Source organism: Rhagoletis pomonella, unplaced genomic scaffold, assembly GCF_013731165.1.
Source record: "Rhagoletis pomonella isolate Grant_MI unplaced genomic scaffold, Rhpom_1.0 Rhpom_scaffold_00002, whole genome shotgun sequence".
NCBI classification, from domain to species: Eukaryota; Metazoa; Arthropoda; class Insecta; order Diptera; family Tephritidae; genus Rhagoletis; species Rhagoletis pomonella.
Window position 1 is genome coordinate 10,793,221 of NW_023458556.1, and position 58,029 is coordinate 10,851,249.

Below are 58,029 nucleotides of genomic sequence, written 5' to 3' on the forward strand. Positions count from 1 at the left end.
GGCAAACTGCAAACTATTTGCAATGAGGATTGTCTCTTCAGCGCTGAATATCATGGCGGACACTTGGCGCTGCGTGACAAGTGAGTTGGGACACATGCAATTCCAGTGATTGATGATAACTAATGAACTTCACAATTTGTTTAATTTCGTTTTTTTTTTTTGGACAGACAAAGCCAGTATCTTTCGCCAATCGGCTCCAAGGCTGTGCTAAAATCGCGTTCTTCCACTGTGACACGTGATGAGCTATTCTCGTTGGAAGATTCCTTGCCGCAAGCATCGTTTATAGCTGAGTTGAATTCGCGTTATGTATCGGTGAAACAAGGCGTCGATGTGACCGCCAATCAGGATGAGGTGGGCGAGAACGAGACATTCCAATTGGAGTTTGACTGGTCGGCTCATCGCTGGGCGTTGCGCACAACACAAGATCGCTATTGGTGTTTGTCCACTGGTGGTGGCATACAAGCCACTGGTAATAGACGTTGTGCTGATGCGCTTTTCGAACTGGTCTGGCACGGTGATGGCTCATTGTCGTTCCGCGCGAATAATGGCAAATTTTTGGCTACAAAACGTTCCGGACACTTATTTGCCACCTCAGAAAGTATTGAGGAAATAACAAAGTTCTACTTCTATTTGATAAATAGGTATGTACATATGTATGTAGGCAACTTGGTGTAAGATTAAATATTTATTGTTCAAAAGTCATTGATTTTTTCGCGCTTTACAGACCCATACTTGTACTTAAATGCGAACAGGGCTTTGTTGGCTATCGCACGCCCGGCAATCTTAAGCTGGAATGCAATAAGGCCACATACGAAACGATCTTGGTGGAGCGCGCCCAAAAGGGTTTGGTTCACTTGAAGGCACACAGTGGCAAATACTGGCGCATTGATGGCGAAGGCATCGCCGTCGATGCGGACGCACCCGCTGATGGTTTCTATTTGGAGTTGCGAGAACCGACACGAATTTGCATAAGGTATGTGGCTTGAGTATTTACATACTTACATTTAGTGAATTGGTATATTTTCGTTAAATTTTAATACAAATATTATTTACAGATCACAAACTGGCAAATATTTGGGTGCCACGAAAAACGGCGCTTTCAAGCTGCTCGACGATGGCAGCGATTCGGCCACACAATGGGAATTCTAAAGCGGTATTGACGGCTAAAAGTGCTGGGTATTTGCTTAACTGATAATCCTGTTAGTATGTAATTTGAATGCTGCATACATACATACATACATATATGCAAAAGTGAATGATAACAAAAATAAGCGGAATAAGTATTTGCCAATAATGAACATGGAAAAGCTTATGTGCACACACACACACACACACGCATACTTACATATATTTATTAGAAATGATAAAGTGAGTAAAAAAGATAAAAAGGCAACAAAATAAACTTAAATAAAATGCAATATAATTGAGCGACTAAAATCGTTTAACATAAATAAATGATGATGAATTAATAAATTGTAAGAAAACGCATGCAATTAATAAACTAACTAAAAATACAATACAAATGCAATTGGAGATTTTAGAAAGCGAATACTTAAGAAGAGCTAAATGCAGTTGGTCAAAATACGCCGTTGAGCGCACGCTTTTACATACATAAACACATACATACAAACATATTGAAAGCAAACATAATATTTTTATACCGTACCAGATGTGAAAGGAATTAAGAAAACATATACATACATGTGTAAACAAAAAATACAAACAAAAAATTGCCAACCAAAACAGGAAACGCACAATTTTTTACAGAATTTTATACAGAAAGAAAATTTAGCTTTTATATCAAGAAAAAACGGAAAACATTTAATAAAAAATTTGCATTGCCCTGAGGAAAAGCTTAAGTGGTGCGGCGGCAAACGCGCGGTAAAAAACGGAGATATTTGCTTTATAAAAAGCTAACGCAAACTGGCGCGTCAGAATTTTAGGAAAATCTTATTTTAAATATTCCATATCTGATGAAATGTAGAAAGGCCCGAACGCAACAAAGATTTAGGTTTGAGCTAAAATTGCGGTTAAGTTGAAAAAAAGGTAGTTCTCGAATCTCCAACGTGGTTTCTCAATCGTATCTCAAGTGGAGAATCATAGCGTTCTCAACAAAAAGGGCATTTTCTTTTTATGTATGAAAATAGGATGGTTTCTCAACTTAAGAAAAAGTTAGTTTCTCAATTTGAACTCCAATGTAATTCTCCAAACTGGTCTCAAACATATCATCGAAACGACATAGACAAATTTAGAGCCTTTCTACAAGGTGTCGCAAAAAGAATAACCCTATTTTCTTTTAATGTCATTTCAAAAATAATTCAAGTATAGTTATTTTTTAAGCGAATGTGGTTATTTGAAGCAATTAACGAAATTTTTTCATGTTTGGAGAATGATATTTGATAGGTGGCCTCCGCCAGAGTTGATGCATATTTCGGTTCTTTTTACGATACAATAACTCTAACTAATCTTAAAAGATTCTGAAATTTTCAAGTAGGTGTTTTTAAGATATAAACTTTTCCAAAAACCAAATTAAAAATATATTTAAATTATATTGCTAAACATAACTTTTTTTTGAGTTTGCAAATAAAAAGTTTTTCAAAATTCGGAATTTTAGGTACATTTTTTAAAAACACATTCTTGAAACTGTTATGACCTTTTACGATCAGTTGGCTGTATTGCGTAAAAAAATTTTGCCAAATTTTTTCTTCAGTTTTAACTGGTAAAGTTCCATAATTTTTTTATACATTTTATGATTATAGCCCTAAATATCACTTTTAAAACGAGACCAGTAACATATTTTTATATAGTTTTCGAGATATTCAAAAAATAAACTTTCAAATCACGGAAATTTTTAAATTCAGATTTTCCATTACTTACGGAATTTTTGTTTTTTTGTTTTATGTTTGGCAGAACTTTTTTATATGATAAAAGAAAAGTTCTGATCAAAAATGATCGATTGCAACCATTGGTTATTTGGCACCACAACAGTTTGTCAGTTTGGACCGAGACCAGAAAAACTACGCCGATTGTCTCTCTCTCTCTCTCTCTCTTGCACGAGGTTGCGACCGTTGTTCGTCCCGAGATCATTTTAGAACGGAACAGTCAAATTTTTAGTTGAATATATTTTACGAAACACGTTTTAAAACTATACGAATATTTGCTGTTCATCAATTAATATAGTTCAGTAAAAGTTTCAAAACTTGCAAAAGCAATGTTCAAAAACAGTTTTTTTTTTTTTTTAATAACCATATCAATTTCCGTGGGCCGCCGGGTTGCCGTACCCGCTTGCTTGAATGTAGTGCGCCGAGTTATGATGAAAAGCCAATTTCGTGAATCCTTCCGTTGCGAAAATTTTTTACAAAATGGAACTTATAATGAAAAAAGTGAATATATGTTCATAAGTACATACATACATATACACATACATATGTACATTTTAAATAAAAAAGTTTGGTAATAAAATTTTGAAACGTTTATGTAGTATATTTTAACTAATATTATAGATACATACAAAAACAAAAAAAATTTGCAATTTTATTGATCATGCGTGAATATTTTAAAAGCTTTTTTAGCAATTTTAATCAGAAAATCCTCCATTATATGCGTACATATTCCTATTAAAAATTATAATCTAAATTTTATATGTATATCGATTATAAGTAATATTTATCAAATACATACATACATACCTATATGCAAACATAAGAAATATTGAGCATATACATGCATAAATACATATGTATGTATTTATGAAGTCATACTAACACTGACTACAAAAATTATAACAATAAGCGCAAAGCTTCAATTAATATCCAACAGCGTAAACGCGAGGAACAAATTTGTAATAATAATTTATACAAAAAAAGTGGTCGACAAGACCTCTTTGTACTAAATAGAAATGCAATCTCTTAAAAAAATTATGTTCCATATAATTTGCAGAAAAAGCGCTTTCAAAAGCAAGTTTGCAATATTATTGTGTGTTTAATTAACAAAAAAAAAAGTTTGTTAGAATTTTTTAACATTTTATTTAATATTAGTTTATTATGCATAAAAACATTATTTAAATTACTGCGCAACTCTTATGATATGTAGATATTTGCTCAATTTAAATTAATATTTTATGCTCGCTTAAATATTTTTTAATTTACAAATTAAATTATTTCTATTTTTTACAAAAGCATTTTAAAGTAATTTTTCATATCATGGAATTCGGCTTTGTTTGTGCATATCAACTTTCTTCTCTAGTTATACATACATGCATATATGTATGTCCATATGTACATATATGTACATACATACATATAGCTTAGTTAGTTTTCATTTTCATTTTAATTTCACTTGCGTTGCTCATGTCACTCATTAATTGCATTTTAGTTAATGAATATAAACAATTTCAGCTGATTTTGTTTCCCTAAAAAAAAATGCTGTGGAGAACTTCATTAAACTAAAATCTATCGAAAACTGTATTTATAATTAGGAAGGAAAACATGTGGTTATAAAGATAAGCATTAAAAAGAAAGAGCAAATGTGAAACTAAAACACGATATCAATATCAATAAAGGACACTTATTATAATCATGTATTCATAATCTAAAAATTTAAAATTCTTTTAATTCTTGGGCAAAACTGATGAAATCGTATCTGTGCAAAATTGGTTTTTTATGAATCATCATAATAAGTATGGACTCTGTAGGCAAATTTGCATACTTACCCAAAATCTTTCTAAAAATTTTAACTATGCGGACGACATAGTTTATGCCTATTGGAAAAAGGAGTTTACAACTCAAAGGGGGTAATTCCACCTATTATGTTAGAGGCAAACGAAAGGAAAATAACAAAAATTAAGAACTAAACCTTGCCGATCATCCCATTTTACAAGTATTGTAACTTATCTGAGCTCTTAATTGCAGTTAAGTAGAGATAGAAATGGGCATCGAAATGAAACATGTAGCGGTCATTCTTGACAACAAAATGTTATGGAAAAAGCACGTAAAGTACATACGCTGTTACAAAAGCCAAACGAGCTTTAGTGGTATGAGAAAGACAGATCGGATGTAGAGTTCCTATATCCTGCGGTGGATTTACACGAGGGCCTAGAACCACACACTAAAAGGTGGTGCACAGATGGCTGCAAAACTAACTAATGTATAGGGCAGGTATATATGGTCGTAAAGCTATGATCTCCATACAAATTGGAAACTACTCTAGCATCATTCAAGCAGAGGTTTATGCCAGTAATATTTGTCTAGACGTAATTCTGAAAAGATATTTAAGAAGACAGCACTTTGTCATTTGCAGCAACAGTCAGGCTGCGCTAAAAGCCACATCTTCATGTGCGCGAATGGGTATGGGAATTGTGTTGTGACAGTGAACAACTTAGGGGAACAAAACTCCATACAGGAAGGGTTCCTTGCTGTAGCAATATGTACTATAAAGGAAGAGTTAAGAGTACCGGATACTGGATACGCCAGACGAAAAACCTTTTAGGAAGATGAAATCCCAAAAGAACTAGTGACCTAATTACCATTCAAAAGACAATTTTAAGATATATAGCAGTTGAACTGACGGGTCATTGCAGGCTGCGAATCCACATGAAAATCCTCGCAATTAGCGCAGACGAATTGTGTTGCTCCTGTGAAACAACATCAGAAGCTCCACAGTACCTCCTTCTAGAATTCGGTGCTGTCGCGAGAAGAAGATAAACTCTTCTGAGAGAGCTGTGGTCAGAACCTAAGCACACTCAATGTATGTATGCCTACCCTGAAACTGCTAGGTTTCATTTGAGCGCTAGTGCTGGACGCGTAATAGACCTAAGGTGTCTAAGAAAGCTAACCAATCATAAATAAAAATTAACCAACTACTTGGAACAATGGAAAATATTAGTATATTTATTTAGAATTTACAGTCTAAATATCACTTACTTATGTATGTGAAAATCATTTGAAATAAAATCAATTTATTTATAGTTTAATTAAAACTTATTCAAAGAGCTAAAAATCAATACTAAATACATTAGAAAATATATATTTAAATTTAGCAAACCCTTATGAGTACTACCATGTATGTACATACTACATACAGACCATGGAAATGATATTTTGCAAATCGCAATACCAGTTTTACATTTAGTGTTTGTCCGATGGTTACTGCATCTGACTAAGCGCATGCGTATATACAGGTGTATTCTCACCCCAACCACGCTTGATAATATGCGGAATCTTCTTTGGCACCATGCTGCAAAATATTAGAATATACATACATATGTATATAGAAGACCAACTATCTAAAAACACAATAAATTGCTACTCACCTGATGCAATCAATAATGGGGCAAACACTAACACACAACGTACAACCGGTGCAATCATCGGTGACATGTGGTATATGCGTCTCGGCATCGAATTGTATGGCCTGATAGCCGGAGTCATTGCACGTCATATAACATTTGCCGCAATTTATGCACATATCCTAGGTACAAATCAAGAAAAAAAAAGTTTTTACATTTCCACTTTAACAATTGCAATCGAAGTACAGCAATCTTACATCATCGATTAATGCCACTTTCTGTTGCTTGTTGTCCAATTTTTTATAGGCGCCAATTCGATTCAAGGCGCGACCTATAATATCGTTTACGCGGAGTGTAGGTTTTGGTGCACCAAGAGCACCTGATGTCGCAGTTTCCTTTTTAGCATTCCATAAGGGACCATTCTTGACTCTGCCCTCATATAGTTTCTCTTCTCGCTGCTTCTTGTATGGGCCAAAGAATCCTAAAGTCTAAAATTAATTATAGCATCGCGACTTGAACTTAAGTAGTTTTTATGCTCTCTGTCCTACCTTGTTGTCGCCATCCGTCAAGTGCACCACCGGCTTGCCCTTCTGATGTTTTGGTGTTGGTGGCGATTGCCCGTCCCATAGTTGAGTATTGTTTGGCGGTGGATTCGCTTCCAAATAAAGCAGTGCTTTCAGACTGGTCGTATAATCCTCGATCAATGTAAAGTCCTGATTCTGCACTGCGGAGCACACTTGCACCACTGAGGCACCAGCCTGCAAGAATTGTAATGCCACCTCGCCTGAATCAGCGCCGCCAATGCCGAGAATGGGGAATCCCGGCAGCGTATTTGCAATTGAAGATATCGCCTTCAGCGCCATGGGACGTGTCGCGTTCCCAGACACACCCCCGTAAGTGGTGCGTTGTTCAACGCCAATCGCAGGCCATGCCGTTGCATCAGCTTTCAAACTCATCAGTCCCTGTACAGTATTGATGGCCGATACGCCTGCTGCACCACCACGCTGCGCCGCTGCAGCAATGTTCACAATGTCAGTGATGTTCGGCGTCAATTTAATAAACACTGGTATTTTTACCGTGTCACTGACCCATCTCGAAATTTGTTCCACCAATTCGGGTATCTGGCCGCACGCTAAGCCCATACCTGACTCGCCCATTCCATGCGGACAAGACAAATTCAGTTCAAGCGCATCGGAACCACATTCCTCAGCCTTGGTGGCCATTTCCTTCCAGTCCTCCTCGATAGCTGCGCACATTATGCTCGCGATAACAATCTGGTTGGGAAAGTCCCGCTTGAGTTCGCGTATCGAACGGTACCAGTATTCGGCGCGTTTCTCCGAAATCAATTCTATGTTGAGAAAAGCACCTTGCTGCGGGCCATAATTATAGCCCGCGGTGGTGCCACGCACAATACGTGGCGATACATTGGTGACCAGATCTTTGTCAAGCCCGAATGTTTTTGTAACCACAAAGCCCCAACCCTGCTCGAAAGCGCGTCGGCACATAGCTGAACTTGTTGTAGGTGGGGCGGATGCTAAGCCAAAAGGATTAGGGAATCTGAGTGTATGTTTCTCTTTTTTGCCCGTTTCCTTGTCGGTGCGCTCGTACATTAAATCAACCGTTAGGTCGACGTTATCGATGTCAGTGTAGAAAAGTGGTAACTCAGGCGGAGTATCGAGTGACAGTCCCTGCAGTTGGCAATGAATGCTCCAAGCGGCAATTTTGCCATCGTTTACAGACTCAACTGTGGTATTAGCTTGTCCACCCAAATCGCCACCACAAAAAACTTGCGGTATGCTAGTTTGTAAAGTCTTTGGATTCACTTTGGGTAGGTTCCACTGATCGAGTTCAACTGGTTTAATGGCCTCAATGATTTCTGTGTCAGTCAAGCCAGAGCCGAAGGCCGAAATGATATAGTCAGCCTTAAGGGTTGTAGGTTGATCTCTATCTACAATTAGTTGGCCGCTGTCATCGATTTCGGTACGGAAGAACTCCATCGCACGTATCTGTAGGAAGAAAGCAAAAACAAAAAAATTATGTTCCTTTTAAATTATTCAATATCCCTTAAGCTCACCTTATTTTCCTTGACGATGACTTTGCTAGGCGCCAAGAATGGTAGAAACTCGCACCATTCTTCGCGTGCCAACTCCACCTCTTCGGGCACGGCACGCATGCCGGTAGTGCCCCGACGGAAGATGACAAAAACGCGTTTGGCACCACAACGCCAAGCGGAAGTGGCGCAATCGAAGGCGGTATCACCAGCGCCCAAAACGATAACATTACCACTCAGCGAGGGTAGAGGTTGGCTGGCCTTACATGCACATAGCCCGGGCTTTGAACCAGCCGATACGATAGGCAAGAAGTTTTTAGATGTATAAAAGCCCATAGACTCATTTAAACCAGCAAAAACCGGATCCACGTTTGGTTCTGGCAAACCGATGCCCAGAAATAGGGCGTCATGACCAGTTGAAAGCAAACCCTGCAATTGAAGGCGCACACAAATTAAGTCTTTTTCATTTACACGCATTAGAGTAGACTCACGTTAACGGTCAAATCCCTAGTCGACAGACTGCGGTTCAACTCAAATTTTACACCCAAATCCTCAACTAATTGAATCTCAAAATTAACAACATCAACAGGTAGACGATATTGTGGAATCTCAGATGAACTTAAGCCGCCCAAGAAAGATCGTTTCTCATAAATTGTTATGTCCTTATAGCCCAAGCGTGCTAGGAAAGTGGCGCAAGAAAGTGAAGCGGGTCCACCACCTAAAAGTGCAATTTTCTTATTTGGCTGCGGCAAGGGTTCTACATTAGGTGGCACTATTTGACGCACACCCATCTCCTTGAACATCTCGGTTGCAAATTGCTGCAAACCACCAATATTAATGGGCCCTTCTTCCGACGCCTGCAAATTACAACCACCAACGCACAAATCGCTAGTTGGGCACACCATGCCGCAGGTCAAACCCAGTGGATTATCTGAAAATATAGCCTTTGCGGCGCCATAGTAGTTTTTATTGGCAATACTGGTAATGAAGCTCTTGATGTCCAACTGAGTGGGGCATGATTTCTGGCAAGGTGCGTCGGCGCACTTTAGGCAACGTGCTGCCTCTTTGAGAGCGCCTCGTTCCGAGAGCGTGGTGTGCTTAACATCATCAAAGTTATTCAAAAGCTTCGAGCAGCCCTAAAAGGAGATGGAGAATAAAATTAAATACAATAGAATAATTAGGTACTAAAAACATAAAATTTATGTAAGTACTTACGGTTGGATTGCGATCATTGTTACGCTTCCAATGCTTTTTGTTGATCTTCGTTTCAGCGGTTGGTACAACCGTACATTGTGTCTTGACACGAGGATTTAAGGCCATCAGACTCTACAGTTTGTTGCGGAAAAGGATATAAACAAATAATACAAATGTTCCTACATACATATATACATATGAAGGATAAGATTATTACCTACCTCGATATCTGGTATCTCCTTGCTAAGTAATGCCGGTGGTGCCATGGCTTAGTTTTTATATAAATCTGAAATCTAAAAGAATAACATTTGAAAGAGCTTTTACTGGCGATTCAAATCTCAGGCCATAGTGATCACCATTTCACCATAATTTCAACCCAAGAAAATTTCTCTTTTAATATTTATTATTGGAATTCGAGTAAAATTTTTCTTAGAAACAGAGAGTATCTATATCTTTGGAGAATTTTCCAGACTAAATTTTAACGGCTTAAGTAGATTTTCTGGCTTTGTAAACATATTTAATACAGACGAGGCAACCGATGAAGCAACCTGTTTGTTGAGGCAACCTGTTTTTCATGTTCAATATACACGGGATAACCGTAGTGGCAATGGTTGCGGCAACCTCAGAACTTTGTTTGCTTTTGCTGAATGACCCCTTCGTTGAAATCGAAAAAGATTAATATTTGTGTTGTAGATGTCTATATGTATATGAGGTCATTAGGATCAGAGTAGCCTAACTGACATTTCAAAAAAAAAGTGGAGGTGCACCTTAAAGTACATTACTAGAATCGAAACGATAATAGCCCGAGACATGCCCTTTTAGAATTTTTTTACTAAAATATGTAGCATCACGTAGGTGTAATGAACTTTTTAGTAAAAGATCGCAAATTTTACAGGAGAGCTAAAAAACGGGTTTTCCTTGAAGGCATTGCCTTGATAGCCGGTATTTTCTCTAGCTATTATCTTACAAATCTGTTGTTTTAATAACGATTTTACGATTTGTATGCATAAATATCGATGCCTGGGGTTCAGGGTTACCAAATCTCATTTTTGTCTCAACGGCGATTTAGGTGGTTTTGCAACTGGTCGATGGGCGGCTTTGCAAATACATCGAAAATATATGTAGACCTTTCTTTCTCATATTACTAAAGAATTTTTTTTGTAGATAGGCTCCTCTGGCCTTTATGTCCTCATATAATAAATCAGCAAGCGGTATTCATTCCTTGTGATAATCGTTCACTTAATTTGGAACTGGGAACTTAGCTTAAGAAATTATCGTATAGTTTGGTAAAGTAAAAACGAAAGAAAAATGTAATCTGTGGTTTGATAATACCGTCGAGAAGATCCGAAAACCGCACAGCATATGACGATACATGTTGAAGTTATTAAAAAAAAAAACTTGTACAAGTTTGTACCAATTGTTACCAAATCATGTTCGTTTGACGAAAAAAACTAGTACAACTTGCAAGGAGAGAGCACAATTTCCATATTTCATTTGCAGTGGAAGTTGCAAATTCGTGCTGGGAAAAGTTTTGCCAGTAAGAACTTGCAAGCAGGATTGTGGCGCACGGTTGCAATTTTGTCAACAATAATTTGAATCAACAAGTTCGTTAAATTTAAAAATGAAGATTCGGTTCACATGGTTCAAAAGTCATAATTTTGATGTTGTTTCATGTGTTCAAACAACAACAAAATTAGCCAATCATGCTCTCTATGCTATCTATGCACCATGCCAGACAGTATGCACCGGATCGTGAATACCCCTAATGTATCATATGTGTATGTACATACATGTACGTAGGTACAGATGCACGCCATTTTTATTAGTTATCATCAGGGAACGGATTTTTAGGACCTTAAAACCTATAAAAAAGGCAAAATAAAGTAACGAAATAGGCTGAAAAAGGCAAAATAAAATAGCGAAAAAGGCAGGAAAAGGCAAAAAAAGGTATTGCAAAATAAGGCACTAAAAAATACAGAAAATACGAAGAACAATCAATAAATATATTTATTTTGGAAATGCTTATATTACAAGTAAAAAGAGAAAAACTATGAAGTAGTTTCATTATATGAAAAATTTGTACTTTGAATCTTTGACTATTTTATCCTTTCGAGTTTCTAACTCATAAAACTTTAATCTGTATAGTTGTAGTAACATTGAACCACAAGATGCATTTTGAAGTTTTCTGGCAGCATTTTCATTCGATTTTCGCGAAGAAAAGCCTTGAATGTACTAAATGTGCGCTCGACGTAGTTGATACAAGTGGATCCCAATTTAAATATGGAACATTTCCTCGCCCTTCACAATTTTATCCACACCCCTTATTGTCTCCAAGCCTACGTTAGCTGAGAAAACGGCTTTGAATTTTTCCAACACCAATTTCTCAAGAGGTCCCTGCGCTTCTATAAGCCGCATGGGCATGTGTATATTTTTTAATCTTTAAAAAAAAAAATTTTAAATGCTATAATCACTTTTTTAAAGGTAGAAAAGGCAAAAAAAGGCAAATATCTTAAAAAAGGCAAAAAAAGGCAAATATCTTAAAAAAGGCAAAAAAAGGCAACATCAAATGTGTATACATGGAATCAGGGAAAGCTAAATCGTGGACATTCTTAATCGAATATACTCTATCTCTTTAGCAGAAAAAAAGGCAATTTCCATAAAATCCGTTCCCTGGTTATCATCATCGCACATACAAGACATACGTACACACGAATGTACCTACGTACATACATTTTACATTAAACCGAACCACTTATCAGTTATAAAGTTATCCGCTCATCTGGCACACGAAACTGTTATTTCAATAATTTAGTCTATTTACCAAAGATTAGGGAAATGACACCAATAAATTTTACTGGCAGCGAGTGTCAAGTGCAAAGTGATAAGCACAGTAAAAGTTTGATATATAAAAATTAAAAATTAGAAATGTTTGGTAAGTATTTCAAAAAAAATGTTTGGTCAGGTTACGCAAAGAAAAAAAATACAAAGGAACTTTTAAATCATAAACTAAATATGTAAGAAAAATTAAAATAAATATCTATCTTTCAGTATGAGGCTTTTAGTTAAATTATTATTTCGGTACCTAGATAGACTTTTCGCATTGTTTATTTAAAAATAATCAAGTTTTATTGTGTTTTACGTTGTAGTATATATACATTAGGGCGGGTAAATTTGTATGGGAGCCTTTTTCGAATATGCGCGTAGAGCGCAGAAGGTTTCCACGTGTAATTCTAAGAAAATTTGTCGATGAAACCACGGGTCTAAAATCAATTGGAGTTTGGCAAATTTCGAAAAAAGGTTTCTTAGCTCCTTTTGCTGTAGTGTCGTAAAGAATTTTGTATAAACACGTGCTACACCCCTTTTATTTCGGTATGAGGAATCCATTTCTGCACTTATATTTTTCTTAAAACTTCCAACGGAGGGCGCAACAGTGAAAATTTTGACATTTTCTTCGAAACTTATTTTCGCAATTTGGCAAACTGTAAATTGATCTTAGACCAACGGCTTCTTTGGCAAATATGCTTAGAATTACACCTATAATCCTCTTATGCTATACGCGCATAGTAAAAAAAAAATTTACCCCCCCTAATATACACAGTTATAAAGTTTAAGGTTTCACTGTATTTACTTAATGGTACATCGTCCTAATCGTCCAATTAACATGACAGTTCAATATTAGCTTAGACACGCAAGTGACGTCAATTAAAATAAAACTTATGAATGATGCGTTTTCGGGAGGGAACAAAAAAGGTGACAATTGTTTTCTACATAGTTATACACCAAAACCAATTAACTAAATTTTGGCAGACCAATTTTGTTTTTGTTGGTGATAAGTAGATTTGCTTTCAGAATTTAATGAATGACTTTAATAATGGAATAAATTAATATAAAAAACAGATAAGAAGATGATAGCATTAAAGTGCGCAGTAAGTACTACATACATATTAGCCATCTATGTACATACATACGTATCTGCTTATGCGCTTCTGTATACATAAATACTAAACTCATTTACAGATTTTTAAGGTTCTTTTATTTGTTCAATCGAAACTTGTTGATTTTGCATACATATCTCTCTCTCTCTTTATTTATTATTATACTCTGCTCAGTGTACATTTACATACATACACATATATGAACAAACATATGTATCTTATTATTAATTTTAAGCACCAATTCACTTTCAAAAATCCACTTTATTGAAAGTGCTAAACAAGCGCGAACACTTATGTAAAACTGATTATCAGTTCATTATACTAATAACTTTAAACAAATAAAATTGTAGCATTGATTATAAAAGCACAAACAAACATAAAACTATGCACTTGTGTAAGTACGACAAGTATTTGCCACACATGCCTCTCAGCTGAGTGTATCTGTTAAAAACTTCGTTGCTGGAGTACCATTTTCAATTACTTTTATTAGTTTATATACGTAGGAATGTATGTACATATATATATATACATAGATATGTGCACACATATGTATATAATAACATGTTAAATATACGCATCACGTACCAACAACAAGCAAAAGCTATATATATATATATATATATATATAGGCATCTATATAAGAAAAATGTATTTAAAGGTTCTAATTTTTTTGTATACCGAATTCGCGTTTGATGCGTTCAACTGTATTTAACACACGAAAATAGATCTTGTCACTGCAAGCGTCTATATTCAACTGATCGTAGCCAGCTATTTGTTATCAAACTCATAAAATGAAAAAACGAAAATTGGATGAAAGTAGAAATCCGAACACAGCTGAGCGACTAGCTAGCGTTGCCAGTTTAGCGATGGTAAAATTAATTAATTAACTGATTGAAACCCCGTTTATTTGGTGGGGAAAAATTAAATTTTATGTACCTAACCGAAACATTCACAGTTTTTTGGGCTGAGTTTGCCTAACAGCACTAAATATTTCACCATACCTCCTAAAAATGCAACTAGTAACAAGTTGGGCGTAAAATAAAGGAAACAATTTTGTAGAACTCAACAAAATTAAATTACTTGTGCAACAATTACGAATTGCTATAGAAAACTTGGACCTTGACATCCGTGAAATTTTTCAATAGTTATTTGCCAATACCTCGAATTTCGTCCTTATAACTTTATTAGTTTAGCACAAAAAAATTAAACATGCTTTCTCCTTACCTGTTCGCCCTTGTGAACCAACAAAAAAAAATTTTTTAGACCATTTTAGATCATTGTTATTCTAAATTTCACTGGATTTTTAAAATAATTTTTTGAATTAATAACAAAATTGCAATTTCAAAGTCTATTTAAAAAATACCTGCCATAAGAGAGAAAAACTAAAAACGCAGTTTTATTATATGTGGCCCCAAGTTTCGTGAGTATACTGAGACTTTCGTGTGTTTGCAAATTTTTTGTTTTTATGTATGTATTGGGTTATAAGGATCAAAAATATTCAAGATGTTTATAGCCTGGCCACTATACTGAACTTTGAAAAGATCTTCACAATTTTTAAAAGAGAAGAGTATAATTTTTTGAAGTGAAACTTCTTTGCGCTCGGTTGAGTGGAAGTAAACTCCAATGAAACGAAAAAGCGTAGAAGGGAGGATATGGCGGAGCGCGATTAAGATAATTAACAAGTAATTTTTAGCAAAAAAAACCGACTTCAACTCTCATATAAAAAAATATATATATATATATCTCATGATCCACTGATCGGATCTTAACCAGATTGGTATGGGACCACCTCTGAGATACTACCTTTCCGATGCAAAAAGAATTATCGAAATCGGTTGTCGTAGTCCAAAGTTATGCGGTAACATACATGAAAAAAAAAAAATATTCCGACGAACTGATAACCTCCTCCTTTGTTGGAAGTCGGTTAAAAATTTGACTCTTACAGACAGTGAAACCAGAGAACGTACATGAATTGATTGCCGTATTATTTACGTATCATACACGTTATCTGGTGAAACGCGAGAAAATGCGAGAAGGGGAAATAGATTTGCAGTCAAGGGGAGTCGAGGAATAGATTTAAAATTTTTCAAAAACCGGAGTAAATCTACTCAGATCGGAATAAAGTCCGAACACTGGTATTTTTCCAATTTTAACGCTAGTGAGCCACAGATGGTGGGAAAACACAGGTTGCCAACGTGGGTTCGTTCGGAGAGAAATGCATGCACATTCGCAGGGTGCACTTGATGATTCGATTTTTTTTTTCGTTACCGTTATTCGAAAAAATTTGTTTGATGATGCATTTCCGAACGTTTTTTTTGCAGTTACTAGAACAAGTTTGCTTTACGATGCTTTCCGAACGTGTTTTTTTTTGCAGTTTGCTTTTCTTCAGGTTTTAAATTTGAATTTTTTTTTAATTTATTGGAATTTCGGTTTTGAAGTAGCCCATTCAATTTTCGTATAATTTAGTGACAGCTTCAACTAGCTCACTGCCTATTTGGGTGAAAAATTGCATGAACTTAACAGTGTATGTATGTACTTCTACTAGCTCAGTGAAATGGATACGTGATGTAATTTTTATAAGGCGAAACCATGAAAATCAAGTGAGTTACCTGCATAACCAACCCAACGGCCATAACTACGTGTTTAATCTTCGGTGGAGACATATGTAGTATAAGGAGCGGAAAAACCACCACGAAAAGGTAATAGAATGATGAGCTGTATATCCTTTAAAACAGCGATGGGCAGAAAGAGAGCTTTTACTCTGCTCGCGCCTATACAAAATGTATAGAAAGCTTAAAGGAGCTTTGTCCGCGAGCAAGGCAGTGCCCATCAGTGCTTTATAACGATGTAGAAATAGTGCGGCAGATTAAAATACAACCGCTCAGCTGTACGTATGAACGGAAACGCTTCGTATCTGATGCTGGTAGCAAAAGAAGAGGAAGGCAACTTCTGTGGTGAGAAGACAAGGGAGAGAAAGACTTGGTTTAACCTGGAATTTCTAATTTGCATCAGTTGGCATATCTTCTCCTATCGAGGAAAGGGGAGTGTGTTACAATAACCTGATTTCAAGGAGAGAAGGTCATTGGCTCGTTGAGCCACCTGCAGGCCACTTGAGTAAGCCTTGCGGCCCGGTTTTTGGCAACGTATTTCCAACTTAATTTAATTTTTTTTTACAAAAATATAGTTTATCCCGACACAAAAATGCAAGCATTTAAGCTTCAAACTTTGTGTAAAATTTATTTAAAAAAATTAAAAAGAAAATCGTGTAAATTGCAAGATTTTTAATTAGATTTTGAATATATAGTTTGTGGCGCATTCAATTTTTAAGTGTAAGTTTGAGTGTCTGCGAAATACTGTTGATTTTTGGCAATTTTTTTGCTTACAGGGTGTGCATTGAGGAAAGTGGTCAACAAAATATATATATATATAAATTTCACCAAAATCAACTGTAAGTCCTAGGTTGTTCAAACTTGCGCTTTGTTATATTAAAATTGAAGCCCACACAGGTGCTTATTCAAAATTTTTCCGAAAACTGAAATAATGAACAATGTCAAGCCTAAATATTTTATTTAAAACCTGGAATTATTGTTTTTTTTTGTGTGGAAGAATAAACTATATTTTTATAAAAAAGAGAATTAAAATTGATTTAAAAAAAAATCTGGTAGTGAACCTTAAAAATTTGTTTAAAACTTTAAAATTTTCGTTGCTGTCTTTATTTTGTACATAGAAAAAAATTGAGATGTGCCCCACACAAACAACAGACCACCCTAATTCTTATTATTTAACTCCGGTTAATAAAACCCGTCAGATTAACAAACACATTTGATTTTTCACATTTTTAATTAATACATATTTTTGTTTATTGTAATAGTTTACGACAAATTTGTAAAATTTACGCTGACAGTATGTACAATAAAATAGTATATAATATACACGTAATTCCAAATACATATGAATGTATATGTAAAATAATAATTATAACACATTTTAAGAAGCTTAAGAGAACTGAGGACATTACTTATTTCCCCACACGAAAACAATGAAAAAGAAAAAAAATAAAATAACTTAAAACTAATAGAAGAACAAAGTTTAGAAAAGGAAACAAAACAGCGTGCGTGCTACTAAGATTCGCAGAACTATGTGCATGGCATTAAGTAAAGTAAGTGAAACCAGAGCTAAATGCGACAGATCTAGCAATTTTCATTCAGCGAACTTAAAGAAATTTATCGAAATGATAGAAGCCGGAAATGTTTTTCAAAGAAATTCGCAGTTTCCTTGTATTTTGTGCCCTCCGTGTGATAAAACTGTTAAACACAAAATCTAAGTAGTTTGCAGCTTAGTTGCGCTTCCTCAAAGCCAGACGGGCGTGCGGCAGGCGTCTCGCTTGTTCCTTGGGCTCTTGCTCGGATTCTTCCGCAGCTGTGTCGTCAGCAGGCGCTGGTGGTTCGGGTTTGCCGGGCTTCGCCAACAACTTACGGCGATTCACTGGAGGGAGTGCAAATGAGAATGATTAAACAAATTGGTGGCATAAAAAGGTCATATGTACATATATCAGATATATATATATATATATAAATGTATTTATATGAAACAAAATTGAAAAAAATTAGCTACTTACAAGGCTAGTAAGTACTGGCACTTATATACATACATAAGTTCGTAGTAAACAAAAAATACTCACAAGCTGTGCTGCCTGCCTTGAAACCTTTCGCAGGCGCTGGTGCTGGTGCAGATTCGGCGCCCTCGTCTCCGCCTTCGTCGTCAGCTGGCGATTGCTTGCTCTTTGGAGTTGGCTTCTCAACAGCTGTGAATTAAAGTCGTACATTTTTTATTTTTATTTTTTTGTATCTACTTATAGCAAAAAATCCATTTTATTTTTTATTTATCTTAGTTACTTACCTCTGTGTTTCTTAGCGTCCTGCTGGCGACGTTTCAGTGAATTCAAGAAATCATCGTTCGAGCGGAATGGCCGAATGACAGGACCTATCACCTTCTTGGGAGCTTCAGTTGTAGTTGTGGTGCTGCTTGCGGCTGCATCGTTCTCATCACCCTCCTCACCCTCTGGATTGTTGGCATCCTCATCGCCGTAGTCCCCTTCGTCTTCTTGTTGTGGGGGTGGTGGTGTGGTTGTAGTTTTTGCCACTTTACCACCGACTGGACGCCGTAGTGCCGGTCGTTTGGGTCCAAGGGAAGCCGGGCCTTCCTCCTGCGCGTAAGTGAGCGAAATGCAGCAAGCCAACGCAAGAACTACCAGCAAAAGTGTGCTGCAATAAATAAGCGAATTATAAATCAAAAATTTATTTAAACACAACCACAAACAAAGAAAATAAGTATGTACAGCTAAAGCTTAAAAACTGGATTTAATATGAAGTCTAACGAGTTAAGTTGCAATTATTGTGGAATTTCGTTCTGCAACAGACATACTAGCTACACCTATACACATACACGTTTAGCTACTAATGGCTATTAAAAAAAAATTTATGAAATAATCAAAATAAGTTGAAGTGAAGGCTCACTTGTACATATCTATGAAGGACGCTGCGGAATGAAGACGGTCTAGAATCTAAGACGAAGAAGAAGAAGAAAATTACGTATACGCCACAACGGTAGGGCTGAAAGATACTAATTTATGTGGTTACTTCAGCTAAAAGTCGATCAATAAATCGTTCGAGCGCGCATAAGCTGCTGTACGCTAATTGTTGTTGTTGCTGCTATTGTCCAGATTTGCTGTTTCATTTACTTGTAGCACCTAGCAACGCCACAAAGCCAAGTCCGAATTTAAATTGTATGTACAACAAGTGCTTATGCAAAATAACCAGTTTTAAACTTAAAAAAAAACAAACCGCGCACATTTACTAGAAGCTGCGATTTGAGAAAGAAAAAAAAAATACGAATGGCATTTTTTTAATGTTGCTGCTACCAGGGTACCGTTAGCTTAAGCAAAAAACAAAACAACAAATAAGTATTTGCATTCAACGCTAATAGAATGCATATGCATATCCTTCTACGTACATACATACATATACATCTATGTACATTAGGGTGCCCATGGTAATTTTTTTTCCTTTTTATGAGAAACATTATTGCGTATTTTTATAGATTTCTTAAAAATCGTTTAGAGGTCGCGATCTTACGTTTAGGTCAGAAAATGCGATTTTGGAGATTAATCATTTTTTGTGTGACTATTTTTTCCTTAAATTTTTTGAAAAACCATTTTTTTTCTAAAGAGCAATTGTATATCAATTTTGAATTAATATTGATGAACTCCTTGGCCACACTGCAAAAAAAAAAGATATAATAGTCCAGTACACACACGCATATAATTTCAAGGCTGTATTTAGGAAATGTTGCCAAAATTCGACAATTTTTATTCGATTGCAATAAATGGGGTATCAGTTTATTTGAAAATAAATTTTTGAAATTGTGGAAATAAGCGATGGCCAAAATCTAAAAAAGTTTAGAAAATATATATATTTTTTTAAAATCCCAACAATTTAAGTCCGACAATAGATTATTATACATCATTTTAAAGGCCTATAAGTCTTCTTCTCACAACTCATTCGATCTTTAAAATCTAATGTAAAATAGACATTCAAAAACTGACAAATCTCCAAAACGGTATTTTCTGGCATGAAATGATAGGTTGCCACCTCTAACTGATTTTTTAAAAATCTTTAAAAATAGGCAATAATATTTGTCATAAAAAGGAGCGGAATTAGGGGATAGGATCTTGAAATTAAAAAAAAAAAAAAATCGATGGGCACCCTAATTTACATACAAGCTTAGCTACATTAAGTCATAGAAGAGTACGTACGCACATATTCATATGTGAGTACCTTATAGGTATGTACATATGTACATTTATATCATATACATGCCTACAATTAGGTACATGCATATATATGTATACATATACAGTTTCTAACTCTTCTACATATCCATGTATTTACCGTTATTCTTTTGACCGCTTTTTCCAGTTGCTTAGTACCGGTGGCACGTTTATAACTGTCATAGCGGTAAATATTGCAGCCGCTTTGAATTGTTCGAATTTAAAATGCACTAATAGCTGTCGAAGCGCCAACACCAAAGTCAATGCTAGCACGAAGCTTTTGCAGCTCTGTGGCTGCTATCAAAATGCTGGCTGAGTTATAGCTTGGTTTGGAGCTGCACACATTTGAGATAAGTATTTATTTTTAAATGTATCGAAACAAGTACATACTACAATTTGTCACATGTGTAAGTTGCATATTTTTGATATTTCCCAAAATTTCATTTTGTTAGGGGAACTGGAAAACTAAAAATTTTCCGTATTTTGAAAGGAATTTCCGCCAAAATTCATCATACTCTCACCCTTTCGAAAACCCAACGATAACCAACAATTATCCGCTATAACAGAAGTATTTTTTATTTCTTTTACTGAAAGCTAGTTCACTCTGGATTTGAAATCATGTTTTTGCGAGAGCCGCGAAGTGAAAGAAAACTTGCTCCTCACTCACGGCTTTATGGGGTTTCAAGGGCAATGGGAGCTTGCCCTACGGATGTCCTCAATGATAACACATATATATTTTTCCTACAGGCCCTCACATAATGTACACCGCTCCAGTGTCTGCTGGAAGGCTTATATTAAGTTCAAACATAAATAACTCCAACTCGATTTAAAAAGTAGTTGAGCTATCACTATTTGGTGTTTCCACATAAAAAATTAAATAGGTTATGAAATAGTGCCAGAAAGTCAATATATACATATTAAACATACCAACAAGGGTTACATGCAAATTTTGACTCGATTTAAATTCAATTAAAAATTAAGAGTTCAAATTTTCTTTAATTGAGTGAAGTCAAATAATTGCTTGACTAAAGCCCTATTATAGAATTGGGTTTATTGAAAGAAGGAACGATCGCGCATAGTCGAGTAATTTCTCGATGGCTCATTGGGAATTGATTAAGGAATACAAGTTACAGGAACGAAAACGAACAGGAAATAGGAGCTCAACTTCCTGCAAATATTTAGGTTTAATGAGTGCAAGATCAGTCCGATACAAGCATCCACAATGTATGTAATTTTATCAACCACGCTGGTAAGTTTCAACACAGTGATCCGGGATTTATGCTAGCAAAGGGCAAATATTTGCTTCTTGGGCGTTGCGACCAATCTTCATCTAACCGTCCCTGTAGCTACAACGAAATCGTGTTCGCTTGACGTGCATTCCATTAGACAAAAACGCTATATCAATCGACAATCCTATGAATTTCATAGATGCGCTGCCTTTTACCAACATTTTTTTGTTACGATGGTGAATATTTCAGTACTTAGTTTAGGAAGAATTAAAATCCGTAAATCATGAACTGCTCGGTTACCAGCAGCTAAGTTCACTACTAATTACTATTCCTTCTTTCGCTCCGTCGTAGTACTGATTTTAAATAAATTTACGTATCCTCCTGTGAGATTATATTGTAGCATTGCTAAAGTCAGTTGCAAAATACAAATTATTTACAAAGCGAACTGTATCTTATAAGCATTAAATCTGCAAAAAACGAAGGTGTGATGAGTCAAACCATCGCACGATTTGCAATAGACTCCAGCTATTCAGAGAAATAAGGCCATACATTTCTAGGAAATGTGTAGTAATACAAAACGGTTGACCTCAGGCCCGCCAACACAATTGCGACCTGTTTTTTTGCGGGTGCAGCAAACGCCTTTCCAACACCAACACTTCAGCGCATTACAATTGCAATCACATCACTTCACACATTCACATTCACATTCGCAAGCACATCACATCTCATTTCATTTCAATGGACACATGGACGTACTACAAATTGCTGGCCATAATCATGTGCCTGCCGCTGCCATTGTTGTTATTGGTTGGTGTTGCTGTCACTGATCAGGTTACATAACAACATCGTTTTTTTTGCCGCTGGTATTTGGCTATTCTTCGCTTGAGTGGCACAATTAATTATTTTGCACGAAAGAAGCACAAAGATAGCCGGAATAATTGGTCATTCAGAGTCATTTGTATGCGATAGTGGCGGCATATTCGTTTGGACTTGGTCATAAAAATTAGATTTAGATCGAAAAAAAATCAAATGTAGAAATGTGTATTGAAACTGAAATGAGGCATGCATGCAATTTAGAGACTATGTATTTATTTAAAATAAACTTTGAGCTACTTGATTTGATGTTACGGTTTTCATGCAACCGGTTTGTCAACAAGTAACACAAAGAATAAAGGTGCCGCATTCACTCGATCAGCATTTTATACGAGTATTTGCAGTGGGTATTAATTTGTGTTTTTGCAAAAAAAAAAAACAAAAAAAATAGTAAAGAGGTAGCTAAAGCTTTGAATAGCACGTAGTGGAAGCAGCAAAGAAGTATCCATACAAAAATAAAACAAGAAGAAATATACAGTGATTTGTTGGCACGAAAATTGATTGCCTATTTCTTTAAAGATGTACATATAATTCGTAGATATGTGTGTATACATATAAAGCTAAAAAAACTGAAACAACAACAGTGTTTATTAATATCAGTTTACACCAGGGAAGCCAACTCGTGGGGAATTTCCCAGTTTGCGGGGATGGACCGTTTTTTGTGGGGAATTTCAGCTCGTTCAGTTCTAGTATAATAAATAACGTTTCAAATGGCTACCGTTGATTTTTTTAGAATTTTCTTTGTCGCATTTGCTATCATATATCGAATAAACACAATCAATTTTTATATGGAAGAAACCCGCAACAACTTCGGAAAAAATCCTAAAACGAAAATTTTTATATCAAAATATTTCTAGAATATCAAATTAACAAGCTCGAAATTTTTACGAAAGTTGAATTTTTTTTCAAATATTGCACAAAGTTTGAAACTTGGATTTATACGGTTTTTTTTCAAGGAATGAGCTATATTTTTATAAGAAAAAAGTAATTCAAATTAATTAACATAAAAATAAATAATAATAATTGGTGCGAGTAAAAATTTTTCGACCACTGCATATATGTAAATATTACAAAAATATTTTTTATTCCTTATTTGTTAACTAACTTTATAAAAGTTTGGTTTTGTTTACCAATACATAGATGAATTATTTTTAGAAATACAATAAACAGAAAGACCAGTAATATATCAAAATACATAATTTTTTTTTTTGTAAGTAAGAAAATATCTATGGGTGGGAAATTTTACGAAATTTCGGGCAAAATCGGTGAATTTCATTTTCGAAATTGGGGAATTCTCATAAATGAGTTGGTTACGCTGGTTTACGCACAAATATTTTCATCAACGCTGCAATTGTATTTGTGTTTATACGTAAGTATAGTACATATTCAGATGCGTTTCATAATTATATGATGAGACTACTCACAAATATTGAACTTATATTCAACTTTTCACAAAAATTTAAAAAAATCAATGAATTTCTCACTTTTTTTCAGTATTGTCAGCGACAATTTGCGAGAGGGGAGCATTCGCTGGTTGAGCAGCAGTTCATTTATTCAACTTGTTATTTTGAAATACTTTATTTTTTAAATACCGGAGAGTATTTTTAAATTACCTTTTTGGACATTATTGACAAAATTTTAGAACATTTTTTGGTATGCAGTTTGATAGCTTCAAATACCGTTGAATTTTGACAGTTTCTATTTGTTGATAGTGTCACTAGTCTGTTTTTTACACGAAGAATGTTCGACATTTTTTTTTATATATGGAAGTGCAAAAAAAATGATCAAAAATCAAAAAAATACTATTAATTTTAATACTAAAATAGCCTATAAAATAAAACCACATACCAAAAATTTTTCTTCAAATTTGAATAGAAAGACGTGAAATTTTTATGAAATTTTGTTGAACTTTTTCATTTTTGTACAAACTTTGAAACTAGGATTTATAGCCCAATTCTGTATCGGTGACAAATTTTTTTACTGACAAGTTTAAACTTTTTCATACATATATTTTTTCATAATAAAAACTGTGACAAGAATTTGTCAGTGATACGGAATAGAGCCGTTATATGGGTTTCATTACAGAATGAGCCATATTCTTATAAAAAAATAATTCAAATTAAATGACATAAAAATAAATAGTCCAAAATAATCAATATAAAGCGGTCGTATAATTATGTGTATCAGTGTACTGTGTGTCTACACAGTATGTACACACTTAAATAAAAAGTTCTGAATTCTTCGGAATTAACCTGTTTCGATAATTGTTTGCATAAAATCACTAATGTTCGTACTTGTATATAAGCACGTAACATCGCAAGAGGATGAACTAATTATGTACATACATATGTAGGTGCCAGTCGGCAACTAAACCGGATTAAAGAATTTTTGTGGTATTTTCTATGTTTCAATTAATGACGCGACCGGCTGGTAAGTAAGAGAAAAGAAGTTATCAAAGGTTGTGTAAATTGGCGCTAATTGAGAGTAGTTGTCCTTATTTTTAAATAAGTTAAAAATTCGATCATATCTGGTCACCTTGCCAATTCAGAGATAAGGAGACGCTGAAGAACCTGAGGTTTTTATTTAAACAACAAAAGTAAACATAAGGAATTTATATTTATATTGATGATGTTTGTAAATTCGCTGTACAGTGATTTGCAAGAAGCTCCCAGTTCTATGAAAATTTTAAAACTAACCATTATCTAAACAAAATGCACCGAAGAAGCATACTTGCGCTTGTAATTGATTATAGATATGTACATATGTGTGCCAGCACTAACATATAAAAAACTCATTCATGTATATACATACATCGTCATGTTTCAACATCACGAATTGGAAACGTGACTCTTTAGTGGGTGGGTAAGGAATGGCAAGTGTTGCAACGAACATTAAACATAATTTTTATTATTTCGCAAACCAAGGATGGCCAGTTACCGTTTATGTGCATACAATACGAGCACCTAAACTGGGAAGACAGGCGGCGATTGGAATTCGTGTTTAATATAGAATATTCTAGCTATTTAGGTATACTCAGTGGTTGCCACGAATTTATGTTTATTTTTTATTCAAAACCACCCCACTATGATGAGATAAGAATAACATTCCATAAAAAGGGCGACCCCGCCTTATGCGCAAACTACCGCGGGATCAGGCTTCTTAATATGTATGGTATAGACGAGGTATTCACAATAAGCCAAATCTTGGAAAAGAACTACGAGAAGTTAAGTAGTTAAGCACTTTATCTACTTAAGATCCAGTATAAACACCACCAACAATTTCAGCCTGGAGAACAAGTGAAAAATAACTCTTGCCAACAGGTGCTACTTTGCGCTCGGTAGGCAATTGAAAAGCAGAGCACTTTTTCGACGAATAAAAACTATGCTGGACAAATCTCGCATCATGCCCACTATTTTATATGGTGCAGAAACATGAACGATATCGAAGAAAGATGAGACGGTTTTGAGGGCTTTCGAGAGAACTACTTTACGCAAGATCTATGACGTGGGCGACGGGTTCTGAAGAAGATGGAATGATTAACTGTGCGAGTTTTTTAAGGACATGCATATAGTTAAGCGCATAAAAATACGAGGATTGTGCTGGCTTGGCCATGTTGTCCTTCGACTCAGCACCTACCGGTAGACAACAAAAATAAAGGGAGTCTACAAATATTATGGAAGTACCAAGAGCAGAAGGACCTGTCTACACTCCCAATGTACAACTGGCGCAAACTCCTAAAAGAGAGAGGCAATTGGCGAAGTTTTTTGGTTTCGGCCCAAATCGACAAACGGTAGTAAATAGTGCCAAGTATTTTTAATATTTATTAAGTGTTAATATTTATTAAAATTGTAGTCAGAGAGTATTGAATCACATAGACCCCTCACGTCGAGTATGTTTGTAAGTGTATGTACATATGTAGGCTTGTTTTACATAAACTCCAATTTAGTTGTTTTTTCTGGTATTTCACATTGTAAGCTATTTCATTTTAAGTTTTAATTTTTTAGCTCTCAAGCATTCACCTAGTTAAATTTTCGCAGTAATTTTGGTTAACCAATTCACTCAACGATTTGTATTCAAATGCCGGTTCGCCGCTTAAGTCTTTTGTTATGCGTTAACAAAGGTTTCGGAATGGTGTGTAAAGTATTGAAAGTGTGCGCAGTAATTGGCTATTTCGATGCATGGCTTAAAACAATTTTTTATATTCAAGTTTCGAAAAAATTTTGATGTAAAAAAAAATACAAAGATTGAGAAGAATTGAATTGGATGAGATGAACTAATATGACCAGTTTCACGAAAGCAATATAAGCGAAAAATTAATTAGTAAACATTATTATTTTTTAGTTGAATTTATTATAAAAACTGATAGAAGAGAAAATATCAGGTGCAATCCCGTATTCCTCTACCGAAATCTAAAAAAAATAAATAAACAAAAAATCACTCAGAGCGAGAGAGTAACACTAAAGAGTTAAACGAGTTAAGTTTCAGCGTATGCTTGCAAATACATTTTGAAAATAACTGCTTTTGGCAAATGAATGTTAGATAGAAACTTCTATTTCCAGCACTCGTTTCTTAATAAAAACTCAATGAAATTCAATAAAATTAGTCTACAGCGCCATCTAGCGCAAAGCTAATAATAAACGAACTTCAAAAATGAATACCTTTTATCAAAAACCCTTATATGAGTATTTTTTAAGAACATCTTTCAAGAACTTAACCTAATTAAACAATAAAAGGATATCTTCCTTATTTGAGCTAAACTCGAAAAAGCCATCAGCGTAGTGTTATTGACATCTAAAACTCACTTGCATTTGGTTTTTCTCAATACCGAGCCAACAAGTTTGATTTCGTCGCATAGTATTATTACTTTTTACCCTGTATCTAACGAAATCACTGCGCGATATTGCTTAATTTCCAAAATTTCATGCGCCAAAAATTTGCAATTCTACATCAATAACCGAGTATACATATAAATGTATATATTTCGAGTATTTATTAAAGTTTGAAAACAAAACTAATCCTGCATTAGCACAGAAAACTCTCGAACCGTAAGTAACCGTAATCGTTCAATGTAAAAAATGCGAAAAAATGCCGCTGCGGGCTGTTGCAGTAATCGACGCACACATTCACATAAAATAACAAGCGAATTTTAACCAACACGCAGAAAGTAATGAAATGTAAGCACACAATCAAACACAGTCAATTGCTTTGCATACATACATAGATGCAATTAAATTTGATTTAAGCCAGCATTAACATATCATTTGCCTATATCTGTCTGCTTGAATGCCTGCTTAACTCGTTGGCTGCAAGCTCAGTTGGCCCCTATGCGTATGCATGTTTCGGTGTGTTTGATTGTGCGCGCTCGTATGTGTGTATGTTTGTGCGGTGGAGCCGTTAATTTAAACGCGTGTTAAATTTGTAATTAAACTAATAATTTGCAATACGAACATAAATAGCTTTAGCTGGTTCTATGTACGTACGAGCGCAGCGCGTGCATGCAAAGCCGGTTGACTTGATTGCTGCATTAGCACCACCAATTGGTGGATGCCAGCATCGCCAGTCAAATGAAAATTACAAGAAACTGGTAAATGAATAACGAATTGCAACTGCAATCGAAATAGAAGTGGTCAGTGGGCTGGGCGCGCGGTTCGCCTTCGTGCTTTTGGACATACTTTTAATACATACAAATATCTGTATGTACATGTATGTATGTATACTCTGCTCACATGTTGGTTGGTATGTATGTCGACTGGATTGTGCTGGCTAAAACGTCTTACCTACTGACTTTGCGAAATTTACCGCAGCTGTTGTGGTTTGAGCTGATTGGTGCAGCTGCTGCAGACATTGTTGATGGACAGAGCAGTGATACAAAACGGCCTTGAAATCATTTCTCCGCAAGACGTGACGTAGAAAATTGTACGCAAAAGCAATACTTGATTACTTAGTACAATATTTGCTATCGATATATGTACGTATCGGTGGAGCTTTTATCGTTCCTTAAAGCTCTTTATAGCTTCTTACAACAAAAGGCCCAGGAAAAAAGTATAGTTTTCACAAATTTTCCTTAAAGTCGACCACACGTTAAGATTTTAATAAATTAAAGCAAGTCAAGAAATAAAGATATAAGCCTGATTCTTGAAGAAAAATAATGTGAATTACTAGTCCAGCCATTTGTGATGCATAAGTGTATTTACCACTAGCTTTTTTTTTCGAAAATTTTCGGCCAAAATTCGTTAAAGTTTCTTCATTTCTGCGGCTAATTTTGGCTGCTGCATCTGCATTTTCCTCTACTTCTTCTGTTACTATTATGTACACCATTTGCTGATGTGATTTCACATTTGTTTTATTTTTAAATTTTTACATTGTGGGCTTCTGAACTTTTTTTCTTGTTGTTTTCTATGCATCTTCATTTGTGTGTTTTTCCCCCTTAGACTACAACCAGTTTTGCATCTCGCCATTTTAAGCATTAATGTTGATTTAAATCGAATAGTAAAGTTCAAATAGACAAGTCTTCTTTTAAGTATTTTTTTTTTTTGCATTAATTATTTTTTGGTTTTTTTTTCACCAAATTACCAGCTTGATTTCTCATGGGAAACCAGTAACAAGTTTTTGCTTTGATAATCTATGCGGTTATATAATGAGTAAAACTCTGGGCTTCATTATAAGTGAAGTGCCACGAAGGAATGGTTTTAATTATTTTTTTTTTTATAAAAAAGTATATTGTTTTATTTTTCGTATTTGCGTATGTATATTCGTATGTATAAAGGCAGTGTCACATGATTGGGTATTCGCACAAAATTTGGTGCAAATTTTATCCCAATACAGTTGCAATGTGATTGCACAAATATTTTTCTTTATCCCAATCACGAAAACAATTTGATCAAATTTTTCAATAGAAGTTCGCTGTATTGTACCAAACGTGTAACTACAAAAAAAAAGTCCCATTTTTTTTATTTTTTACCAATAGACCAATATAAAAAATGTACATATCTGTATAAATGTACCAATCGTGTGACACTGCCTTAAGAATAACATTATAGCTTGCCTTTAGATATCAAGGGTAAATTCAAGTATTTTTTAAGCGCTAAATGTTGTAACCTTAAAGGCTTTTTCCAAAGAGGTTCTAACTAGAACACTCAGCGAAAGAGGTCTCTAATAGAATGCCATGCGATTGGTCATTTTTAATTTATTTTTCATCGTAGATAATCAATAAACACTTTTTTTTACATCTAAAAACCACACAGTCTTGCAAACCGACATCCATTTTGTGTTTTTTTTTTTTAATTTATAGAGGCGAATATATTCTGTTATACTCAATTGGATTGGTTTTCCAAGTGTCTTACCTATTACTCTTACAAGAACCTAGCCTTCAGTTTTTAACTGTCTTCTTTGAGACCAGGTTTTTGCAGCAGCGGCAGCGCCTGTTGAATGCTATTGCAAACCTGTGCAGGCAGTCGCGATTTTTTAGGTACATATTTTATCTGCTCATTCCTAATAGAATTCAGAGAACGGCATCCGTGATCGAATGAATTTCCTTTGGAATTTTCAGTTCGAAGGTGTATTCTTCTATAATGATGCTGTGATTCGGGTTATAGCTATTCGATATATGTTTGCTAATCATGTACAATCCTGAGCCGCTTGGGAGTTTTGTGCGGCGATTGGGGTTGGTCCAGGGCAAAGGGCGCTAGATGTCTAAGTGGTCCGATTTTTAAGAGGTGAAAACCGTAAGATACTCACAAAGTCAAGTGGTTCCAAAATAATGCGGTTAGCAGTTTTCAGAAGACTGATCCCATCTTTAGACTAAACTCTTCGAAAATTTAACCCTAACAGTTCAAGTCCTTTAATTCGAACTTCATTTTTAAAAATCGAACGAAAGGGTACAGATCTGATGACTTGGATATATGTAAATATCGGCAAGCTAAATACTTCAGGTCCAAGGCTCTTTCCTACATACAAATATATTGATAATTTGAAGAAGCCACAATTTTAAACTTAAGAAACATCAGAAAAATAAATTTTTGAGATTTTCAGTTTCAAAATAAAAAGCAATAAAAAAAGGTCAAGCTCGAGCGAAGCCGATTGCAATAATTTTCAATGGCTTAGTTAGACCAAACACAACAATTGCATTAAGTTCCGGGCATATTGATAAAACGATTGCTGAAATGCACACAAACATTTAATCATATGGCGGTGTCATGACCATCTTCCAAAATTAAAAAAATAAAATAAAATAAATTCTTGCAAAGAGGTTATCCAAAGCATAAATTTTGGATGAGTTGGCTTCAGTATATGTAAGTGGTCGTGGTTATATCTCGATTCCTTCTTTTTTTCAATATCATCCGCTCTCAAATTCAAAATTTTTGCTTTTTGCTCCGAAAGATGCACAGGCATACAGGGCTAAATGGCTGCTCTACAAGGGTCCTTCCATAGAAAGTTCAAATCACTTACACGAAAGTAATTTGAATAAAAATTAAATGGGAATAACTTTTATGTTATGCTATGTATTTTTGTATCTAGATAAGTTTTGCTGGAATTTTTTATATAATTTTAATTTAAATGAATAGTGGCATAAACTATATATATAAACATTGGTTAAAGAAATAGCAATGAGAAAGTAACCATTAAATCAGATCTCTTTCCTCTATTCATATTTCGTTTCAAAATATTATCAGTGCAGTACGCAAATCTTTGCCTGGGTCTAGGAGATACATATAAAAAAAAAACTAAATATTGAGTCCCCAAATACTGCTCTTTTGTCTTTCTAAAGTCGTCTTAAATACAACTACTCCAAGGACAATTTCTTAGCGTGAATTTGGTATGCCCTCCCTCCGAATGGTGACACTTGGAAAGCACATTTTTAACTGTACATATACAGACTTAAAGAAAGGAAACCCTGGTATACATTCTTTTTAGCACACTAATAAACTGCATTTTAATGCCAGCTTAATATGCCACTTACTAGATATCCAATTCCAGCACTAAGTGCAAATCAAAAGACTTAAGGCACGAACTCGTGTGCTGCTCAACCTAAATACTTGGCATGTTTGCATTTCCGACAGCTTTGCTTTGCACAACTTCACCTTATTATTATACTATTTTGTGTTTTGAGGAACTAATGTATGCCGTTTTTACTTCATTGCAAGTTCACTGCACTTTTTTTTTTAAATTTAAAATGTTGCAAAATGTCTATTACAATTTATTTACTACATCAAAAAAACAATAAAATTGGTTATAACATAGCAGAAGGAGTAACACTCACATGTTGAAGTACTTCATATTTGTTTGTTGAGAGTGTGTGCGCGTGCGTGCGTGTGTGTGTGTGCGGAGTTTTAACGGTATGTAATTAAAAAACGTTAACTGCAGATTTTTTCCAATCGAACGAACGCGTAATTACACAAAATCTGGTAGTAAGTACTTTCGGTTTTTTGTAAATCTTTTTTTCTCTTCTCTTTAGCAAAGCCTTAGTTAGGCTGCGTGCTGCAGGTTACAAATTGAAAATATTACAGGCGTTTATAGGCGTTTAATTGGTTGGTTGGTTGGTTGGTTGGTTGATTAGTTTCTTTTTATGATTTCGCCACCGTACTTGAGCGCCGAGCTGGAGTTGAGCGTGTGAGGCCACAATCACTTCTTAACAACGACTGTTTGGCATTTCAAATTCACTAGACTCAAGAAAACAATTTTAAATTGGTCTGCTGACGGCACAGCGACGGACGTTGACGGTGACGATGGCTGGCTGGCTGGTTGGTTGGCTGGCTGGTTGGCTGGCTGCCTCGCCGGCTGTGGCTGTGGCTGTGGCTTTGTCTATGGCACGAGCACTGACGCTTTTCTTGAAGGCGCAGTCGATGGCTGTATGCATATACATGTACATATGTATATGTCTGTTCCTTCGCTGTTACTGAGTTGCTGGTGAATATTGATTTGAAGTTAAGTAGTTGCAGAGTTTGTTCATTAATCTGCTGTGTTTGTGTTAGTGTGCAAGCATACACACATACATCTAAACATAAATATATATCTTCAAATACTGGCACACTCATGTATTTATATACAAAATATGTACATATTGATACTTAACTTCATATACATACTCGCCCCGTACTTGTAGTTGCTTCGAGCGCTATGAATAAATATGTATGTAGATTCGGGTTGTGGGACACACGTAGTATATAACAGGTATGGGTACTCCGTACACGTTGGCAGAGTTACTCTGACGTTAACACCATACTAGTTTTGTTGTTATTGTAGAATTTGATTTTATTTTTTTTTGCAGAAATTCTCTAGCCATAAAGGGTGAAAATTACTCGACACACTTCAATACTTGCCATCCATAGGTTGTGCTAAAAAAGTTATTAAATTTTGCTTGAAAATCGAAAATTCTTACAGTTTGTAAATAAATTTGGTTAGCAGAAATGATATATTTGAATACATTTTTGGATGTTATTTGTATTATTCGACGAATAAGTGTTGGTATACAAGTCAAAATAAAGATAACTTGTTTTTAATTTTGCGTTCTCAATTTCTTTAAACGAGTACTTAAATGTATGTATGTAAGTATGCGCTCACTTATACTACTCTCGGATTATTTCAGCAGCAAAAATATACGGTCAATCCATGTCAAATTAACCAATGGTTTTAGTTTACCATTTCTGATTTGGATATATTTAGTCAGAACTTTTCTCCTATCATATAACAAAGTTCAACCAAAGGAGAAAAAAATCTTTCGAAAGTGCTATGCCCAATTCCTAAAAGTCTATAGCAGTCTTATTTATTTTAAGGAGACTGTTATAACTAATAACTTGGAGTAAATTAGCGTCCTCATTGAAATATTTGAGATTTCGTATTTCTGAAATTTACCGTTATACGGGAAGCTGGTGCAATTTTAGTCCGATTTTAATAATTTTCAAGAAATTGCTTTTTCGTACCAATGTTATTAAGTGCACTGAGTTTGGTAAAAATTGATAAATCCGTTACCGAGACACACATTTGTGGTCATAAGTGGGCGGCGTAACGCCCACTATCCAAAAATTTATAATATTCTTTTATTTTATGCTAAGTGGTTATTGCAATAATCGATTTTAAGTGAATTAGCTCCAGTAGTTACTGTATTATCGCAATTTTCGTGTTCCTGTAAATTACCGTTATATGGCAGGTGGGCGTGGTTATTACCCGATTTCAAATATTTTCAACAGATTTCTTAACTAGACCCTACCCAAGCCTCGTACCGAATGTGGTAGGGTTGGTGAAGCTGCTACAGCATTTCATCTTAAGTGGGCGGTACCACGCCCATTTTCTAAAAATTTCATAATAATATTATTTTTTACCACAATTCTACTCCACATACTAATTTTCAACAATTTGCATCTAATATTTACTGAAATATCGCAGTTTTTGCATTTTTCGAAAATACCGTTATATGGGAAGTGGGCATGGTTACAGAGGGCAACTTACATATCAAATTTCGTTGATATATCTCAATTTTTGCTCGAGTTATCGTGTACACGAACAGACGGACCGAAGGACGGACATGACTTAATCGACCTCTCTTTTCATTCTGATCATTTATGTGTACATGTGTCCATATCTATCTCGATTCGTTTTGGCTGTTACAAACATCCATTATGCGAACAAAGTTAATATACCCTTGTGTACTAGTGCGCCCGGGTATAAAAAATATAACTATAATATAAATTAGATAAGTATATATAATATAAATTAAATACATCGCAAGGAAAACATTTTTGAAGGGTTTTTGTTTTTATTTGTTTAGAGCTTGTGCGATCTTAGAGCGGTTCCCAGACAGGATCAGAGCTAAATGCTGTATGCTTAAGCTCCTAAATAGCTTTGATATATGGAAAGGATCCCTGGTCATGGTTGGGAGGTAAACTTAAATGGTGATGATGGGACAGGCTGGTGCCTAAAAATTGCTCAGTCGTTTACGCAGCTGTTCCGACAACGGACCGCCTCGAGAAGTAACGGTTGCCGGATCAACAAGTCCAACAGTGACGAGAGCAGTGTAGTCTCTGTAAGCTCTGCCAGAGAGAGGAAGCTTTTAGCAAGCAAAAACACGGAGACGGCAGAGAGTAAAAAGGCACGAAATAGAGTGCAGGACATTTTTTTGTGTCAATTTAGAAACCACGGGAATTTTGTGCGGGGGAAGTACGGGTTTATAAATTAAAGAAAATTTCCTGAAGCATCAAAATAATAACTCTTTAAAAGTTTGTGTATGCAGTACAAAGACACGCCATGGCCCCTTTATCAGACATGTTCGACTTTGAGTTTGTTCAACGCATGCATGATGCCTTCTTCCTGAAGAATACCACGGTTATTCTGTTGAAAAAAATGCTGTTGTATAGTGTAGATCTTCTTAGTAATGAATACTTTTTCTACACCATCATTAGCGAAGAAACATCTGTTAGCGCCTGCAACTTCTTTTTTTTTGCCTTTTTTGCAGCGTTGCTGAAATATCTGCCTTGGGTAAAACGATTTTGGAATCTTAGTCATATACCCATATGTGTGTATGTATGTATGTATGTATATACGTATGTGTAAAGCTGGGAGTGTACAGACGTAAGTGTTTGCAATTTCAAGCAGGCTGCGCCTTTACGCCATTGGCGCATACTGGAAGAGCACTTGAAGACTCTGCCGGCTACTCTGCCAGTCTATCTGCATTGACACTTTCATTGAGCCAAGCCACAGGAGGTCGTTTCTTTTGCTGTTTATATCAATTAAATATATTTATTAATTAGCAGTTGCATTGAAGTATTGATGATTGACTTGCGGTTTCAAATAAAAATTAAAGATTTATAGCATCTCATAGAAATGGGTGTGAATGGTTGATTTGCTGCTCGCACAGCGTGGTGTTGGACATCATTTAATTGATTGTGCGAAAACAAAACCCTCAAGGTCGTATGTAAATTATATAAATGCGTTATGGTGTTCAGTCACAAGCGACCAAGCAGCTAAAATGTCAGACGGTGTGGAAGAAAGAGACGCGAGCATAAATATTTTTAATTAATTTGTTTTGGGGTTTTTTTTAACTAAAAACCCGTGTTTGTCTAAAGGAACATATGTATACGTATATGTAAATCGGTTTTACGTCAAAGTAATAAATTTGTTTTAGTTGAATGTTGTTCCTTTTATCTTTCAATTTAGGCACCCAGAAATATTTTTTATCAGCGAAATAATCAAAAGACTTAAGAAACAAACCCGATTAAATAGCAAAACGAAACAACTGGATATTCAAATGAAATTAACAACCCAAATGACCACCTCATTAGCATAATTTCTACATCCTTATCGGTGTGTGTGAGTGCAAATGTGTGTTTATTTTTCTCTTCACGCACTCACACATATACACACACAACGATTATTAGTATTTAGTTAATTTCTTACACGTCTCAGTTGCTCTGTGTTTTTCTACCATTGTCAAACCGGCCGTGCGCTAAAATATGTACATATTTCACCAATGGGAATCAAAAAAAAAAAGTCGTATATTTAGTGGAAGTAGTAGTAGTGACCTTGAAATAAGTATGCGATATTAACAGAAAAGCAAAAAAAAAAACCAAGAAACGACCATTTGCATTTACGCATAAAATTCACGCTTGCACAATTTTTACTGTATTTACATACATATACATACATACATACATACATATACATCAGGTATTTTTAGTTAAATTTTTAATCTTTAAACCTTACACAGAAGAGCGTGAAGTCTCATGCATATGCATGCGCCCATATACATATATATATATGAATTATCACAAAATATGCCTCTAAACTAATTTACATATTTAGTTACTCCATTTTATATTCGTCTAATCTTAAACTTTTGGATTATCATCAACCAAATGAGTTGAAATTAATGTGGCTATCACACACAATAAAAAGATATGTCAATTAAAATACAAAAAAAAAAACTTCTATCCGTTGTTGTTTTCAATTTCGTTTGTTTTTTATGAAAATACTTCGACGTGCTTATTTATGTATGCAAAATAGCATGCCGGCCTCTTGCCATCGCAACAACAGTTGTCTTTTCGGGCTATTCTTCTTTTTTTGGTTTCAGGTTCTCTTGATTTGTTATTTTATGAAACCTCACCGTCAAAACAAGAAATTCCATAACTTGTTTCTGTAGGTGGTGTGGTAATGCGAAAATTGATATATCCAATTTCATGAAGTTAAAGCGATTCAATTATTAATTTAATAAATGAAGGTAAATTTTAAATATCCTCTTCTTTGTGACACTGTCAATTCAATCCATGGTCTACTTAACTTGGCTTTTATAACACGGAAGGTTCCTTCCTTTTTTTCAAAAGACCTTAGAGCGCACATAATTTTCCAACAACTGATGTGTCAAGTGCAGCCCCTCTGTGAAAATAATGCATAATTTTTTCTGATACTTGCACATATAGAGACCGAAGTATTACTGAAGCTCTTCCTGAACTAACTTAGTTATTGAAACTTATTAGGGCCAAAAAAATAAGCAAGAAAAAAGTAATAGATAGAATAGTAGATAAGCCTTAAAATATTGGTAAATATGCTTGAAAATATGCTCGAAAAATCACAAACAAATTTAAGTGCAGTTTAATGTTTGGTTTTTTATTCAGTTTATTTCAAGAATTTCAAAATTACAGTGTGAATATCAAGTAATAAATATTATAAATATTTCCAGTGGTGTTAAGGCACTTTTTTATTGTTATTAAAAATAATTATACTAAGATACGAATCCTTAATTTCTTTTCAAAACTTAGTTCATATGAAATTTGCTATGTTTTATTCTATGGTTTTCTTAAGTTTTTGGTTAACAACCAGCATAAGGCAAGAAAGGAGCGAGATAGCAGGTTGTGAAAAATCAAATGTCAAAATTCCTTAGACACTACTATTCACACACGCGAAATAATGACACTTTTTTTCTTGGCCGTTTTCATGAATAAGAAAAATAAGCAATTCCAAGCAAAAGCTTAAAATTGTCGGCCTCCTTATCAGCGTGGCTCCTAAGTATCCCTCTATTTACGGCCCAAAACCGACGAAGCCAGCCGTTTGATGAAAATGTCGATTCACTGATTTAGACAGAGTTTAGCGAGCTGCTATAACAAAAAAAAAAAACATTGTAAGATTTTGTTCGGTTTTCTCTTTATTTATTTTTTTTAATGGTGATTTCCCTTCATCCAAAAAATGTTGCCTTTCCCCAGTGCAAAATGTGTTCGATGCTACACTCAACCCTGTAAAAGGGCATGTTTTTGCCTTCTTGTTCTTGTCTAGCTCACCCATTTCATAATATTGTCATTTTAAGCAACCATCTTATTTTTAGGGCGACCATTTCCCCTGAGAAAGCTTCAAAGGGCAAAGAAGCCCATTTTTTGTCTTAAAAGAGTGTGACAGTTTAAGAAACAAACACAAAATTTTCCCACCGTTTGCCTCCAATCGAACACGAAAAGAGGAAGGGCAATCAAAAGGCGTCATTTTTTGGTAGAAACGAAATCACCATAAGTAATTATCTGCAGCGGAAGATTTTCAGTATTCAGATATAAAATTCTTTTGGTTTTTTAGATATTGTATGTAAATTAATTAGATGGAACCCCAGTTTATTCGATTTTAAAAATTTAGATTACTCGGTATTCAAAAAATAAAGATAAAAAAACTAAAAAAATTGATTAAACATCGTTGAAAACGGTTTGATAAAACCGACTCAATCCCCCTGGTGAGTACCATTTTATAGGAATTTAAAAATTGAACATTTCAACGTCACTAAACTTGTTCACAGGGTATTTTTTCCCCAAATTATCACTAAAAGGAAAACTGCAAAATGTGCAAATATTTGTTTGTTGGAATACGCATTTTTTCACCCTTCTTCTTCTGGAAGAATGTCCGTGTAATTTTCGGATAGCGGGAAAAAATAACTCTGTCAAACTGCTTCCACCAGCCCGAGAACCAAAAAAAAAGAAACAGGAATTGGGTACTTTTGGATAACCGTAAGCGGGCGATCACAAAAACAAACAGAATATTGAATTTATAAGCTCAGGGGACTTCTTACTTATGGCTGTTTCGTACAAAAAGTACATACGTACATATGTCGGTATAACAACACAACGCACAGCTTCAACCCATACAAATAAAACAGCAGTACAATAAGTAAATCGTAACTGTTTGCTGGAGAACTGGCTGGCGTTGTGATCTGTTTAATCGCTTAATATTCTTTTTAAAATGCTGCCCAAAATGAAAACAACGATAAGTAATTTATTACAAAATTGCATTTTATTTATTGCACTTGAAAATTGTATACCATTTCATATAAACGTTCGCGCTCTAACTACCATAATACGATAAAAAATAACGATGCCTTCACTTAATTACGATACTAATGAATATAATATTGTAAAGTTTATCGTTTATGTGCCTTAGTAAAGTTAATAATGTATGTACTTATGTAGGTAAGTAAGTATGTAAGTAAATATGCATATAATTAAGGCGTTTCGCGTAACATTTTTTTTTAAAGTTGTTTACAAACTAGAGTATATATTCCTTTAAGTACTCGTAAATAAGTATGGATATATGTAGCTATACTTAGTATGATTGTGTATAGGCATTTTATAAATACATATGTATGTATGTAAATGTGCATGTAGTATGTATATGTAATACATTTCTTATTTTCTTTATTAATTATTATAATTGTTGATATGCTCACAGCTGCTATGATTCTTATATTATACTTATGTATGTATGTATATTTAAAACTTTAATATTAGTTTTACTTTTGATGTTTTATAATTTACAATATACCGGGGTTATTCCAGAAAAGTAACATTTAGGTAATAGTTAAAATAGCGTTACAAATTAAAATTATTTTTATTTCAATAATCTTTTTATTAAACCAAATATTTTGCCTTCCTGGGGGTAAGTGGCCTTCCATTCTGTATTCCTTTCTCTTTTCGTTCTTGCATGGAATGGCACCAACTCAAGGGCTTCTGCTTTCGCTACCCATAGAAGCGATTTTGTAGGACGTACTTTAGTACCAGCCTTGTACACCAATAAATGCATCCTCGTAAATTTCAAATAGGAAAAGCCTCTCTAGAAGGCATGCAGGGAAGCATTTTTTTCAGCCTCCCCCTGGGTAGGCCTTTTAGAGTGGCTTCACTTAAGAAGGATTACCTAAATTATCTTCTGGGATGCGTTCCATTTTATTGCATTTCTATTTTCAGTTATTTATTCAGACGCTTTGTAAAGCACTAACTGACCGATAGGGCGTATAAAAGCTAAATGTTTTTAAATACAGGGTGGCGCCGTATGAGCTATATGGTTTGAATTCTTTATAGCAGTTTTTTGTTTTACTCTATGCCAACGGGATCCACGCCTGGAAATGACCTGCCAGCATCGTTGCCGTATGCTTGTGCTGAAAAATTGTCATTTTACCTTGAAAAAATCGTAATTTCGGCCAAAAAGATCTCAAATTTTTAGTTATAATACTGGGTGGCGCCGAATGAGCTATATGGTTTGAATTCTTTTTAACAGTTTTCTTTGGGGATATTTGAAAGGAAGAGTGTACGTTAACAAACTAAGAACCATTCTCCAACTCCAAACCAACATTCGAAATGAAATCATGGCCATTACATCCGAAATTCTGCGAAAAGTTATGGAAAATATGCTAAAAAGAGCACGTATTGCGAAGCAGAAAATGGACATCAGGATATAATTTTTCAAAGCTAATTGCAAAAAAAATCCCCAATAATATACTGTATTAAAAAAAAATATTATAATATTATAATAATAAATAAAAAAGTTATAAACCATTTAAACCATATAGCTCATTCGGCGCCACCCTGTATTATTCCGTTTAGATTTTTCTCTTCATATTCAAAAATTTGTCTTAATCATGGCAGGTGTAGAACCTTATGAAACCTCGAAAGTCTAGAAGAATCATATTCCACCGATTTTAAAGTCGGACACAAAACGACCATCTTATCTATACCAGTTTTTATGCAATACAATTCTCTGTTTATTTTGTTTGAGAAATTAATAATAAGTTTGAAAAATTTAAAGTGCTGAAAAAGGTCTGCAGAGGCATCATTTTATACAAAACGGGACTAGGCGCCGGTTGAAACACGATTGCTGGCACTTATTAAATACATCAATCTTAAATAAAGGCAATTAGATCAAAGTTGTTGACCATTTCAATGTTAAGTTCAACGTCTTCCATTATAAGCAGATTTTAATTTTTTGCTTTTTAAGGCAAGAATATTTAAAAAAAAAACCTGATGTGATAGAGCAATTCTGAGTTCGTATTTGGATTCAAAATCTATTAGAAATGGCTGGCGTTATCTCCAGATTTAGTCAAAATTGTAAAATTTTTTGAGTGGTGTATTAGCCTTATGCTTCCTCAAGAAGATAACTTGTTTGTCGTATAATCATTAAATTTAAATTTCGGTACGTATGTATGTTAGTATATCGTATGTTTTTAAGTTTGACTCAGACCCAATGTTACAAGAGTACGTCGTATAAATGCGTTGAAGTTCAATTCGATAAAGAAACTTCATGCTAGAATTTCGATTGAAAGTAATGCTTTTTGAATCCATATTTTTTTTTTTAAATTATGAAATAATGCATATTTTACACTTCACACTTTAGGAAAATTCTTTCGTTTACAGTTTGATTGCTTTAAGCGGTCAACTAAATTATATAATTCAATTCATTTGTATTGCTTATAGACTAAATAGGAATGTCATTGCTATTATTATTATTATCATGTACAATATTGGGAACTCTATTTAAAATACCAAAATTATAGATTTTAATTTCATTTATTCTCCCAGATCTAAATTACGCATATTTTACAAAATGTTTTCAATTCATTTTCTGGGAGCATAGGCCAATCAATATAGCACTTAAGGTGGAAAAAATACATTAATCAAAATAAGTAAAAGTCCTATCTCTGAATGTGGTATTAATTAAAGATTACGCTGTATTCGAGCTGCAATTAATGCGGCAGTGTTGCTTTTTTATGAAAGAGCATCATGTTCTACGCTAAAAATTGGGCTACTTTGCCTACATCAAGCGATCGAAGAACAACATTTTGTCAATCAGTTGCTCATCACTGTCAAATCAAAAGCAACACAAAAAATTATGCAGCATTTCGGAGAACTTTTAGTTGAGCATCAGCACCATATCATCAAGAAAGGCTGCAATATTGCGGTATGTATTAAGTTGCTCGAACACACCCCAATTGATGAAAACCGCACAGCTCCCACGCCTACTGACGCACAAATGTACATAGAGTAATACAAATACGGTGATTTAAATAACAAAACGGGTTTCTTTGTGCCGGTTACCAATTTCGAAAAACCCGGGTTTTTAAAACCGGGTAATAATTTTGAGAAAAGCGGTGTGGTCACACTAAATGTTTTGTTATGGTTATTGCAAAAGTGCAATCGGTTTTTGTACCGGTTGCGTATAGATATCTATATATGTACATATACATATATATTAGTTTGGTGATTATTGAAAAAAAATCAATAAAAGGCGAATTTGGTAAGTCCAAAAGAGGCACCGAAATTTTTAATTTAAGAAATGGTTGGGAACACTCCGCTTTTTACAAAATTAGTTACAGATACTAAAAACTCGGATCAATTCGCTTTTCTCAAAATTAATAGCCGGTTCTAAAAAGCAGTGTTTTTTGAAAGTGGTTGCTGAAACAAAAAACCCGATTTAATTTTTGAAATCAGCGTTCAATAATCCTTGAAGGAGTAAAGTTTCAACAAATAACGACGACTTCTTGTGTTTTCTACACTTGTCCATTTGGGGCGTCAGTGATAGTAGCGGCGATGCGGAAATTAATAATAATAATAAATTGGAGCTTACACATAGTATGCTAGTGCTTGGCCGAGCTTCCCCTCCGATTTGTGGCGTAATTATAAATGTATCAAATTGCAAATAACGCTTGATCGTTTTTCTCATTCTATTGCCTAGTTGAAATTCTACTAGAAAACATTTTTTCCATTCATTTCTGGTAATAAAAAAGTCTTCTTATTCAACGTATATTTTTACATAAGTAATTGTTAATATATCTAAAGTATCATAATCCTAAAAAGGGATAACATTATTTTCTATTTGGCAATACACTCGAATTTAATTTCACATTACATTTATAAGTCGAAAATTTTACTTAAAAACAACAACTAAGTACAAAAACTTAACCATTCTCGTTATAACTAAAAACTCTAACAACTTAAAATGAATCAACTTAAATACTTAGGTGTAAGAAAAATCCGTATAGTGTGTGCGCAAACGTGGTGCAGTGTTTTAGCGATTTTGTTTTTTGCGTTTATTAAAATTACAAATATTTTCTCGCTGTGTTTTTGTTCTGGCAAAAGCTCAAACTAATCGTAGCGTCTGGCTGAGCGAAAACGTTTTATAAAACTGTTGCGCAGGCGATTTGATAGTCTTATTATTTGTTGCTGTTGTTGCTCCACTTTTCTGCACCATTAAAAGCCCAACGTTTCATTTATTGTTGGAAAATAATGGTGGTTGCGATTTTTGACGTTGCAACGATAAAGGTTTTGGTGGTGGTGTTGGCGGTGAAGATTGTCGTTGTGATGTTGTTGATGATTGCCATTTCAGTCGACTTTAAAATATAAACAGATGGAAAAAATGAACAAGAACGTGTTAGTAGATATAATTAATTACAAAAATTTAAACTGTTTGCATGTAGAGATGGTAAAAGCTTTGCAACTGCAGTCAGATCAACTTTACAAGCAGCGAGGTTATTCACAATGCATTGTGCGTACAATTTTATTTAGTATTGAATTTTGTAGACCTCATCTTGGATGTAGGATGAGTGTGTATCTAAGCATACTATACACATGAATGTAAATAAGTATCTATAGTATATACATTAGGGTAATCTTAATATTTTTATTTTGCAGCCAGGAGGTTTTAGAAAAATAGTAAAATTTTACAGTCAAAATTTGCATCATAATTCTATTGTTAGAAGGCAATATTTTTATTCGATCAAAAAATATAAATTTTTAACGATTCTACGATAAGATGTATTTTCCCCATATGAAATATATAGAAAACTTCAAAGCCCCGCCGGCACGGTTAAATACACTGGCTTACAGCAAAAATGTTCCATGGATGCCACTATCCAATTTCTATGTAGAATTGCTAGGTGATTCCGAAAATCGAGATATTTTTTTTTCTATGGATAACTTTTCGAGATATTTGCAATTTACCGTTATTCAGCTGAAAAAAAATAGTGGTTTCACTTAATCACGTATATCTTACGAACCAATTGAATAATCTTAATACGAGATACACGAAATGAAATAAAGTAAAATTCTCCATAAACCGTATATACATCACTTTTCGATAGCCCTGATAGTTTCTGAGAAATTAATTAATCATTTCCGACATCTCTTGTTTTCGATGCAAACACTCTACCTTCTCAGGTGTACGTGGCGTATGAGTAATAGTCTTTTCTGCTCAATCGATTTTATCATTGGTAGCTTAATTTTTTTCTAAAGGAACAGGCTTTAACACAAGCGTAAAACATTTACACAGAAACTTTTATTTTTTGTATTGATTCCCTTTTAAAGTTTGAATTTTTGCATTTTTTCCTCAAAAAATCAAAAAATCTGGAATGATTAATTAATTTCTCAGAAAATATCAGGCCTATCGAAAAGTGATGCATCTACGGTTTATGGAGAATTTTATTTACTTTCATTTCTCATATCTCGTATTACAATTGTTTAATTGGTTCGTAAGATATACCTGATTAAGTGGAACTTCTCTTTTTTTAAGCTGAATAACGGTAAATTATCAATTTCGGATTTTCGGAGTCAGCGAGTGATCCTACATACAAATTGTATAGTGGCGTTTGGAGAACAAAATCAAAACTAAAATTTGTGATCCTATGATATTAACCGCCTTCAATATAAAAAAATGGGTTTCCTTATTGTCCACTTTCCAGAAAGTTGCTTTTCTGTGTATTTTTAGACCACCCTAATGTGCATACATATATATATTCACTATGTAAGAAATAGTTTACAAACCACATTTTGTACAAAAAACCTGTAATGATTCCATTACTCTAGGAAATATATATAGTTACTAATGAAGACCTATGCTACAATTGAAATATTTTCATCTTACTATTCTTCTGAGCTACATCAACAACGTTTTTTTTCAAACACGTAGAAATTTTGTGGGCACAAATATTTTTTAAATGTATTTTTAACCCAATAGCTTTCATTTTCTCTTCAAATAAGGGTCAAAATTACCTATAATGAGGGTATAAAATTTTAAGAAAAAAGTGTTTCCCAAATTTCAGTATAAGTCTCTGAAAGCATGAATTATGTTTGAAGGCGAATTATAGAACACTATTCCTTCTTAATGGCACTACTTTCAATTTAGATAAAGACCTATAGCTCACTGACGTTTAATCGGATGAGTTTGTCATCTTCGGTAACCGCTTGACATATTTGTAGAACAGTTTGACTTCTTCAAAATAAGCAACAATAAGGCCCAGTTTTGTAAGAGTTAAGAAGTTTAAAGTTTCTACGAAAAAATGGTTCACAAAATTATACTATAGGTCCCTGAAAGAAATAATTATGTTTAAAGGCAATTCGCATACAGAAAACTATTTCTATGCACATGGTAATCATATGGCCAAGGGAGACTTTACTTTAGATTGTTTTTCATTTGAAAAATATTCGTTTTACCGGGTTGATGCTAGTCAACACCGCCCCTGGTACTTCTTCACAACTTCACCCACCTCTACTGGATTGGAGTAACGCAGCTGCAAGTTTAGTCTTTTTTATGGTTTTGTGTAGTGAGATTGGAAAAAATGTACTAAACCAAGTTCTTTTAAAAATGTGTATTTACATACTACATATGTATGTACATATAGTCTATGTATGTTAGGCAGCGCTTTGTGAATAACCTTTTGAGAAGAAATTATATTAGAATGCAAATAACATGAAAAACATACATAACATAAGTATATCGTTAACTTAATTTAGAACGGCTCCAATTAATTTCTTTTGCATTCGAGCTTCACTAAAATTTCGGTAGTCTACAAATAAGACAAATTTTACAGCATTAAGTGCGTTCTAGCGATAAAAAAAACTACTCATTTTGTTTTTAGTGTTTCGCCAAGGATTTAAAGATATAACGGGCTGTTCATTTCGCGCTTGGGAAAGTAAAACCCTGCCATTTGGCATTTGTCAAATATCACTATCATCCCTTTGTTATTTGCTTAGTAAAGGCTATGGAATATTTTACGACCATACAACGCTTTAAAATTATTTAATCAATCAATCAACCGATGGCTGCATTTCGTAAAAATTATCATCTTCTTCACGCCCAGCAAACAATCGCTAATACCGGGAGGAGCTTCGAAGAGACTCACCATAGCCGCTGCAAGTGCAAGTGTTGACGATGACGCGAATTCGTTTCTGCACCAAGCTCAACATTTGAGCCTGTCATACATCTCCATCCATATAAAACCCACCTCACGCGCTGGCGAAATCATTATTGGAATGAGTAATTCTAAGCATTCTTTAAGCGGCATCTTTTTCGAATTCGGTTAACTTAAATTTGGCATTCCAAAAATGCAGCAGACTGTATTTCAAAATTAATCGGGCAAAGATAATTTTATATAGATAGTCAAAGACATACCTATATTTAAATAGTTGGGTCTAATCTCAATTTGTACATATGGGGGGCATTCCAGCCCAATTCGGCCACACTATTAATTGAATGGACTACAAAACTCCACCCTCACAATTTTTCTCAAAAATCTTATTAAAATGTTGAAAATTGTTAAATTTTTCTAAACATGTGTGAAACTTGGTTTTATACGGTTTTTGTTAAAGAATAAACTACATTTTTATAAAAAAAATCATTAAAATTTTACAAAAAAAAAAATTGTTAAAACTTGTCTACATGTGGTCCTCTTATAATTTTGCCACGGGGCGCAATTCTCTTAAAAAATCGCAGATCTTAGGTCTTTAATATTGTTAAGCAGCTGTGTACCGCCTTTCTTATTAAGCCAACGATAACCAGAAACTAAAAAATGAAACTAAGCATTTAATATTTTACAAAGTATTTTTGTTTATTTTTTTCAGATTTTTGTTTATTCTTTGTCTGATAATAAATTAACTGAAATAAAATATAGTATATGTACGTATGCATATGTATGTAAGCAGATGTACATTTATGGAAAATATGAATTTATACAAAAACAAAGTTTTTTACTTAAGTTTTGCAAATTTCATAAAAAAACAAATACAAATGATTCGTAATAAAAAAAAATAAAATAAAAAAAATGCAAAGCAAACAACGCAGCAGCAATGCACAATTCACAAAATAAGGGGAAATCTTTGGAGCAAATGATAAAAAAAATACCAATAATATTCAAATATTTCAAAATAAAAATATTTTAAAGACGAGAGAGAATAAGAAGCATATTTTTTAAGTTGGCCACTGTGTGTAAATATGTAATTGTACCACTAAAAGCAACTTACTACATATTGTATTGCTGCACACCATGTATTTGTTGTTGGCGTTAATGCAATGGGAAGCTGGTTGCCACCAATTAGTGATTAATAAGCTGCTTCATATTTTTTTTTTTTATGTCAGTACTACTACATATTGGACCTTAAAGGGAATTTTTATGAAAACTTTCGTTATCTTTATTATTGCTTTTATATATGTATTTACTAAAACGAGTTAAAGTATTTGCTGGAATTTACTTTTCTTTTTATCGCTTAGGGACTTTTTCACAGTGCGGAGTTAGCTCACATTCGGCAGTTGGCTTTCGCTTTTCAGTATACAAATTCAAAGTTAACTGCCGAATAAGATTTAGTGGGCGCTATGAAAGCAGCACTTAAAAGTATGCAATTTCGGAGTATGCAATTTATTTATATACGAGTAATTTGTAATTATTTTTTTATGCTTTTAGTTATATTTTGTTTCGTTTTTTTTCTAGTTTTTTTTTTTTTGTTTTTGACTTTGCTCTTAATTACATCAACCATTGTTAATACATGATTCGCCACTTAAGTAAAAAAAATTAATAATTTACAAATACCTATATAGCTTAGCAACTTATTGCCGAAATGCGCTTTATAAAATGTCGCTTGTAATACTTATTTGTATGTACGTTTGCAATTATTAATAAGTAACATTAGTATGGAATCATTAAAACATTCTCCGTGCATATACGGAGAATTTTCTCATTAATATTACTTTAAGCTAATTTTAAGTTTATGGAATATAAGTAATAATGGAACATTTCGAGTATGCAGTTGTATACTGAAAATTTTTAATAGTAACGAACATACATACATGGTACTTAGTTAGACGAATATGACAGTACGTGAGTAGGTATGTATAATTGGAATTGCTTTTAATACTCAAATATCTTTGCGTGAGCTCATAAAATAAGAATCCTCATAAAACCTAAATAATCTTGTTTGGAGGTCTGCCTTTAATTTTATAAATTTTAATAAGCAATATTTTTTATGTGAAAAGCTATTAATATATGATATCAAATTAGCAATGGAATAAAAAAAACTTTTATTAACGTCGAATACCATCGATTCGTATAGTTGTTTATTTTCATTGAATACGCATGTGTATTGCATTCAAAGTTCTGCATAAAATTTTAAGAAAATGATTTAGGCGTTTTTCTTTTCTCTACTAAAAATCACAAGAAAAAAAAAGGTTGGACGTAGCAAATTTTCGCTTAAAGCTAGCGATATGTTTTTTGGCTGCCTGCTATGTGTATTTATGAAAGCACTAACTAGTTTTTATTTTCAGAAATGTTCCTGCCGCTCAATTTATATTTCTTTACAAGCAAAACAGTCAGCTGGTTTCATCTTCTTCTCTTTGTTTTTTGGAAACGATTGCTAATATTTCTATTCGTTAACTTTTTTGGTTTTCCCTTAATTTTGGAGAGAATTTTCGCTAACGCTGTTGATTTGGATTGCTGGCTGGTTATTATGACAGTCGAATTACGATACCATAAATATATGAGGCGTTAAGAGTTTAGATGAATACACTTAATATATGTACATATATTTTATGTTTTATCTGGCTAAACCAGCTACGGAAATAAACAAAGCGGTTTTCACTTTTAATGAATTTCACTCAATTTGTAAATGTAGTTTACTCTAGGCTAAAAGATTCAATATTTTATCTATACCAATAAATTCATTTCATAAGGACTTATGGAACACCTCCTTTTCAAATAGATTTCCGGGGCATCGGATATTAGATCGTTTCTTTTTTTAATATAAAAATAAGTTTAAAGTAGTTTTTTGGTACGTCTAAATTGCGATCCAAGTCGTGAAAAATTCCAAAAATTCGGTTTCAATAAAATGTTTGCAGTTTGTGCGAAAATTCCACGCCTGTAAAATGCTACGACTATTTCTTTAGTTCATTAACGAAAGTAGATAATATTTTGATCTAAAAACTTGAACATAGATGTTTTGTTTAGAAAATGACAAAAGTGAACTCGCCATATATGCGATTTTTCATAAATTTGGCAATAAATTGTGGGCGCCTATTATAAAAATGATTGCCTTTTAGTTCCCTTTTTTTTGGGGATTATGTTGATTAGTTGCTTTAGTTTAATATTTTCCTTTTGCTTTATTTATTTTCATTGCTCTTAACATATTCACTCACAGCTATCGACGTCTCTAAACAATTTAGTTACAAAAGCGAAATACTTAAAATCTAGGTTTTAGTTACGATATAGTAATAGATTAATAAGGTACTAATAATAATAAATGTGTAATTATACATATTAAGCTTACATAAATAGCGACGCACAAATGCACTTAGTTTAGCTACATATGCACATCTTCTTTGCTTTTCATATATAGTATGTACATACATACATATAAGGTAAGCATACAGGAAGAAATGTTTTGTATATGTTTGTAATTGTTAATTCGCAGAAAAGGTGATATGATGATGCTCTTAAAGAATTATTTCGGTCAAAACGTAAGCAGTAACAAAAATAATTTTTTCTTTTTTATATGGAAAATTATTACATGAAACAAGCGCGCGCAGTTGCAATAATTGGCTGCTGCTACTTCACTTCTTTGTTCTATTTACACTAATTATTTCAATAAATGTAATAATGAAATTATCAGCAAATGCGCGTGTATGCCCATGCGTGTTTTAAACTAGTGATAACTAATACATGTATGTATATACTATGTATATCTATATTAAAGATATGCAAAACATATTGTAAATGATACGTTCGTTCACTCATTCATAATTTTATTTTTAAAATTTTTTTTTTTTTCTACTACTCTTCTTTTGATTCGCAAATATGCATACATTTGTGCGCACGCATTTTTCCACGCAAAATCGTTGTGATGGTAGTTAATCTGCGTTTTTTTATACTCTATGTATGTATGTACTCTATGCAAGTATTTATAAATATTTGTCTTCTTTACTCTTGCATTTTCGTGCGGATCACTGTTTCAATGATGAATTAGCTGGCAGCGTAGCTGATCTTTGTACGTTAACTGCGTATGGCTTGTAAGCAGAACGAGTCGACTGGCTGCTCCGTCACGTCAAAAGATGCATTAGAATGCAAGCGTATGAATGAGCAAAGGTCAAATGAGCGTAATATAAAGAAATTATAATAACGATGGTGATATGGTGTTTGTTGATGGCAATAATTGATGCGATTTGATTGGATTGTTTATTTTTAATTTTTGTTGTGGTAGCATTGTTGATTGGTTTGATGTTAGGAAAGGCGGGAGACACAGATTTGCGGGTTACGAGCAAGCGCATGTGTTGATTTTATATTTGCATTGTTTACCAATAAAGTTTGCCAATATTCAGATGGAACGTGTTAAGCAACACACAGATAAAAAGAAGAAAGAGAAATCGAAAAATTATGATTTTAGAATTAATAATGTAAGATGAATTATACAAAGATGTGCGGCCGCTCAAACAATTTAGTATACGGTACCTTTTTTCAATATGTATTCACAATGTTTTTCATGCTAATATTTTTCTTTTTGTAAATTTTATTAAAATATGGTTAATACGAATTTTTGCAAACAATAATTGTTTTTCTGCTTTCCACTAAAAAAAAAACATACGAGGAATATATATATAAAGATGTGTACTTAAAAAGTACTTAGGTGTAAATATTCTCATTTTATTTTTTTCGCGAAATTACGCAAAACAATCTAATAATAAAAAAAAAATAAAAAATCGAAAATTTTGTATATATGTATATTTGTAGTCTCGTGAAAAGATCCGAGTTATATTTATATTTGGAAACTGCATGAAATTCCCTAAAAACAAGCATATAATTTGATTACCTGACGAACCGGTACACACATTTTTTTACTAATACTCTAAATCTTGTAGTTTTCCAAGAGTATATTTTTTTATGAAAAACAAAAAACATAAATAAATAAAAATACATACATAAATGAGCATGAGCAAGTTTTTCTATCAACTGTCACCATGACTTTTTTCCACCCACTTTCTATAGTCGATAGTCTATAGTCCGCCGCCAACACAAAAATCTATGCGAATTTTACAGACAGTTAAAATTTGAATATCATTCTACTAAAAAAAAAATTTAACATGAAAAACATTGTGTATATTTAAAAAAAAAGTCATCGTATATTCAATTTCGATAGTAACTGTATGTATTTATGTTGGAAGCGTATGTACAAAACATTGAATACATACATCTTATTTTCCGCGGGCATTGATTGATACGTATATGGCATGAATGTTTCGAAAATAAAAATATTGTTTTTTTTTTTGGTAATAAGAATAACAGGTTGTAAGTGCTTGTAAGCTCACCTTGGTGATATTTTGCTACCGTCACCGCCGCCACTGTTATTATTTGATGACGAATTTGCTTTATAACCGAATTTCTGTATTCGCTTCGATAGACGCGTCACCCACAGATGCTGCTCGTCGGGTGTGCCGGCCAGCAGCAGCATTTCTTTGGCAGTATGTGGGTCGTGATGCAATTTGCACGGCACCAACGGATCGTTATTGTCTACATGTTCCTTATGAATCTTATTGCGGCATCTAAATGAAACAAATTAGGTAAATTAAAAAGGTTACATAAAGAAGCGAACGAAGAGAAGAATGTTAACATAAGACTAATTTTTAGCGCTAACGCATCGTTAGCAAACGTTTTCGAAAAAGCTGTGTATACCTACCTCTTGCATTCATATGCCGCTGGCGGCTTGAACATGTGCCACAATGGTTTCGGACAGACTTCGCATGCTGTTGGCATATGATATGTTATATGAACAAATTCATGGCCTGTGTGAAAGAGATCAGAAATATTGCTTTTTATAAAAAGAAACTCACATTATGAAAATTTTTTTTAATATCTTACCTTTGTACATTATAGAACTGGGTCTTTCGTCTGCCAGCAGCTGACTTATATCCAATTGGTTTTGTTCGTCCGGTCGACGCGCTTCGCCCTCACCAGCATACAGCAATTGGAAGATGCGTGGGATCTCTTTGGCATCGGCGCGTATCACATCACCTTGCGTCACAGAACGCACATGGAATACTTTGCTGCAAATATAAAGAAAATTCAAATATATGTGATTGCGATTCTGGTTTGAATTATGACAATTTACCTTAAATCTAATATAAGCACAGGATCGATTGTATTCTGTTTGTCGATTTCGGTATTGTAAAATATAATTTTGCGCGATGACACAATCACATATTGTCGCTTCCACCCATGGCGACGTATATTTTGCTTATTTGGCACGCTTAACCAGCCCTCAAATACTGAGTCCTAATAGGCGAGTGATAAGAAAAAAAATAATACAATATCTAGTAACATTGAAAATGATTTGAAACTTACAAGTACCTGAGTATCCTCAGGATCGTTGTCGGCTGAAGACAATGAGGCGGTTTCATTGAGCTTTGACTGCAATTGCTCGATCTCCGTTGCCTTGCAATCGATTTCCATTTGCAGCTTCTGCTTGATCTGCAAATAGAAGAGATCACATTTGTATATTATACTCCTTATGAGCCCGTTCTTTAATATCCAAGGCGTCTTCACATCTTAAGCGATTTGAATACATTTGAAAACACCAAGTCTACTTACGTGGCTATCTTCGATGATCTGGCTTTGCACGTCTTGCAGTTTGAGCGATAGCTGATTGTATTTCTCGCGCTCTTGTGAGAGTTCTTGCTGTAGCCGACGCATTTCCTTCTCCTTTTTACGCAATTCGGCGGATGAGCGCGCCTTGCCTTTTTGCTCTATAAATGTAATATAAATAATTGTTAGTGGATTTTATTAAGATTGGGATTTTATTATTATCTATTCAACTGATGACCGACTCACTTTGCAGATCCGTGTCCCGGCGGTTCATCACTTCCGTCAGCTTGTTCACTGCGACCTGCTTCAGCAACACTTCGGTCTGCAACTTCTCCTTTAATTTTGCGAGCTCTTCGTCATTCGTAGCCCTCAGCTGAGACATATCATCCTGCAGCTTTTTATATTGTTGGAGTAGATCGTCGGTTTCGGCGTTCTTTTGATTCAATTTCTTTACATATTCAGCTTCAGTTTCTTTAGCTACTGTAAGTGCCGACTCCTTCGCTGTCAATTCGTTGCGATACTTCGTCATAAAGTCTTTCAACTCAAACTCCTTGATTGTCTTCTCTTTCTCTAGATCAGCTACGGTTTCTTCTGCTATTGAGCGCGCCAATGCTTCAGAGTCGGCGCGCGCCACAGCCACTTGCACTTGGTGCTTCAGGGAGGTGCGTTCCTCCTTCAGGTCCTGTATTTCGCGGCTACGCTCCGATATCTCTTCGCGGTGCTCATTCGCTTGAGTTTTGTAGAGTCGTGAGAAATACTGTTCGGCTTCCAATTGATCCTGATATTCGCGCTTCAAGAGGATTTCTTTATTCAAAGTGTTTTTTATTTGAGCAATTTCTTCTTCGAATTTACGCTTCGCTTCCCGCAAGGAGATGACCTCTTTTTGTAGTTGATTTTCACGTGATTTCAGATGCGCCACCTCTGAACTTTGCAGACTTAGCTCAGATAGCAACGTATTCTTTTTACTGTGTTCCTGTTCCATCTGGGATTGCAGCGCCATTACCTTTTCCGTTTCTTGACGGCATTCTCCTTCTAACTTTTGAAGGCGCTGCTGTATTTGGCGATAGTCCACCGACAACATACTTAATTGGCGCTCCTTCTCCTGAGAGTTTTGGTCGGCTTTGATGCGCGCCGATTTCTCTTCATTTAACTTTGTCTGCAAAGCTTTAACCTATAAGAAATATAGTTAGAAATATATTGATGAATATGAACTTCAAACTCATATAAATTTCCGTTGCAACCCAAGCGTCAAATTTCTAAGTGTTTTTTTATAAAAAAACTGTCATTACCGCCGCTAAAAAGTTTTCACCTTAAAAACTCACCTCCTGCAGATTAGCCTCTTCGCGGCTAAGCATTCGCGACTTCTCGGTTTCTTGATGCGCCTTCACTTCTTGCTGATATCGACCCTGCATCGCTTTAAACTCAAAGTCCAGACTAGCGTTCGCCTTCTCCAAATCGGATATTTTTTCTGTTAGTACACGATTATCCTCATGCGCCTGCTGCTCTCGCTGAGTCGTGCGATCCAAATCATTGGACATTGTTTGTAGTTTATTCTCCGACTCTTTTACAAGTTCTTTCAATTGCGAGCGCGCATTTTTCTCTTGTGCCAGCATCGCTTGTGTTTCAGCTACTTCTTGCTGCAGCGAGTCCTTTTGCGACTGCAGGGTGATAATCAATGCTTGCAATTGCGCCAATTTACCCTCTAGCTCCTGTTGGATCAAACCCAATTCGGCCACTTGCTTCTTGAGTTTTTGCACATGCTCATTTTCATTCTTGAAGTTCTCTTCCATTTCCTCTAGCTGTTTCTCTAATGTGACAATCTTCTCGCTGTGATGCTGATTATTGTTCATTTCGCGCGTACGTATCTTTTGCTCGTTGTCCAGATTGCGCTGCGTCTCGGCGAGCAGTGCCTCAGTCTTTTTGCGTTGCTCAATCTCCTGCTCGACTTTTTGCATGGCCACTTTATAGTTATGCTGCCGCAAGGCCAAATCCTTCTCATACTCTGAGGCGATACGTTGCAATTCAGCTTCACGTTTTGTTATCAGTTCGATTTGTTGACGCAATGCCTTGTCTTGCTTTTCCAGAGTTTCGGAGTGATTTCTTTCACGTTCAAGCAATGCTTCGAGGCGTTTTATTTCATTTGAATTGGATGGACGATGACGATGGCTGTGATTTGCTATTGCATTCGCCGACTCCTTTGTCTCAGCATCGACAGTGTCGTTGGAGAGAAGTTGGTAATCACCTGTGTAGAAAAAGATTAAATTTGTTGAGTCCGTAATAAGTAAAACAAAAATAGAGTGGATGAATCTCCGCTTACCCGTGTAGGTGAATCCAATAAATGGCAAATGATTACCATCAAACGATTTTGGTACGGGAAAGACCTCCTCAGGCGACTCGTCGCGCTCAATATCCTCGAAATTACGTGTATCATCGTCCGACGAGAGCTCCGGCACAACTGGCGGCACGCTATTTCGTATATTGTCAAAAGTCCATGTGTCATTTTCGAAAAACGGATGCGCCTTTATTTCATCGATGCCATGGCGACCCAAACGCTGTGTGCGATCGGTGAGAAAGGCGCGCATCAACGATTTGGCACTCTCGCTTATCTCCACCTCAGCGGGGAAGCTCAGCGAATTCTTGTGGTCCATGATTTTGCCGTATGTGCCCACGAGCGAGTCAGCATAGAAAGGCGTATCGCCCACAAGCATTTCATACAAAAATATACCAACTGACCACCAATCGCACTCACGTCCATATTCATTGTCCACACCCTGAGATTGCAAAACTTCGGGACTAATATAATCCGGCGTGCCGACAGCATTGCTTGACACCACCAAGCCATTGGGACCCATACGCATACACGTGCCAAAATCAGCCAATTTCAAATGACCATGCCGATCGAGCAACATATTGTCCGGCTTCACATCGCGATGCACGAATCCCATATTGTGTATTGTGTCCAGAGCGAGCACAACTTCCATCGTATAGAAAATGGCCCACTTCTCCGGTATCTCGTACATGGACATCAGCGATACAATATCGCCACCCGGCATATAATCCATTACCATATATAAATATTTGGAGTCCTGAAATGCGAAATGCAACTGCACTATCCAATCGGAGTTGGCGTGCGCCATTATGTGACGTTCCTCCCAGAAGAAAGCAGAGTCGGGACGCTTCATCATTTCAAACTTGGATAGCCGCTTCATAGCATATACTTGACGCGACGATTTATGCCGTACCAGCTGCACCTCACCAAAAGCACCGGCGCCGATTAATTTGATAAAATCGAAATCTTCGACATTCATGCGCAGCTGGCAGATTTGTTTCGACAGCGGTTTATCTGTAATTAAACACAGGTAAATGGTTTATACATACATATGTAATTGGTGATGACTTACATTTGGTGGCATATTGTTCGATATTCTTCAGACGCTTCAATGATTCATGATCGCAATCGTTAACCAGTGCTGTAACTGTGTCCAAGAGGCAATCGATATTGCAAATACTGTGCGGATCACGCATCTCGCGCTCCAACATTTGGGCGCTAAAAGAAAGAAAAAAATAGTAAATATTAAGTTGAATTTCGCTTAAAGTACTATAATGAAGTTGAGCAAAAGTTACAAAGTTCAAGTGACCAAGTTACTTTGTGTTACTCCCCAAAATTTTATGAAGAATTAGCAATGCATAATATTTTGTTATCAGCAAAGTACCATTAATGAGGGTGTCACATAAATAATGATTCAACAAATTTTTCAATGTAAATCAGTGCATTTTCGCATGAATTTAAGAAAAATTTGGAATTACCAGCAATGCTACGACACAATGTGAAGACAAAAAGCACTGATAATAGTTAGCGGAATAATCTGTCAAACATTATTCATTCACGTCATCACAGTGAAAATTTGCAAACTTGTTTCGAGAGCCAAGATATGACATTTATTTTGTATCCGGTCAAAACCGGAATTCGGTAGACCAACCTAAAGATAGTGCAACCCCGAGTTGGTAATTCATATTACCGTGTTATCCAATAAAAACTGTTTAGATATATGAAGAATCAGTTATATGGGGCTATAGTGACAGCAGAAGAGCTGCTTAAATGGAGGAGGCAGATCGGTAACAGATGGAAAAGGATAAATCGACACAGCTCGATGTTGTGATCATTTTAGAATATTTTTCCATGAGCCGATCCCTACTTCTTTTGGTACATACAATAGGGCTGGGACTATCCATATATTGAAATATTCGAGATGTTCGTATATGCGGATAAAAGTCGGATATCCGGTTAATATGCGTTCATTTCCTTTTCTGGATATCCGGATATTCTAATATTTTTCTTAAAATTACCGATTCTATCGAGTTGCAAAATAAATAATAGAACACTTCATTAATGCACAAACAATAGTTATTTTATTGTTAGTTTTTAGATTCGAATATTCCGACATCTATACACTATTCGTATATCCGAATACTTATCAACACACTATTCGGATTTTTCATTCAGTAAATTGAATGTCTGGGTTATCCGTATAGAACTCCCAGTCCTAACTTATGTACAAACATCGGAAAAAGTAATAATATCATTTCATATTCATGAATATTTATTAGCATAAACACGGCGGCGATAGACTATGTATACAAAATAAATACATAGATATGTATATTAGGGTGCAACACTCCCCTTCAAAAAAAAAACACTTTTTTCCATCGCAATTATATTTAAAATATAAAGATTTACGTGAGCTGGATCGATTTGAAATTATCTACCTGCAATTCCGTCTGCGTATAGCTTACTTTTCCATATACTTGTAGCAGATTTTTAAAGGTAAAAATGCAGCTTTGATGATTTTAAAAACAATGCCCCGTAGATACAGTTAAGATGAAGTCGGCTCTAAGGTTAGTATTAGTTTTTTGACGTAAATGTCAATGGAATATCTGTCAAAAATAGCTGTATCTAACTTAAGGCTGTTTCACACTGAAAGCGTTATTGACAAATTTGTCTGAAACTTAGAATGTTTTATGTTAAATACACATCTGATCCTTGCAAAAAGCTTATTAATGGATTTACAGCGTGGCGACGAATAACTGTTACCCAGGTTTTTTTGAGAAATAGAAGAGTCCTTTATTGATTTTGTGAAAAAGTTATTTTATTGTTAATTTTCCACAGATTTTACTTTAGTTGTATTAATTAGTTTTTAAATTTTAATCCTTATTTACATTTGCCAGCAGTGTAAACTTTGAGAGAAAAGTTCATTTGGCACGCAGGTCCTCGTCAGTTAATTTGTTCCATATCTTCTGTAACCATAGGCTAATTTTCTCCATTTTGAGTCCCTTATACTCCCCCTTCTGTCCAAAATAAGGCCTCATACTCAAAAATCGAATAGACTCGGGACTGGTGACTAGGACGGCCATTCATTCGACCAACCTTATACAGTTTTTTTCTTTTTTGTACTTTTTTTATACAAAGCCTTAGAAAAAATACACCTGAAAAAGACTTGCGTGCCAAATGAACTTTTCT

The 58,029-nt window shown here is 34.7% G+C and overlaps 4 protein-coding genes across 8 annotated transcripts in view; 1 reads left to right on the plus strand and 3 right to left on the minus strand.

The window, feature by feature from the left end:
• The window catches only part of LOC118734444 (protein singed), a gene marked incomplete at its 5' end in the record, with an annotated part of 2,891 nt that extends 778 nt beyond the window's left edge, over window positions 1-2,113 (plus strand). Inside the window, 4 exons of the mRNA XM_036464164.1 lie at window positions 18-80; window positions 168-641; window positions 725-973; window positions 1,056-2,113. Of these exons, the coding sequence (XP_036320057.1) occupies window positions 18-80; window positions 168-641; window positions 725-973; window positions 1,056-1,149 (880 nt within the window). The remainder of the gene's footprint in view (window positions 1-17; window positions 81-167; window positions 642-724; window positions 974-1,055) is intronic.
• A 3,745-nt stretch (window positions 2,114-5,858) lies between these two features.
• Window positions 5,859-14,225, minus strand: LOC118733071 (dihydropyrimidine dehydrogenase [NADP(+)]). Of its 2 annotated transcripts, none has more exons than XM_036462262.1 (9): window positions 14,051-14,225; window positions 9,752-9,823; window positions 9,552-9,662; window positions 8,828-9,472; window positions 8,361-8,765; window positions 6,835-8,292; window positions 6,544-6,774; window positions 6,311-6,468; window positions 5,859-6,234 (listed from the first exon to the last, which is right to left on the minus strand). In XM_036462262.1, exons 2-9 carry the CDS (start codon window positions 9,794-9,796, stop codon window positions 6,144-6,146), a joined length of 3,144 nt encoding a protein of 1,047 aa, XP_036318155.1. In that variant the 5' UTR covers window positions 9,797-9,823; window positions 14,051-14,225; the 3' UTR covers window positions 5,859-6,143. The 2 variants fall into 2 exon arrangements, with proteins under 2 accessions (XP_036318155.1, XP_036318156.1); XM_036462263.1 differs by having other exon boundaries at window positions 9,748-9,823; window positions 14,051-14,224.
• A 3,076-nt stretch (window positions 14,226-17,301) lies between these two features.
• On the minus strand, window positions 17,302-32,157 carry LOC118733072 (cytochrome c1). Its single transcript, XM_036462264.1, has 4 exons — window positions 31,656-32,157; window positions 18,365-18,729; window positions 18,147-18,269; window positions 17,302-17,950 (listed from the first exon to the last, which is right to left on the minus strand). The coding sequence occupies exons 1-4, from the start codon at window positions 31,670-31,672 to the stop codon at window positions 17,802-17,804; spliced, it is 654 nt and encodes a 217-aa protein (XP_036318157.1). The 5' UTR covers window positions 31,673-32,157; the 3' UTR covers window positions 17,302-17,801.
• Window positions 32,158-38,625: 6,468 nt separating this feature from the next.
• LOC118733073 (rho-associated protein kinase 1) overlaps window positions 38,626-58,029 on the minus strand; it is a 48,738-nt gene continuing 29,334 nt past the window's right edge. Inside the window, exons 3-13 of one of the 4 annotated variants that reach the window (XM_036462266.1) lie at window positions 55,913-56,058; window positions 54,829-55,854; window positions 53,834-54,753; window positions 52,758-53,682; window positions 52,518-52,672; window positions 52,278-52,397; window positions 52,039-52,202; window positions 51,789-51,973; window positions 51,607-51,712; window positions 51,239-51,472; window positions 38,626-43,010 (exon numbers count right to left, since the gene is read on the minus strand). In XM_036462266.1, coding sequence (XP_036318159.1) covers window positions 42,887-43,010; window positions 51,239-51,472; window positions 51,607-51,712; window positions 51,789-51,973; window positions 52,039-52,202; window positions 52,278-52,397; window positions 52,518-52,672; window positions 52,758-53,682; window positions 53,834-54,753; window positions 54,829-55,854; window positions 55,913-56,058 — 4,105 coding nt within the window. In that variant the 3' untranslated portion in view covers window positions 38,626-42,886. Of the gene's footprint in view, window positions 43,011-47,378; window positions 49,968-51,238; window positions 51,473-51,606; window positions 51,713-51,788; window positions 51,974-52,038; window positions 52,203-52,271; window positions 52,398-52,517; window positions 52,673-52,757; window positions 53,683-53,833; window positions 54,754-54,828; window positions 55,855-55,912; window positions 56,059-58,029 lie in introns of those variants that run through there. The other 3 variants (XM_036462265.1, XM_036462268.1, XM_036462267.1) reach the window with 3 other exon arrangements.

Coding starts and splice junctions, on each gene's coding strand:
- LOC118733071 (XM_036462262.1), bottom strand. CDS start 9,796: ATGGCACCACCGGCATTACTTAGCAAGGAGATACCAGATATCGAG. Junction 8,293..8,360: donor TCATCGTCAAGGAAAATAAG/GTGAGCTTAAGG, acceptor TTCTTCCTACAG/ATACGTGCGATGGAGTTCTT. Junction 6,775..6,834: donor TGACGGATGGCGACAACAAG/GTAGGACAGAGA, acceptor AATTAATTTTAG/ACTTTAGGATTCTTTGGCCC.
- LOC118733072 (XM_036462264.1), bottom strand. Junction 18,270..18,364: donor GGACGCTAAGAAACACAGAG/GTAAGTAACTAA, acceptor TTTAATTCACAG/CTGTTGAGAAGCCAACTCCA. Junction 17,951..18,146: donor CAAGGCAGGCAGCACAGCTT/GTGAGTATTTTT, acceptor CACTCCCTCCAG/TGAATCGCCGTAAGTTGTTG.